The following is a 72,089-nucleotide window of genomic DNA, read 5'->3' on the forward strand; positions in this document are numbered from 1 at the left end:
GTGCGGTAAACCACCCTCCCAGCATTTGTTAGACATAGGACTTATGTCCTCTTCAAGGTAAGCTCCCTAAGTTTCTTTCTTAGGATTGCCCTTGGCATGTTTAACATTTGTCCTTTGCAGGCCTTTTTCTGAGAATCCCTCTTCCAGACTCTCTCTGTGGACTTTAGATCCTGTGAAGTGATCTTATCAGCCGAAGGTTCTTTCCAGCACCTCCTGAGTTTTGTCTCCAAGGAGCAATTTCTCAGTTCTCCAGTAACTAAAGTAGCACTCCCCTTTCCGCGGAAAGGGTTTATTCAGAGTACCGCTTCTCGCTGACAAGCCAGGCTTTCTCCCCGGTTCATCTGGGTTAGGAGCCTGTCCCTCTTGTCCAGGCTGATTCTCACTCTTCAGGCTCACACTCGAGCTGGGCTCTCCCCTTCCCAAGGGAAGGGTCCCTAACGAGCGCCCCCTCGATGGGATGGGCGTTCCTCCCTGGCCTTCAGGGTTAGGAGTCTATCCTCATAAGTTCCTGCTCCGGGGGATTTATGTCCCGTTGAGACAGGAACATAAGTCCACCTAGACTGGGGTCTGTCGATCCCCCTGTTAGCCCGAGGGCAGGGTCGATTCAACCGAGGTAGTACTCCCCTTTCTGCAGAAGGGGTTTATTTAGAGTACTGTTTCTCGTTGACAGAGCCAGGTTCTCCTCCCGGTTCATCTGGGTTAGGGGCCTGTCCTTCTTGTCCAGGCTGATTCTCACTCTTCAGGCCTCACGCACGAGCTGGGCTCTCCCCTTTCCGAGGAAAGGGTCCCCAATGAGCGCCCCTCGTTGGGACGGGCGTTCCTCCCTGGCCTTCAGGGTTAGGAGTCTGTCACCATGACTATCCAGGAGCTCCCTTCTCAGGAACCTGAAGTAACTTTAGTAGCTCCCCTTTCCGCGGAAAGGGTCCTCTCAGAGCTCTTCAATGACAGCAGCTCACCTTAATTCAAGGTTCGTCAGTAGCACCACTGTCGTGTGGACAAATTCCCCTTTATTTGGGTAGAATCTGTCATCAGGCTTCCTGAGTCAGGTATGATTGCTCCCCTTTTGAGAAAAGGGTTCCTCTCGAGCGCTGCTCCTGGCAGGAGGAGTAAGCTCCCCTTCTGATGAAGGGTGAAATCGGAGCGCTGCCTCCTGGCAGGCGGGTTTTCCTCTCTGTTAATCAGGGTTAGGAGCCTGCTTGCGCCTGACTTCCGGGTCGAGTGTCACCTCCCCTTCAGGCTTTATGACTAACTAGGAGTTACCCCCTTTTTTCAGGACCTTGAAATGACCTAACGGCTGCTCCCCTTTCTGCGGAAAGGGTCCTACTAGAGCACCACCTTCTGGCGGGTGTTGGCATTTCTCCCTGCTTCTCAGGGTTTTGAAACCTACCCTTAACATGCTAGAAGCGAAGGCTCCTACGATTGAAGCCTCCTCAGGCTGTTGGCAGCTCACCTTTTAGGGTTCCCTCAAAGCAGCGCCACTGCCGCATGGTGAATTTTTCTCCCTTGGCTAAGGAAGAAATAACCTATCTTTCTCAAGGTCCTGATTTGAGCACGTTCGCTCCCCTTCTCAAGGGTCCCGTTTAGAGCACGGCTCCTAGTGGGATGAGTATGCTCCCCTTACAAGGAAGGGTAATTTCTGAGCATCACCTTCTCCTAGTAGGCATCTATGTGGACTGGGTCTAGTACGCTCCCCTTTACACTAAAGGGTCCCTTCAGAGCATTGCCCTTTTTAAGGACGGATGTTCCTCCCTGCAAGTCGGGGTTAGGGGTCTGTCCGCTGTCTGCGTCCACTATATGATGGTCAGTAGCTCCATGATTTCATCAGTCGACTAACAGTTTGCGGACTGTCTGTCCTGATTGGGGTGTAGCATTGCTCCCCTCTCTAATCAGGGAGGGTTCCTCCCCTATTTTAATTCTCGTCATCCTATGACAAATCTGGAGCTTTAATATGAAACCCCCAAAATGGGGGAAAACACAGTCTCCAAATCCCATTTTACTAGGGTAAGTGTCCCACGCTAAACCCTGGGCACTTTCTGAAATCCACAATAGTGGTAAGTGCGCACGGAATCTTTGTGCACTTCCTAAAAATCCACATAAGTGGTAAGTTCCCACCAAGTTTTTGGGTTCTTTTCTAAAATCCTATACGGTATGGGTTACGCGGTACTCGTTCCCATTTTTTGAGTTGGTTTAAAACCCCGGTCTCCCTGGGCCCAACTTCACTCGATATCACCTCAGATATCTCCTGACCATCTGTTATCCAGGGTGCGTTATCTGAGGATAACCCCTGCTAGAACGGTCTCTGTCTTGGGACAGGCCTGTTAGTCGCTATTTTTGAGTCAGTTCACTGAGGGAACTAGACTCAGTAGTACTGGCAGTTCCTGTTCTAGTTAAGTCTAAGTATTAACTTAGCCGTTCCTCCGAAGGAATCTCCGATTCCAACCTGAGCTGTGCTCTGGGTCCTTTGACCCATTCAGGTAAGTGAGTAACAGTTCAGGCTTTGGCCGGGGAGGTTACGTTCTGACAGCTGTCACCTCGTCCTATAGGGATAATTCCTCACAGAATTTACACTTAGTGCTCACTACTATGCACTCCCCTCAGCATGGAGACGTTGGTATACCGTTCCCCAATAGCGACCCCTAGGGGACGCGGTGAGAGTTCCCTCGGAAGGGAACGTCTCTAGGTTACGTATGTAACCCTAGTTCCCTGAGAAGGGAACGAGACACCGCGTCCCCTAGGCTTCTTCCCATGCTTCGGACGAGAAGCTTCAGACAGTGAAGCGGCTGTATGTTTACTTCGGCGACTCTTTATACTGTGTCGCCCGGTAGTGACGTACCAGCAGCGACGTGCGCGCCGCAGTGACGTCATACGCTGTCGCCGGCCATTTCATGGAGTTTTTCTATGCATTCTTCAGACACGAGTCACGCTGCAGCGTTCCCCAATAGCGACCCCTAGGGGACGCGGTGTCTCGTTCCCTTCTCAGGGAACTAGGGTTACATACGTAACCTAGAGACGATTTTTAACATATATTCTTACATTAAATTCTTTAAAGTTGTGTTTTAGGCCATTATGTTTTGCCACAGTATTTGTCAAACAAACTAAAACCGAAAGCACAATATGGCTTAATCACTTCATCAAGTCAGTTTTCTCTGCACGTTTCAAAGCGAAATGCGCACTGTGTTTTCCGTGCCTCAGAAGGGCTCAGTTCGCAAAAACTAAAGTTTTCTTTATTTAAGAACATAGTTGGTTCTCTTATTTTTGAAAGTGCATTAGATAGAATAAAAAGTCTTCATTTGTCTTTTTTTTTTTTTAAATACTGCAATAAATATTGTATCATGGACTTAATATCACAGTATTATTGTATTGTGAGATTCTGATATTGTTACATTCCTAGTTTCAATGAATCTATATGTGGCTTTGTTTGTAATAGAGGTACAGTGAAGCTGAGAAAGCCATGGATCAGGTGCTAAAACTGGACCAAGATTGTGAAGAAGCGGTCAATGACCTATTGTACTGTAAAGTCCAACAACTTATGGTAAGGACAAGATTTCTCATTGCAGTTCAGTGGTAGCTAGAAATGACAAAGTTGTAGGATTTAGTACCAGAGAACAAACTAGAATGTGCTTATAAAATGTGTACATTCACAATGCTTAAATTTGCTTTGCGCAAAGCCTTTGCAAGGTGGCATGTCATTGTGATGAGAAAGCAAAAACCCCAAGATAATTACTCATAAGTCATTTACTTTTTTTTGGTTCCAAGACTTTGTTGCTTTCTTTTCAGTGAAAGACCAATGGAAAAAATGACATTTCAACAGCTGAGTCCATATGACTCACCCATATTTTTGGAGCTGCATAACTTTGGTTGGAATAAAAGCAGCTCAGACATGCTAAGCATCTGCTTTTTTGTTCTACAGAAGAAAGTCAAGCAAGTTTTGAATGACAATACGATGAGTAAATATTTCTTTATGCTTGAGTGAAGTGTTTCGGTTTTGAATGGGGTCAGCTTCTTTGGAAGCAAACGTGCTGCAATGCATATGCAAAAGTATACACAAAAATATAATTTGAGGCTTGTAATGAATAAAGGTGTTCTCTTTGTTAGGATTTTGGATATGATGAGGAACAGAGTATTCAGTTGCTGGAAAAATACAACACAGTGCAGGCTGTTGTTGCAGCTAAGGGTAAGAGCCTTTTAATTTTGCCTCGTTTCTTATTGAGCCACACGAGGGAGCTATTGCTACACTGAATTACAAGATATTTTGACTAGAAGCACAGTACAGTACCTGTATGAATAATTATTGCATTAGTGCAAAATCAGTTTCATTTTGTACAACTAAAATTGTAAAAACAAATGTTTTGAACAGCTAAATTCTGCTTCATTGTACATAACACCCTTTTGATAATTTGGCACACTTAATTATTTTTCATTGCTAATTTGTGTTATAATACTAGTATTTATTTTACAGCTTTGAATCAGGACTGTGCTCTCCTCCAACCAGGGTAAGCCATCATATAGCTGATTTCAGTTTAAACCTTTGCATTTATTTATTTATTTTTATTCTTTACTTGTGCTCTCTTTCCATTTCTGTATCCATATTTCCCTTTCTGTCTCTTTCACAAGTCCTTGCAATTCCTTGTGGGTGGGTAACGTGACCACAGAACTGACAGAGAAACACCTGCGGGACCTGTTTAAAATGTGAGATCTGATGCCATATTGGATTTTTACAGTGTTTTATTTCTAAAATGACTTCCGATGTTTTTTTGTTAATTTTTGATGATGTTTGCCAGTTACGGAGAAATTGACAGCATTCGCGTTCTGCATGAACGTTTCTGTGCGTTTGTTAACTTTAAGAATGCCAACATGGCCTCCCGTGCAATGGAGAAACTCAATGTAAGTGAAACCCTGATGATAAATTATTATTATTATTATTATTATTTTTTTTATATATAAATTGAATTTCATGTTTTTTTAATATATATTTTATACTGCATTTATGCTTTTCAGGGACATTTTATTGAGAATACCCGACTAGTGGTTCGATATCCGGATCGACGGATTCAGAGAGTTCTGCCAACACCTGCCATTCAACAACCTGGAGGGGCTGCTGGGTAATTCAATATATTTGCTGTTAAAAGGATTAGTTCACTCCAGAATTATCATTTCTTGGTAATTTTCTGGTAGTTTACTCACCACTGTGTCAGATGTTCATTTTTTCTTTCTTCAGTCGAAATAGTCTAAATTAAGGTGCTTGTAGAAAACATTTCAGGATTGTTCTCCATATAGTGGACTTCAATGAGGATCAGAGGGTTGAAGGTCAAAATTGCAGTTTCAATGCAGCTTCACTGGGCTCTACTCGATCCCAACTAAAGCTGAGTTCAGACTGCACGATTTTCAAAGCAATCGCGTCACAGATGTTTTCACACTGCATGACTATCTGGGGTAGCATTCTGTCGCTGCTGTGTTCACGCTGCACGAGGGATCGGCGACAGGGGGGTTCACACTGCATGACTTTACAATAGGAAGAATCACCGACAACCAAACCCACGCGAGAAGTGAAATGGAAACAACGTGAGGTCAGGCGTGCAAGTTCTCACGTGAGACTGGGATTATTATTTTAAAAAATGGTAGCCCTCAAGAAGCTTGTCATACAATTTGCATGTGCACTCATTTGCAGCGAAAAGAAAAGAAGCCGAAGCTATGCTTATTGATATTGTGGTCTATACCTTCGTAACTCCTCCCCCAACTTCCTGCTGGCCTGGATGTTGCTCTCTCATTGGCTGTAGGTAATCGCCGATGTTATTTTCAGTCAGATCACCTTTCACACGGCATGATTTTGAATCGCCGACAGGTCCAGATATTTAGCATTCTCTCAGATCGCGTCTTTGATAGTTCTCACTGTGTGATTGTCACTCGCGTGAACGAGCACCGATTTGCCTGTGATTTCGGGCATTTGTCGGCGATTTCTCAAAACCTGTCGGCGAGTCAAAATCGGGGCTAAAATCATGCAGTCTGAACTCGGCTTAAGCAATATGAGTCTTAACTAGCAAAATGATTGGTCATTTTCTAAAAAAACTACAAATGTATATACTTTTTAAACACAAATGATAGATTTATTTTAATAGTGAGAGACAGAGAAACAACAAAAAATCCTGAAAAATGTTATACGATGATTTGCATTTTAATTAAATTAAGTATTTGATCCCCTACCAATCAGCAAGATTTCTGCCTCCCAGGTTTCTTTTATACAGGTCACAAGCTGAGATTAGGAGCAGTGTCTAAAAGGGAGTGCTCCTAATATCAGCTTGTTACCCATATAAAAGACACCTGTCCACAGAAGCAATCAATAAATCAGATTCTCCACCATGGCCAAGACCAAAGAGATGTTCAAGGATGTCAGGGACAAGATTGTAGACTTACACAAGGCTGGAATGGGCTACAAGACCATCGCCAAGCAGCTTGGTGAGAAGGTGACAACAGTTGGTGCGATTATTTGCAAATGGAAGAAACACAAAATAATGGTCAGTCTTTTTCGGTCTGGGGCTCCATGCAAGATCTCACCTTGTGGAGTTTTAATTATCGTGAGAACAGTCAGGTATCAGCCCAGAACTACATGGGAGGATCTTGTCAATGATCTTGAGGCATCTGGGACCATATTTACCAAGAAAACAATTGGTAACGCACTACGCCATAAATCCTGCAGCACCCGCAACGTCCCCCTGCTCAAGAAAGTATATATACAGACCTGTCTGAAGTTTGCCAACGAACATCTGAATGAGTCAGATGAGACCAAAATCGAGCTCTTTGGCATCAACTCAACTCACCGTATTTGGAGGAGGAGGAATGCCGCCCATGATCCCAAGAACACCACATTAAGGTCCTGGTGTTGCTTAGCCAGTCTCCAGACCTTAATCCCATAGAAAATCTGTGACTTGGACTTGGAGAGGATCTCCAAGACAAAATTCCTCCTGAGATGTGTGTAAACCTGGTGGCCAACTACAAGAAATATCTTACCTCTGTGATTGCCAACAAGGTATTTGCTAAGTCATGTTTTGCGATGCATTATTTCACTCATTAAAATGCAAATCAATTTATAACTTTTTTGAAATGTGTTTTTCTGGATTTTTTTGACGCTATTCTGTCTCTCACTGTTCAGATAAACCTACCAATAAATTATAGACTGATCATTTCTTTGTCAGTGGGCAAATTTACAAAATCAGCAGGGGATCAGATATATTTTTTTCCTCACTCTAATCCTGTTGCTCACGCTTGACGTAGGCAGAAGTACCGGCCCAGTGTTTACAAAGTCAACATGCAAAGAAAGTCAAACGCCCTTTACAAAAAAGGAAATGATGTTGGATGATTTTGAAAAGTTTTTTACTCTACCCTACCTTTTTTAACCAAAGTACAGTGACTGCGTTACCTTTCCAATGTGATTACGTTATGTGTGAATTCGTAGACATATAGACATGACATGAACATCTTGGATAACATAGGGGTGAGTAAATTATCAGGAATTTTTAATTTCAAGAATAAACTAATTCTTTAATGAGAAAAATAATGATCTTTCTTCCAGGCCAAGACGTAGAGGTCCTGTCAACGGAGATGAGTGTTACTTCTGGAGGACCACCGGCTGTCATTTTGGAGATAGGTGTCGCTATAAGCACATTCCTGATCACCGAGGCAAAGACTGGCAACCATGAGTCAACACTAGCCTCTCTTTTCCTCTCCCCTAAGAACTCTGGGAGACGACTGCATGACTGTAGGGGACTGTAATCTTCACTTTGATTATCTGTAGGTCAGGACCAGTATTGTGGATCAGAGTCTTGCGACGGCTCTCTTGAGGTCAGAGTGCTTCACTGTCAGACTCTGAACCTCACAGGGTTTCAAAGCAGACGGGACTCTGGGAAAAGTATCTCTTTTGAGGTGAGGTTTGGGTGGTGCAGAGTGCCAGAGCATCGTTGCACCGCATCGCCGTCTGCTGAGGTTTACACGGCCTCTCATATCGTACGCTGTCTTCTCTCTTCCTGTGCCAACTCCACCAACCCAAGAAGAGCCGTAGATCTGGTCTGACATTTGAGTTCATCCAGAGAGAATGACTTTGATTCTGTATTTGAGGATGGGAGAATCGTACCAAAGAATAATACCAGGCCATGTGTGGATTTTACATTGAGAAAGGCTTTCAGGGAAAATTAGCTTATTAGTTTTACATGTGTGTTTTGATTTGTTTCCACCACCTCAAACACACTCCAGCTGTTCATTCATCCATATTTCTAATTGGACTTTTCCCACTACTGCCCCAAATTTAAGACTTTTGAGGGCTTATCAGTATTGCAAGGGTTAGAGCAATTGTTTGAATCTTTCTGAAATTACAACTCTTTGTCAATTATTTTCAGTTCTCCTTTTTGATTTTTCTTGCAGTCTTGCACTTTACCATATCAGATAGTGAGCTTGGGCATTTAAAGCCAGCTATAGGTTGTTCCTTAAGCGAAGAACATGGTGAACGAGTTGATGTTTGGTCAGAATCGTGTTGCTAAAGGTATTGATGATCTGTGGTCATCAGTGGTATTTTTTTTTCATGGTGTTTATCCAATGCCATTTAGATATTATTCACATTTATCTATAAATATGAACATGGAATAATGGTTTCACGTTATGTGATCACAAACAGTTTTCAGTCGTACAGATCATGTCATGCTGCTCAACAAATGCAAAAAATCTTGCGGTTTTCTTATGCAAGAGCTCTGAGACACAGGAAGCTCTTGCTTTGGCACTTTTCATGCCGTCAGCGCAAAGTTGATCGGGTGGTTTTCATCATTTCCTCTATTATTTAACGTTCTTGCCCTGGGTTTAGTGGATGAGAAGGAAGTTGGCTGTTTGAGACAGTTTGTCATATCTTCCACCTCATGACATATTCTTGTAGAACAGCATGCACATTTTTTAAGTTATTAATGATATGATAATGATTTCATCATGCGATTATTTTCGTTTCAATGCATTTGAAAACTCTCATAACCTTGTTGTACTGTTCTGACACACTTAACCAAAGAAACACTAATGTTTACCTAGTGTACCACAGAGAAACACATTGCTATTTTTGTACATTACACTATTTACAACGTGTCAGTTAATGATTTTTTTCCTCAGATTTTAGATATGACTGCATGGGTATTTATGCAGGCCGTAGTCACACTAGTGCTTTTTAGTTTAGTTGGGCTTCGTTTGACTCTGTGACAGTCCAGAGTGCCTTGAAAATATTTACTTTCCTATCAGATGAGTTATTTTAGCATTAATATTTAAGCTGAGGTCCCTCTTGAACAAAGGGGAAGTGACTTTTATTTTAGGCTGAACCGAATAATATCGAGCAGAAATGTGTGTCCAGAGTAATGTCACTTTTGTTGGTTTGGGATTGAGGCATACACTTGTGGTTCTCATCATTTTTAGGTTTTTAAAAAATGCCTGTATGTTCAAATAAATTATTTTTATGATTTTGTTTCGGAGTCTGAAAAGCGACAGTTCCACACTGTTGTGCTGCTCAAAGTGCCCTTAATAGTTCAGTCATGCATTAAAGAATATTTATCACTCAAAAGGAGGATTTTCTGTCTCTTTTTGCTTGTGATATCTTTAACAGCGATTTTCCACTTTTTGTGGCCTTTCCTCTTTTTGTCACATTTATGCTCCATTTTCTTTTCAAAATTTATTTTTACCCTTATTTAGCCCATCATTGGAAAAAAGTCACCGTAATAAATGTATTGAAACTTGATTTTCTTCATCTGCTCCTTTTTTGTTGCTATTCACTACAAGGCAAACTTATGAAGGATCATGACACTGAAGACTGGAGTAATGAAGCTTAAAATGTAGCTTTACCAAAAATACTTAATACTGTTTTTACTGTATTTTTGATCAAATACAGCTGAAAGCGAAAGTTTACATACACCTTGCAGAATTTGCAAAATGGTAATTATTTTACCAAAGTAAGAGGGATCATACACAATGCATGTTGTTTTTTTATTTAGTACTGACCTGAATAAGATATTTCACATAAGATGTTTACATATAGTACTCAAGAGAAAATAATAGCTGAATTTATAAAAATGACCCAGTTCATTGATTCTTAATACTGTGTTGTTACCTGAATGATCCGTGTGTGTGTGTGTGTGTGTGGTTTTTAGTAATTTAGTAAGTTGTTCATGAGTTCCTTGGTTGTCCTGAACAGTTAAACTGCCCGCTGATCTTTAGAAAAATCCTTTAGATTTAGACATTTATTTTTTATTTTTTGGTGTTTCAGCATTTTTGTGCATTTGAACCCCTTCCAACAATGACTGTATGATTTCGAGATCCATCTTTTTACTCTAAGGACAACTGAGGGACTCAAATGCAACTGTTACATAAGATTCAAACACTCACTGATTCTTCAGAAGGAAACCCTATTCCCTACAGTATCTTCTGTAGTTTCTGAAGGGCAATACTAAATAAAGAAATATGATATTTAGGCAAAATGAGAAAAAACGAACAAATCTTCATTATATTCAAAAGTTTTCACCCCCAGCATTTAATGCATAGTGTTTCCTTCTGATGCATCAGTGAGCGTTTGAACCTTCAGTAATAGTTGCATATGAGTCCCTCAGTTGTCCTCAGTGTGAAAAGATGGATCTCAAAATCATACAGTCATTGTTGGAAAAGGGTTCAAATACACAAAAATGTTGACAAAACAAAGAACTTGTGGGACCTGAAGGATTTTTTTTTTTCTGAAGAACAGCAGGCAGTTTAACTTTTCAGGACAAGCAAGGTATTCACAAACAACTATCACTAAACAAACAGAAAACACACAGTTTAAAGTGTATTTAAACTTTTGAACATGGTCATTTTTATAAATTCAACTATTTTTTTTTTTTTTTCTTGTGGGCTATATATAAATGTTTATGTTAAATATATTCAGGTCCGTACTAAAAAAAATAAGATGCATTTTGTATGATCCCTCTTATTTTGGTAAGAAAATTTAGCAGATTCTACAAGGTGTATGTAAACTTTTGACTTCAACTGTAAATTCAGCCTTGATGAACACTTCTTTCAAAAACATTTAAACTTACCAACCCCAAACTTTTGAATAGTAGTGTATATTGTTAGTTCATGTTCACTGATGCTTTGATATTAATGATTGTGACCTTAACTGTAAAGCATTATTGATATTACTTTTTTTTTTACATTATTATATGTGACCCTGGACCACAAAACCAGTCTTAAGTCGCTGGGGTATGTTTGTAGCAATAGCCAAAAATACATTGCATGGGTCAAAATTATTAATTTTTCTTTTATGTCATTAGGAAATTAAGTAAAGATCATGTTCCATGAAGATTTTTTGTAAAATTCCTACTGTAAATGTATCAAAATGTAATTTTTGATTAGTAATATGCATTGTTAAGATCCTAATTTGGACAAATTTAAAGGTGATTTTCTCAGTATCACATATATGTCATATAAATGCAGCCAGATCCTTTTTCATTTTTCTTGAATGAACTCTAAATTCAATTGTATATACCAAGTGACACTAGAGGGAGTTCTTGCACAGGATTCACAATAAACTCTTATGTATCCTTAATAAAATAAACTCCATAATTCCATCATAAATCAAACTTAGTATAATGTGACCAAATATTACTGTTTCTATAATTTTCACAGATATCTAGTATGTCTTGAAAGCATCAGGATAGAGACATCCAAAATAACTGAAGCATCACAAAATTCTCCTCTTTCATCAGCAGCACTTGAAAGTGACCTGCGGTTTGTGCGATCACAGGCGTCCCATATGAAGAGCACATGGCACGCAGAGTATGAGAGTCAGGGAAAATACTGCTGGATCTAAAAGCAAGCCTCCACTCTATCAGGGAAAAAATGACTTATGCGACCTACAGCATGTTAGACCACCAGCCTGCTATTGTGGCCTGGAGCCAGTGGTTTGTGGCCTGTATGTATTGTTTAGGAAATGTCCATTGATAACACAGCTGTTGGTAAAAGACTTTTGTGACTTAAGTAAGACCTTTGCAGTAAATGTGTCCTGCATTGAAATTACTTTTAACATTTTATTGAACATTATGTATACAGCATTTAAAGGAATAGTTCACCCACAAATTATATTTGATTAAATGTTCTCACCCTCAGGCAATCCAAAATGTAGATGAGTTTGTTTCTTCATCAGAACAGATTTGGAGAACTTCAACATTGCAACACTTGCTCACCAATAGATCCCCTGTAGTGAATGGGTGCCGTCAGAATTGGAGTCTAAACAGCTGATAAAGAAGTTCACAATACTCCACAAGTAATTTACACAACTCCAGTACATCAGTTAACATCTAGTGAAGCAAGAAGCAAATCCTGTTTTTATGTTTTTAACTTCAGACAGTTATCCATAATCCATTATATTGCTTTCTTCAGTGAGAAAAATCGCACAGATCAAGTACCATTTACAAGTGAAAAGGGTCCAAAACTGTTCTAAAATGACTTTAGTTAAAATGCTTTAATTATTTATTGCGAAAGCACATATTTTTGCTTTACAAGCTGATGGTCTGGAGATTTTTTTATATTATCGTGGATTACTGTGATGTTTTTATCAGGTGTTTGGACTCTCATTCTGATGGCACCCAATCACTACAGAGGATCCATTGGTGAGCAAGTGACATAAAGCGTTTGATGAAGAAACAAACTTTATCTCTTTTTTTATTGAACTAGGCTTTTGCTGTTAATATGTTTCAAATAAAATAAATAAATAAATGCATTAAATGTAAAATAAAGTTCTGCCACACAACGTTTAAACTTGTTTCACTCAGAAATTGATATTTGATTTTGCCAGTAAAATTGTAATTCATCGCTTTGCTCTGATATGTGGCAGTATATTTAAACAAACAAACAAACTTAAGAGCTTTATGCTGCATTTTGTGAAAACCCTGGCAGTATTTTCTCAGACTGTGGTGCCCTTCATGGACGTGCGAGGCTGTTCTATAACGGCCTGCGTTATGAAACTTGCGACTCATCCAAAGAGAGCGAAAACAGGAGGTGACGGTGGGGGTAAACCGGAGGAGGTGCTATAATTTGAAAAGGCAGTTGTTTATTGTTGAAGAGCATGTATTTATTTCATGGCACCGCAAATTGTGGCTAAGGGCAGAGCCGGGTCTCGGTGGGTAATTACAGAGCTTGAGGCAGCGCCCCACCACAGCAGCGTCTCTTAAGAGCTCGTGCCTTCCCTTCACACACACACATACACAGTCAGTGAGGAATTGCAATCTACATCCATTAGATAAACTGCACACACTTGCTGAGGAACCGTCAACATGCTGAGGATTCCACCTATGTTCTCAGCTAATGATGCTTCTCTTAAATTTAGCAGTGAATTATTAATTAGTTTTGTGCTTAAATGCTTGACAATACCAACGCTATCATAGCTAATTCGTACGTATTTAATGAGGTGGCTAATTCTTGTATTTCTGTTACGGTTGTGTTGTTAAGTTGTAATTTGGACTGTACAGTACTATACTGCCCTACAAAGCAAAAAGGCAGTAACTACGCCGAGTGCAGAACTGAGAAAAATGACTTTAAAGTTATCCTGTCATCCAGCCTGTTATCCAATGTCAAAACCGTCCCGTGAGGATGCCGCGAAATCACACACATTTGAGATAAGATATTTTGTCACATAACAAAGGATGCCTTGAATGTCATGAAAATGATAATAACTCATTTTTGACCAAAAATGCAGTTACTGCCTTTTTGCTTTGTAGGGCAGTATAGACTGCCAAAAGTGATGATAAGTAGAAGAGTGCAGAAAACCGTCTGTGGAACAAAAGGTGTTTGTGGATGACCAAACTGAACCAGGATTTCCAGGGCAATAATCATGACAACAATTGTGTTTGTTCTTACAATTTCCAGTTATATATGTAAAATATTAAGCTAATGTATTTTATTAATACTGATTGTACGTATCTTTACCACTTGTTAACTTTAGATTGGTAAAATATTGCACCCTTTCTTGCTTACTAAGCTTCCATGCGTTTTGTTTTTCAGTGGATTACCCCGGTAAAAAAACCTGCTAAAACCAGCCTAGGCTGGTTGGCTGGTTTTAGCTGGTCATAGCTGGTCATAGCTGGTCAACAGGCTGGTTTTAGAGGGGTTTTGGCCACTTTTCCAGCCTCGTCAGGATGGGAAACCACCAGCTAAAACCAGCTATGACTAGCCAACCAGCCTAGGCTAGTTTTAGCTGTTTTTGAGCAAGGTACAGTACGCAGCATAATTTGTAGAACAACATTCAGTGGTACTTTAACTGTGCAATCCATGTTGTTTACATCTGAGTATCTCCAATATGGTTATGCATTCAGGTAACTGACCAAACCATGATGTAAATTCCTGTTGAAAATGGGATTTACTAGTTTGCTTTTTTAGCTGGTTTATGATGGTCCTAAAATGGTTTATGCTGGACCAGCTTGTCATGTGCTGGTCCTAAACTGGTCCTTCCTGCTCAGGCTAGCGCATGACCAGCATAAACCAACTAAAACCAGCATCCCAGCATCAACACCTACCTAACCAGCATGTGCTGTTTTTTTCAACAGGGATGTAAACCCTCTATTACAAAGTCGGTAAGTGTATGATGTCCAGTGTTTTAAGATCTGTTCAGAATCAGTTCAGTTTAAAAGTCATGTACAGTATGCCAGCCTTTATTCTGTTTAATTGTGATTTAATATCTCCAAATTCTAACTTTATTTTTCCTAACCCTGCAGAAAACCCTCACAGCTAAAAACAGCCTAAGATGGTTGGCTGGTTTAGGCTAAAAGTAGCTGGTTTTAGCTGGTCTTTCAGCCTGGCTAGGCTGGTTAAGATGGTTGTTCCAGCTGGTCTTCCAGCCTGACCAGCAAAGGAAGTGGCCAAAACCCCCATGACAAGAAATGGCTGGATGAGACCTTAGGCTGGTTTTAGCTGTTTTTTTTTTCAGCAGGGAATCTGCATCTTCCCTACTTATCTGGTTTAACTGGACTCCCAGCCTGACTAGGCCGGTCAAGCTGGTTTTAGCTAGTTGTTCCAGCTGGTCTCCCAGCCTGACCAGCAAAGGAAGTGGCCAAAACCCCTCTAAAATTTGTCTATTGACCAGCTATGACCAGCTAAGACCAGGCTGGATAAGACCTTAGGCTGGGTTTAGTTGGGGGGTTTTCAGCATAGAATCTGCATATTTTCTACTGAAAAGAAACCCCAGCTACAACCAGCCTAAGATGGTTGGCTGGTCTTAGCTGGTTTAAGCTGGAAGTAGCTGGTTTTAACTGGTCTCCCAGCCTGGCTAGGTTGGTCAAGCTGGTTTTAGCTAGTTGTTCCAGCTGCTCTCCCAGCCTTACCAGTGAAAGAAGTGGCCAAAGCCCCTCTAAAACCAGCCTATTGACCAGCTAAGACCAGGCTGGATGAGACTTTAGGCTGGTTTTAGCTGTTTTATTTTCAGCATGGAATCGGCATTTTCCCTACTGAAAAAAACATCTAATACCAGCTAAAGCTGGTTGGCTGGTCTTTGCTGGTTTAAGCTGGAAGTAGCTGTTTTTAACTGGTCAAGCTGGTTTTAGCTGGTTGTTCCAGCCGGTCTTAAATTAGCCTTTTGATAAGCTAAAACCAGGCTGGATAAGACCTTAGGCTTATTTTAGCTGTTTTTTTAGCATGTAATCTGCATCTTCCCTATAAAAAAAACAGTTTAGGCTGGAAGTAGCTGGTTTTAGCTGGTCTCCCAGCCTGGCTAGGCTGGTCAGGCTGGTTTTAGCTGGTTGATACAACTGGTCTCCCAGCCTGACCAGCTAAGGAAGTGTCCAAAACCTCTCTAAAACCAACCTGTTGACCAGCTGTGTCCAGCTACAACCAGGCTGGATGACCAGCTTAAACCAGCCAATTATACTACGCTGGTTTTAGCTGTTTTTTCAGCAGGGGTTTGGCATCTTTTTTCGCCCCAACTGCATCTCTCTGTCTCAGAATGTAACTAAAATAGCAGTTACGACTTCATAACTCACATTGTGACTCGTAAATTCTTGTCAAGTTGATTTAGTGTATGCTGAGTTAGTAAACTGTAGATAAGGGGTGTCCATTTTGAAAAAGCTAGAATATATTGTAGGTTTTTAGTCATTGCATTATTCAGTTAGTGTTATTTCAGTAATAATAAGGAATGAGTAGGTGTGTTTAAATGTTTTTGGCTGGTAGTGTAGCCTATGTCACGTATGCCACCCGTGAGTCACATAATGTATATGTATAGGTAATAGCAGTCTTGTTGATTTGAGGTGATGTATGTATATTTTTGGCACTTTTCCTCTCTCTTTCAGTCATTTTGCAAGATTTCTCTTTGATTAGCTGTTCTAACAGGATCCCCCTTCCTGTCTTGGTTTACCCAGTGGGAGGGACCAGCATTCAAGCACACAGTCACACCAACTTTGGCATAAAAACAACTTAATTGCTAGTTTTCAGTTGACAGCGAATACGTGAACAGAGGGTAGGTAATTGAGGAAACTGTTAAATATTTTCTGACGACGGTAAGGCACTTTCCCCCCTAAAGTTTTATAATTTTTCTCTTGTTTGTTTCTAAATCTGTTCATGGAAGTTACGGTAATTGTTGGTGAGGTGCAGCCCACCTTATACACAGTTATGCATGTGATTTGCTAGAAATATGCCTGTGAATCTAAAACGGTCCCTCTGAGGTTTGTTAAAACTGAAGTACACTATCAACAGGACGTGCTAATTCGGTCACAAACTCACAGACATGCAAACATTTAAAGTATGTACAAATAAAAACAAGTTTTATCTATAAAGTAAAGGACTATGGATGAAGGTGAAAATGAGTCTTGAGATATTTAAGACAATCCTTGCTGTGGTTGAAAGAGAAGGATGTCTTGCTTTTTTGGGAGTGAGGTTTGTGGTCACTTCACTGAAGAAACATCTACTATGTGGTTATGCAGCTTCTTTTAGTTACTTGGAATTGTGACATATGGAGTTATTCAGGACTTGAGATCTTCCTGTGGTTTCGTGTTACAAAGTTGGCCATAAAAAGTTTAGATCAAAAATTGAGATGCATTGTCAGGTGATAACAGCAACTTTGTATTTACAATACATCATTTAACGGATTAGTTCACTTTCAGAACAAATATTTACAGATAATTTACTCACCCCCTTGTCATCCAAGATGTTCATGTCTTTCTTTTCTCAGTCGTAAAGAAATTGATTTTTGAGGAAAACATTTCAGGAATTTCCTCCATATAGTGGACTTCTATGGTGCCCACGAGTTTGAACTTCCAAAAATATCTAAATGATCCCAGCCAAGGAAGAAGGGTCTTATCTAGCGAAACAATTAAAAAAATATATATTTTTTTAACCACAAATATGACAGTTAGGGTATGTCGAAAAACTGAAATCTCATTTTCTCCTCCAGCTTCAAAATCGCCCTACATCGTTGTTTTACCTTTTTTTTGTAAAGGGGGGTTTAACCTTCTTTGCATGTTCACTCGGTAAACACTGGGTTGGTACTTCTGCAGTAATGTAGGAGAATTTTGAAGTTGGAGGAGAAAATGCGATGAGAGTTTTGTGACATACCCTAACTGTATGAACCGTAGTGCACAGAGTATGCATGCGCATTGCAGAGCTAGGTAAGATGAGCATTTGAGGTTAATAAGTTTATAAATTGTAATAAAAAAAAATTAAAAAAAATCGTTTTGCTAGATAAGACCCTCCTTCATCTTTGGCTGGGATCATGTAGAGCCCTTTGAAGCTGCATTTAAACTGCATTTTGGAAGTTCAAACTCGCAGGCACCCTAAAAGCCCACTATATGGAGAAAATTCCTGAAATGTTTTCCTCAAAAAACATTTTTTACGACTGAAGAAAGAAAGACATGAACATCTTGGATGACAAGGGGGTGAGTAAATTATCTGTACATTTTTGTTCTGGAAGTGAACTAATCCTTTAAATATCCTGTTAAAAGTAAATTGTTTGCATCAACATTTTTCTGTTTTTCATGTAAGTATAATAGACTGACCTTCAGATGAGCATCCTCGACTCATAGTTCTGTCATGAGAATAATTCACTCATATTTCTCCAATGTAATCCTTATATATAACATATATGAAGTGACCACATAGCGGATCTATACAGGTGGAGCTGGGGAAGTGGAAGGTTTTTTGAGCAGCAAGCTCATTGGCTGCTAATGTGAAAACAGCCAATAAGCTTCACCATGTAAGTAATAATGTGATTATGTCCGATTGAGGTCAGCCTGTGCCATCTAGAGTTTCATGACAGAATTTATATACAAATGAAATTGTTTATAAAATGTTTTAAAAATGATCAAAATTACAACATTTAGTGAAAATATACTAGAAAACAAACAACTAGAAAAAAACTCAGTTCTGCTGGAAAGGCATTGATGTGAAACACGTTGGTATAAAGATGGAGACATCTGTGGGAGGGATGTAGAAGTGATGGAGGGAGAGAGAGGGAGGGGGAGGAGAGGGACAGAGTGCATGTTCAACTCTCTCCTTCATTCATTTTCCTCCCGTCCGTGACTGACGTGACTTACGTGTGGCTGCCAGGTGAGTGAAATTTGACTTTTAACTCTTTGGTGCATTTGCTTGGGTTCCTAATGATGTTTTTAAAAATGTGCTCTCTATCTCTCTCCTTCTCTTCCAGTGCATGTTTTATGTCATAGTGTTTTTTTTTTATTGGTTTATGAATAAATACTGGGATGAGGTGAAAAAGTATCTACATTGATATGTATTTGTATTTCTATGTGTCTCCACTTTGGATACTTTTATAAATAATAATCATGTTGCTATTTATGGACACAATTTATTTATGCTATTTATGTTTTTTTTATTTCTTAATTTTTGTTCTATTATAAGTTTCCTGCTCTCATACCTCTACTAAACTTTTTTCCATCCATCCCTTGCTCTAATGCAATGTGCAGAAATATGTTGAGTAAACCTCACAAAAACCTGTTAAGACTATGTCTAGGTCATATACTGTAAATGAAACCAGAAGTTAAATTTTGGATATTTTTATTTTATTTCATTTTGTCTTGTTTTATCATTTTAGTGTAGGTAAAGTCATAATGCCAAAAACAACAATCTTCAAATAGAAAACTGCCTTTATACAAAATATTACTATAAATGTCATTGTATGTTAATTATTATAATATAAATATTATAAATGTGACCCTGGACCTCAAAACCAGTAATAAGGGCCCATTTATATATCATTCATATGAATACTTTAGCATAATCCATTAATGTATGGTTTGTTAGGATAGGACAATATTTGGCTGAAATACAACTGCTTGAAAATCTGGAATCTAAGGATGCAAAAAAATCTAAATTGAGAAAATCATATTTAAAGTTGCAATGCATATTACTAATCAAAAATTAATTTTTGAGATAATTATGTTAGGAAATATCTTTATAGAACATGATCGTAACCTAAAATCCTAATGATTATTGGCACACAAGAAAAATCTATAATTTTGACCCATACAATGTATTTTTGTCTATTGCTTCAAATATAGTCATGCTACTTAAGACAAATATTATACAAATATACAAATATTGTATAATTGTAAAAAAAATTTCTTTAGATTTTAAAGTGAAATGTGGCCTGGAGCCTGTTAGACTTGAATACATGTCTTTCCCACTTCATCTTTTTAATGGAGATATTTAATGTTTTGCTCATTTAAATAAAAAAAATGTTCAAATATGTTCATATGAAGACTCCAGTCATATCAGTATCTTAATAAAAGCTGTTTTATTTCACATGATGTGGGTCACCTCATGGAGGCTGCCATTTTGAGGTCACATGACCAGTTGAATACTACTCAATTTATCTCTGTAACCCACTCAATGCAACTATAGTATCTATAGTTCATTTAGTAACATAGACTTCTTTTGTTTTGTATTCCAGAAGCCTCACCTCTGTGCAACCATGATTCGAGCCATCTGTCCCATTTGCGTTCTTCTCTTTGCGCTCCTCTTTGTGTGCATGGATGCACGTCCCGAATCGCAAGGCCGATCGAGACGTGCTCCCGCTGCCAAAGTGCGACTGGCGGGTATCGGCCACAGAGAAAATGAGGGACGAGTTGAAGTCCTGCACAATGGGACTTGGGGCACCGTATGCGATGACGAGGTTGACATTAAACTCGCTAATGTGGTTTGCAGGGAACTGGGTTTCCAAAGTGGCATAACATGGGCACACAGTGCCAAGTATGGACAAGGAGAGGGTGAGTAAATTTCTTTCATTTCATTTCATGTTCATCGAAAAATTAACATTCTGTCATTATTTACTCACCTTCATTTTGTTCCAAAACTGTATAACTTGCTTTCTTTGAAAGATGTTTAGCAGAATGTCCATGCTGCTCTTTTCAGTTAATTAAAGCGAAAGCTAACCAATGGCCGTCAAGGTCCAAAAATGATTTTTGGGTGAACTATTCCTTAAAGTATTTTAAACAGTTGCAATAGCTGAGGTTTATGAGTTTTAATCTGTTATTTTCACATTTAACAGTGGATTACTTAAGCACAATTGTGTATGAAGGCTGTTTTAAATAGCTGTTTCTCACTAGTGCAAGTGCACCGTGCTACTGTTCTTTACATCGGCCAAATCGCTCCCTGTAATTTCACTTTAAGGCAGCTATAAAGACAGCCACTAACCCAAAGCATGTATAACACTTAGTTGGCAAGACAACACTGTCATTAAAACTAAAACAAACCCTTCAGACAGCTTCACCAGAGCTCTTTTGTAATGCTTTTGATGGTGATGCCTCTGTCCCATATTAACTTGTACTGTGTACAGGAAGTCTGCAGACTTCAGCTTTATACTTATACATTATGTACTATTCCTTAAAAAAATGTGCTTTTCTGACATTTATGGAGCTGTTGATTTATGTAGTGGCCTGTTCAAAGTATAACAGCTCATCCAAAAATACTGTTCCAAACCTGTATGACTTTCTTCTGTGGAACACAATACCGATTACTTTTGTAAAAATCAATTTTAATGAATTATGTGTTGTATTTCAAGTCTTCCAAACCCATACAGTAATTTTGTGATTGAAAACTTTTTTTCCTGAATGTTAAAAAAATCCCTGAATGTTTACTCTCCCTCAGGCCATCCAAGATGTAGAAGAGTTTTTTTCTTTATCAGTACAGATTTTGAGAAATTTAGCATTGCACTACTTGGCCATCAATGCATCCTCTGTAGTGAATGGATCCCATCAGAATGAAAGTCCAAACAGTTGTTAAAAACATCACCGTAATCTACAAGTAATTCACACAACTCTAGTCCATCAATTAATGTCTTCTAAAGAGAAAAGCTGCATGTTTGTAAAAAGCAAATTAATCTTTAAGACATTCTTAACTTCAAAACATTGCAAGAACATTTCTAAACAATATGTCTGGATTTTGATGTGAGAGGACAATGGGGATGGACATTTTAGACTTTATTGTCCCTTTAGGGAAATTCTTCTTCACAGCATCATTTCATTTCACATACAGTGTAACCATGACAGAACACTCTCTGGAGGAAGCATTGTAATGGGTTATGGACTAGAATTTACGCCTGTTTAAGTGGCGGTTTGAATTTAAAATGCATTAATCATGAATTTGTTTCTTACAAACACACAGCTTTTAACTTCACAAGACACTGATGGACTGTGTCATGTGGATTACTTGTGGATTATTGTAATGTTTTTATCAGCTGTTTGGACTCTCATTCTGATGGCAACTACAGTAACTTGTGAAAGTATTCATACCCTTTCACATTTTATGTTGCTGCCTTATGTTAAACTGCTTTAAATTACTTTTTTTCCACATCAATCTACACTCCATACACCATATTGACAAAGTAAATATAAAATTGTCACAACTCCATAATTAAAAAAAAAAAAAAAACTGAAATAAGTACATTGCATAAGTATTCATATCCGTAACTCAGCCTCAAGTCTTTTTGGTATGATGCAAAGTTTTGCACATCTGCATTTGGCAATTATCTGCTATTCTTCTCCTCACCTCTTCACCTCTCAAGCTCTGTCAGCTTAGATGGGGCTGGCAGATATTTTCAGGTTTCTCCAGAAATGTTTGATTGGGTTCAAGCCCAGGCTGTGGCTGGGCTACTCAAGTACATTCACAGAGTTGTCTATAAACCAATCTTGCTTTGTGGCTTAGGGTCATTGTCCTTTTGGAAGGTGAACCTTCTGCCCAGTCTGAGGTTCTGAATGCTCTGGACTGGGTTTTTATTAAGGCTATCTCAAATATTTTGGTGCATTGAGCTTTTCTTCTACTCTGACGAGTCCTTCAGTCTTTGGCACTGAAAAACATCCCAACAGCATGAGGCTACTACCAGTACTACCTACCTTTGTTTCTCACAGTCTGAGGATCCTTCAGGTGCTTTTTTGCAAATTCCAAATGTGTTTTCATGTGTCTTCACTGAGGAGAGGATTGAGTTTTGCCACACCACCATAAAGCAGTGTTGCAGTGATATTTGTCCTTGTGTAAGTTTCTCCTATCTGAATATATTATCATGGAGCTCAAATAGAGTGACTATCAGCTTCTTGGTCACCACTCTAACCAAAACCCTTCTCCATCAATTGCTCAGTTTGGCCTGAAAGCCAGCTCCAGGAAGAGTCCTGGTTGTTTCAGTCTTCTTCCACTACGGGTAACAGAGACTACATGCTTCTGTGAACCCTCAATACAGCAGAATTTTTTTTCTGAACTCATCTCCAGGTGTGTGGCTTGATGCTGTCCTGTTTCTGAGCTCTACAGGCAGTTTTTTGACATCAGGGCATGGTTTTGCTCTGATATGCATTTTCAGCTGTTAGACCATTTATTAAGACACGTGTGCCTTTCCAAATCCTACCCATTCAATTAAATTTGCCACAGGTTAACTTTATTCGAGGTATAGTAACATCTACAAGCAATTTGAACACTCATGAGCTAAATTTCAACTGTCCCAGATAAGGATATGAATACTTATGCAATGAAATCATTTCAGTTTTTTTATTTCTAATAAATTTGCAAAGATGATTATGGTGTATGGAGTGTAGATTAATTTTGAAAAAAAAAAAAAAAAAAACAAACACGGAGGATCCATTGGTGAGCAAGTGATGTAATGCCAAATTTCTCCAAATCTGTTCCAATAAAAAAACAAATTCATCTACATCTTGGATGGAATTTTCTTATTTTGGTTGAACTATCCCTTTTACGACATATAGCTAATGTTATTATTGTTGCACTGCTTTTGTAACCTGTAACATCTGTCACAGGTCCCATCTGGATGGATAATGTGAGGTGTGAAGGAACGGAGAAAACTCTGAAAGACTGCAAATCGAATGGATGGGGTGTTCATGACTGCAAACACAATGAGGATCTCGGGGTGGTCTGTAGTCCAGAGAGAAGGTTGGATCAAGTGCATCCTGGAGTCACCAGAAGAGGGCACACCATCGCTCTCAGACCAAACGCAGTCACCTCGAACCGCTGGCAGGACATTTACTCCAGTTCAAGAACACCTGCACATCTCAGCCAAGGCAACGGACATTCCCAGGATCATACCAGATGGGATCAAATCTCCAGACAGCAGTTTCATAATCCGGTAAATAGAGATTGGAGTAGATCTGAAATGCTTCTAATATAATCACATCTGCATAATCTGATGTTAGTTGAACATTTAAGTTTGCTCATCCTCATGTCATTCCAGTTTTTCTTTCTTCTGTAGAACACAAAAACAGATTTTTTTAAAGAGTATCCTAAATAGCTTTAAAGGCTTTTTTAGACATTTTATGGAACTTTTTAGCCATTTTAAAGGAAAATCAAGGTTATGCTCATGAGAAAATGTTGTGTTTTCAATCTTCCTCAAGTCTGCCAGTAGGGTGAGGATCGAGGAAGTCCGTCTCAAGCCAATCTTGATGGTTACAAAGAGGCGTGCTCTTGTTACGGAGGGTGTGGTGGAAGTAAAGCATGCTGGGAGATGGAGACAGGTGTGTGATAAAGGCTGGAGTCTGAACAGCAGCAGAGTTGTGTGTGGGATGCTTGGCTTTCCTGATGCGGAGCTGCCCAACATGAACACCTACAAGTGAGTCCCGCGCTGCTAGTGAAAAATACAATGAGCATTGGCATGAGCCTCTGAGGTTTTGGAGAGAATTAGTATCGTATTAAAACCCAACATTTTGCACTAATTGGCTGTTATTGGCATGTTAGTTTTGTTAAATTTCATTATGTTAGTACAGGGCCTCCCAGAGTTTTAACTAACAACATAAAATCCAGTCCAGACTGCAGCTGATTCTGGCCAAAAACTGCCCACTTGGACAGGAAATGACTGTCTGGCTGACATGTAGCATAACTGTATCAACCAGCTACAGTTTTATTTTTACATGCTGTTAATGTAAGGGTAAATACAGGTAAAATTAGGTTAAATCCTACTGTAAAAAAAAAAAAAAAAAAAAAAAAAAAATATATATATATATATATATATATATATATATATATACACAGTCAAGCCCGAAATTATTCATACCCCTGGCAAATTCTGACTTAAAGTCACTTTTATTCAACCAGTAAGTTTTTTGACCGGAAATGACACAGGCTTCTCCAAAATTATTCATACCCTTTGCAAACTGTCACAGTCTATGGGAAAATCCAAAGTTCTATACCATTCCAAATAGTCTAAACCAGGGGTTTTCAAACCTGTCCTGGAGCCTCCCCTGCCCTGCACATTTTGCTTGTCTCTTTCATCTAATACACCTGATTCAAATCATCAGCTCATTAGTAGAGACTGCAAGACCTGAATTGGGTGTGCCTAATAAGGGAGACATACAAAATGTGCAGGGCAGGGGAGGCTCCAGGACAGGTTTGAAAACCCCTGGTCTAAACGGTTCTAAAGCATCTTAATTACCCTGATTCATTGGGAACAGCTGTTTTAATCAACTCAACAGGTGAAAAACAGAAGCTCTCTGCTGTTGGTTTGTGGACAGTCATGGCTAAGACAAAGGAGCTCACTGAGGACCTGCGGCTGCGCATTGTGGCTCCTCACAAGTCAGGAAAGGGCCATAAGACCATATGTAAATGTTTTGAAGTTCCAGTTGCTACAGTGCAAAGTACTATTAAAAAATATAAGACGTTCCGCACCATGAAAAATCTCAGAGGACGTGGTCGGAAGCCAAAAGTTACAAAAAAAGTAACTTTAAGTCAGAATTTGCCAGGGGTATGAATAATTTTGGGCTTGATTGTGTGTGTGTGTATGTATGTGTGTATATATATATATATATATATATATATATATGTATATGTATATTTGAAAGAACATGCTCAAAAATGTCTTACTAAACCTGCATTTATTTCATCACAACACAAAAAAAAGAAATATTGTAAAATTTTATTACAATTTAAAACAGCTGTTTTCTATTTTAATATTTTTGAAATTAAATTTTTTCCTGTGATGGCAAAGTTAAGTTTTCAGCAGACATTTACTGTGATCTTCAGTGTTGCATGATCCTTTTTTCCATCTTTTTTTCTGTTTGTTTTGGATTTGCTATGTTTGTTGGACCACACAGGGTGTAGTGATGATCATATTCGATGTAGACAAAGTTCACGTCTAAGCACCGGAAGATGTTTGTCTCTGCATATAGTGGAAAGTGAAAGATTCACCAGCTCTTTTGTCTGGAATAGCACGTCTGTTTTCCTTATCTTTGTTCCCCAGGCACCTTTCACAAACCTAAGCACTTAACCAATGATTAAAAGATCTTTCAAACCTACTGATGCTATCGGGATCTCAGCGTTGCTGAAATGAACAGTCTGTTCAGAGCGCTTAGGTCTAAGTGAGAAGTCTAATATCCCTGCTGATTGTTATTGGAAAGGGACATCAGTTAAAAGCCTTCAAAGTGTCTGTTGTTGGTGAAGGAGTTTTGGGTTTGTTTAATGATTTTATTGACATTGCCACCCTTGACTTTCTCCTGCCTCCTCACAAATTGTTTCCCTGCACAGTGTTCCCAACCGAGCGGTATTGTCACAGTGTTGTCTCACTTGGTCAGCTCTTTTTTAATTATGATAAGGGCAGTTTAATGTTGGGAGTTTCTGGGCTTTGGCTATTATTTTATAATACATTAATGCAGATTGTGTTTTCAGAGCTCTATCTCTGTAATGGGTTTATGCATATAACAGTTACAGTACTGTTTACTGGAGTTTGATGCCTACAGATTCTTCTTGGAGTGTGGCTTAGACAGGACACGGGATATGTGTATTTAGAAATCTATTCTGGAGCATAAATACAGGATCAGAGATGACAAGGTCTAGTCCTGCTCTTTTTAGAAATGTTCATTTCTCAGAGCAATTTTGTGCTCATGTTTGTCTTCTTTACCTACCTATGTACAATATCTACCCATCTACCTTCCCAAATACAATTTTTTATCTACCTACTTATTTACCTATCCACCTACTTACTTACTACCCATATGTATATCTACCTATCTACCATTAATTTTACCCATCTGTCTACCCACTTTACTAGCTAACTACTTATTCACCTACTGTACCCAAATTTTCTTCCCCTCATACTTACCTACCTATCTAGTTAACTACTTAGTTATGTACCTATCTATGTACCTATTTTTTTTATCTTCCCACATACCTACCTACCCGCCTACCTATTATGTTTCTGTTTACCTGTACCTACCTATATTTTATACCCTACCTAGCTACCTATCATTTTACTCACCTACCTACTTAATTAGCTACCTAACTAATCTACCTGTTTTATTTACCTTTCCACTTACCTACCTACCCACCTGTGTATCTTTTAAAATTTTTACTTACCTTTATCTAATTACCACCCTACCTTTTTTACCTACCTAACTTATCTACATACTCATCTACCTACCTACCTACCTACCATTTACAATCCTACTTATCTACCTACCCACTTATTTAGTTAACTACTTGTCTACCCATTTACCTACTTGCCTATGTATTTTTTTTACCTTCCTACCTATTTACCATTTACAATCCTACTTATCTACCTACCCACTTACTTAGTTAACTACCTGTCTACCCACTTTACCTACTAGCCTACCTATTTTTGCCTTCCTACCTACTTACCTACCATTTTAAAATCCTACTTATCTATCTACCCACTTATTTAGTTAAGTACCTGTCTACCCATTTACCTACTTGCTTACCTATTTTTGCCTTCCTACCTACATACCTACCTACCATTTACAATCCAACTTATCTACCTACCCACTTACTTGGTTAACTACCTGTCTACCCATTTACCTACTCGTCTACATATTTTTGCCTTCCTACCTACTTACCTACCTACCTACCATTTACAATCCTACTTATCTACCTACCCACTTACTTAGTTAACTACCTGTCTACCCACTTTACCTACTAGCCTACCTGTTTTTGCCTTCCTACCTACTTACCTACCATTTTAAAATCCTACTTATCTATCTCCCCACTTACTTAGTTAAGTACCTGTCTACCCATTTACCTACTTGCCTACCTATTTTTGCCTTCCTACCTACCTACCTACCTACCTGCAATTTACAATCCAACTTATCTACCTACCCACTTACTTGGTTAACTACCTGTCTACCCATTTACCTACTCGTCTACATATTTTTGCCTTCCTACCTACTTACTTACCTACCTACCTACCTACCTACCTACCTACCATTTACAATCCTACTTATCTACCTACCCACTTACTTAGTTAACTACCTGTCTACCCACTTTACCTACTAGCCTACCTATTTTTTGCCTTCCTACCTACTTACCTACCATTTTAAAATCCTACTTATCTATCTACCCACTTACTTAGTTAAGTACCTGTCTACCCATTTACCTACTTGCCTACCTATTTTTGCCTTCCTACCTACATACCTACCTACCATTTACAATCCTACTTATCTGCCTACCCACTTACTTAGTTAACTACCTATTTACCCATTTATCTACTTGTCTACATATTTTTTGCCTTCCTAACTACTTACCTACCTACCATTTACAATCCTACTTATCTATCTACCCACTTACTTAGTTAACTACCTGTCTACCCATTTACCTACTTGCCTACCTATTTTTGCCTTCCTACCTACTTACATACCTACCAACTTACTTAGTTAACTACCTATTTACCCATTTACCTACTTGCCTACATTTTTTTGCCTTCCTACCTACTTACATACCTACCTACCATTTACAATCCTATTTATCTACCTCACTTGGTTAACAACCTGTCTAGCCATTTACCTACTTGCCTACATATTTTTTTGCCTACCAATAACTTACCTACCTACTTACCATTTACAATCCTACTTATCTACCTACCCACCTACTTAGTTAACTACCTTTCTTCCCATTTACCTACTTGCCTACCTATTTTTTTTACCTTCCTACCTACTTACATACCTACATACACACATACCTTACATACATACCTAAATTTAACTACATATTTATCTGTTTACTTACTTTTCTGTCCACCTGCTAGTTAGTTTTACCTTCTTGCTACTTATCTACATACCTTCCTATCTATTTAATCTCATTTTTATTTATCTACTTACCTACCTATGTTTATTTGATCTATCTACTTACCTATCTAGCTACTTTACCTGCCTGCCTGTAGCAGATTTTTATTTTATGAACTCGCAAAGTGCTGAAACCAACTCTGAGCAGGTTCTCCTTGGCTAGTTAAGAATTTGCTTTGAAATTGGTTGCCGAATGGAATAGGGCTTACTACTAGCATTTCGCTTTCATTTGTTATTTCTTTTTCATTGTTGCCATTTTTTGTTTCTCTTATTGGAGGCTGCTGTGGTTCAGAGACATTTTTTTGAGTAACCACACTCACAGCACAACTATTTCATTCCCATCGTCTGAATGGGCTTTGGCCATTCTGGCATGTTGACCCATGTGCTTGTTATAAAAAAAAGCACCACCTTAATCTTATAGGTCTGCGGTCCCCAGCTTTTTTAGTCGTAGGTTTGTGCTGGGGCGTTGTAAGTGTTCTACATGCTTTCCGCTGATGATCTGTGTCTGCTGTAGCAGAACAATATGTCCTGATAAATATGCTTGAGCAAATTTCACTTTTTGTGCTCTTAAAAAAAGCAGATAAGACCGTTGACAGGTTAATGTTATCTTTTTAGGCTTAGTGCCCTTTTCCTTGAGAGTCCTAATCTTGAGGTCACAGGAACACCTAAGCGAGCTTTTGTTTATGCATGACTCAAAGACATGCCGCAAACAGCAACTCGAAGATGCTGTTTGAACTTAAATGAAAGCTTTTAAAGCTAGCTGCGGCTTTCGTGGCTTACATCCTAGGGAATCTCCATTTGGCTTCTTCTCGTCTGTGAGCGTGTCCAGTACCTGACCTCACCATGTCGTACGTGCATTTTGTTAAGTCTCCAAAGAGCAGAAGACTTGGCACTATAGCGATCCCTCACGCACCCACTCAGCGTCTCAGAGATCACGAGCCGCCCCGCCCTGACACTGCTTCTTCTGGATCCTCTGCTGAAGATGCTATAATTAAATGTTGGGCCACTCAGAAGATTTCCACGTTTCTGGCAAGCAAGGGAATGGCAGATTACAATTATAGCTGCGCCCTTTGGCTGCTGTGTCAGCAGGGCACACTCTGTCTGTGTCACATTGGAAACTGAAAGACGTTAGCCAAAATTCAGCCTCAGATATCCTTAGATGAACATCTAAAGAAATTAGATACAATATTTTAAGGAGTCTGATCCAGTCCTTTTAGTCTATAGCACTGCCCCAGTCAGACTGTGTACAGAAAGAGATATCACTTTCTGTTTTTATGAGTTTGTACTGTGATATTTGGCTCAATGTCATTTAATGGCAGGCTTTAAACTTTGTATTTCCAGTCCACTGAGTATCACCTTTGGGGGTCAAACACCATAATCATCAAAATGTGATCAAGTTTATCACATTCACTAGTGTGGCGTGAGAGATTTAACATTATTTTCATGATTTGTATTCCTGTATATTGTACAGGATGGGACATAAAAGTACATGAAACCTTTTCATGAAAACTTGCATCCTTAATATCTGTATTGTGTAATGACTACAGAGATCTATTTAGGAAATATGCGCACTATATTACAGATTAGAGTGCCCTAATGCTTAATAAATGCCTGAACAGCATGTTTTGTAAGATGTAGTGAGAGAGGAAGATTTGTGTGTAGACTAATGCTTAAAACAGTGGCATGATTGTTGTCTCCAAACAGACCAGCCCTCTCTATCATTAAGTTTTCTTGGTTCAGCAGTAAACCAAGGGTGGAACTCTTGGACTAATTACATGAGCAGGTGGGTATTTCAGTGCTAGGAACTTTAAGAACAAACGAAAAAAAAACCCAGACTTTTATTGTCTAAAGTATCTCTTCAAGTTCAGAGCGGCACATTTGATATACAGTACACTCTTAAAAATAAATGTGCTTTAAAAGGTTCTTCACAGCGATGCCAGAGAAGAACCATTTGTTGTTCCACAAAGGATCATTCAGTCAAAGGTTCTTTAAAGAACCATCTCTTTCTCACCTTTTTATAATATGAAGAACCTTCTTTTGCCACAAAGAACCTTTTGTGAAACAGAAACGTTCTTCAAATGTTAAAGGTTCTTTATGGAACCATTTAGACAAAAAAAGTTCTTCTATGGCATTGTGAAGCACCTTTGTTTTTGAGAGTGTACTGTGCAAAAGTTTTAGGCCACTAGTATTTTCACCAACAAAAATAGTTTTAAGTCAGTCGTTTCTTTCTTTTGCTGTAGTGTGTTAGTAGGAAATATGAGTTTACATTTCCAAACATTCATTTTGCCATTAACTGTAATAATCCAGTGAGATTTTTTTGCACAACAGCCAGTGCTCCACACAGAGATCTGATCTCATCAACATCCAGTCTGTCTAGAATGACAATAAGAAACAACAAACTGAGACAGACTAAATCCAGAAGAACTGTGACAACATCTTGGAGATGCTTCAAGAGACCTACCTGCAAAGCTACCTGAAAAACTATGCGCAAGTGCACCTAGGACAAAAGCTGCTTTAAATGCAAAGGAAGGCCACACCAAATGTTGATTTAATGTTAATAGAAGTCACTTAATAAATAAAATCATTTGCAGGTAGGTTTCTTGAAGCATCTTGGAGACGTTGCCACAGTTCTTCTGGATTTAGTCTGTCTAAGGTTTTTTCTGTTTCTTCATGTCATTCCAGACAAACTGGATGTTCTCAGACTCCTTGTGCAAGCTAAATTGTGATAATTTCACTGGATTATCACAATTAATGGCAAAATGAATGTTTGGAAATGTAAACTGATCTTTCCTACTGACACACTAAAGCAAAAGATAAAAAAAATCTGACTTAAAACCATTTTTTGTTGGAGAAAATACAAGTGGACTAAAAGTTTTGCACAGTACTGTATAAAAGAGTAACTTGAAGTAAGAATAAAAATAAATAAACTTATTTAATATATCAAAAACGTTTATTTATTGCTATTAATAATCATTTTAAGGCTCGAGTTCTGCAGCTTTAGTCTTGAGTTATTGTTACTGTGCTACAGAGTGTCATATGGTAGAAACATCTCAAATATTTTATGAGGTCAATAAACTGAATTAAAAAAAAGATTCCACACAGCGTTTGAATTTGGTTTCTTTTCTTCTGGCTGATATTCTCATTTAAAATTTGTTTGCTCCATCAGGAAAATGATTGTATTCAATTTGTATTTAATTTTCCTGATTTAAAAAGGGATAGTTCATCCAAAAATGAAAATTCTGTTATTAATTACTCACCCTCATGTCGTTCCAAACCTGTAAGACCTTCTTTCTTTAATCTTTGGAACACAAATGAACATATTTTTGATAAAATCCGAGAGCTTTCTGACCCTGCATAGACAGTAACGCAACTGATACGTTCAAGGCTCTGAAAGGTAGTAAGGACATTGTTAAAATGAAGCTAACAACTTTATTCAACAATTTCTTCTCTTCCATGTCAACTATTTTGAATATGCAGTCTGAAACGCAGATTCAGCAAAATCAGTAGTGGTTAGACATAAATCCAGTGAGTTACCAGGCTAAATCCTGCATAACTACTACATTTAGCTGGACAGACGGTGATGATGACAGTGATGATATCATGAGTCACTGTGATGACATGTGCGTTATAGATGGCAGGTGTTCTTGGGTGGATCTCTCTCTTTCTCTCTGTCATTCTGAGTATAAGTTTGTCTCGGTTTGTTTTTTTGGAAGTCTTGCTGTGCCCATTCCGGGATACCAACATGCCAGTGGAAATATCTGTTTATAGAATGTACATATTTGAAAGCCAGCTTAGTGGTAGATTGAGTTAAAACATATGTGTGTGTTCTTTGATGTCTTAGTCTGTGGGCCATACATTTTTATTATTATAAACCAGCTATGCAAACGGATGAAATTTTAGTGTGGAGTGCTGAACGTTGCATTATCTTGAATAAAGACACAAATGGTAATGAAAATCTGGAACAGTGAGTTTTTATTGCAACTGCCTCATAATGACAAAACCTCACGTGGCCTATGGTGGCTGTACATTTATATTGTTTTATTGCCAGTGTAATATGGTTATTTTGGGGAACAGTTTCCCAACTTTATTCCAACTTTTAAAATGTTGATCTTTTTTGTGTTTACAGAAAAATATGGGATAAAAAAGTCAAGGATTCAACAACCAGGTGAGTTTACTCTTCTTTGGCAATTATGTGTATACTAAAACATTTCTTGTACTCTTTATTTAACTCTTAATGTGCTGGTTTTGTAACCTTTCATTTCTCCTAGATTGAGTCAGATGACCAAGAAGAAGGGATTCTGGGTTGAGAAGGTACATTGTTTGGGCACAGAGCCCAGTCTGGTGGAGTGTCACGCCCAGCTGTCAATCCCTCGAAGCCCAACCCCCTGTAAGAACGGTCGCCATGCAGTGGCCCGCTGTGTCCCAGGACCACAGTTTGCTCGTATGTCCTCTGGAAGACCCCAGGCACCTCACCCTGCAGAGGTAATCCTAAAAATATTTTGGTTGTTTGGTTAATGACTGGCTATTATTATATTTTAAAATGTTTGTATTTTATCAGAATGACCAAAAAAAAAAAAAAAAAAAAAAAAAAATCCGAGAGCTTTCTGACCCTGCACAGACAGTGATGCAACTGATACATTCAAGGCTCTGAAAGGTAGTAAGGACATTGTTAGAATGAAGCTAACAACTTTATTCAACATTTTCTTCTCTTCCATGTTAACTATTTTGAATATGGTTAGACATAAATCCCCAGTCATCATAATTACATTTTAATGGGTTATACTGAAAAAAAAAAACACTTAAAAATAAATGACAAAAAACACTAAAAACCCCCACAAATACACATAATGACCCTCATTATGCTGTTATTGAAATTAAAATATCATACTTTTAAAAAAGCTTTAAAGAAAATTAATATTCTTGGCACAACACAGGTCTACAGAATGCAAATAAAATTATGAGGTGTAATGATTTTTGAATAATGAACCCTGTTAAACCCTAAATATAATAGAATTGGCATATACACCATTGCTCAGAAGTTTGATTTTTTTTCCCCCTGAAATAAATTAATACTGTTATTCAGCAATGATGCATTAATTTGATTAAAAGTGACAGTAAAGATGTCTATTTTAAATAAATGTTGTGCTCTTCTATTCATCAAACATCCTGAAAAAATGTATCACAGTTTCCACGAAGTTCAGAAATGTTCCATTAGCACCAAATCAGCATTTTAGCATGTTTAAAAAATTATCAACACAAATATAAAAAATGTTATTTTTAAGGGATAGTTCACCAAAAAAGGAGAATGCTGTATTTAATTATTACTCAACCTCATGTTGCTCCAAACCTGTAAGACCTTTGGAACACAAATTATATTTTTGATGAAATCTTAGAGCTTTCTGACTCTGCATAGACAGCAACGCAACTGACACTTTCAAGACCCAGAAAGGTAATAAGGACATTAATAAAAACGTCCATGTGACATCAGTGGTTCAACCTTAATTTTATGAAGCTATGAGAATACTTTTTGTGTGCAAAGAAAACAAAAATAAAGATTTTATTTAACAAATTTCTTCTCTTCTGTGCGTTTACGAGAATACCATGACGCATGTGCACAAAAAGTATTCATGTAATGGTAAATAATGTCATGGGTTACATTTCTTTTCAGTTGCACTTTAAACAACAAACACTGAAACTGAGTGATGCTACATGGAAGTATTTAATTTTATGTATAGGAAACTTACTGTTTGGGGGGTTTAATAATGTAGTGTTTTAGAGTCAGTTGTAACCACATATTTAGTGTTGTGGCTAATATGTGACCCTGGACCCACAAAGGGTCATTTTTTTTTTAAATTGAGATTTGAAAGATCTGAAATCTGAATAAATAAGCTTTCCATTGATGAATGGTTATCATGTATGGTTGTTAGGATAGGACAATATTTGGCCGAAATACAACTATTTGAAAATCTGGAATCTGAGGGTGCAAAAAAAAATCTAAATATTGAGAAAATCATTTTTAAAGTTGTCCAAATTAAGTTCTTAGCAATGCATTTTACTAATCAGAAATTAAGTTTTGATGTATTCATGATAGGAAATTTACAAAATATCTTCATGGGACATGATCTTTACTTATCCTAACGGTTTTAGCATAAAAGAAAAATCTATAATTTTGACCCGTACAATGTTTTTTTGACCTTTGCTACAAATATACCTGTGCTACTTAAGACTGGTTTTGTGGTCCAGGGTCACATATTATGTTAGAATCAGTCAATGGAAAACCCACATTTGTCAACCGCTAATCTGAAGTTTATGGAAGGCATGTACCCCACTGGTGCTCCCCAAATGTCTGTTGCGGTTATAACCCTGGAACTTTGGGCCTGAGATGGAAAATATGATTTCTTCAAAGTGACTTTGTCAATCTTTTTTCCTTTCTAATAGCTGTCAGTGCGTCTGAAGTCAGGACCACGTCTGGGAGAAGGAAGAGTAGAGGTTCTCCGTGAGGGAAAGTGGGGAACTGTGGTTGACCACCGGTGGGACCGGATCTCAGCCAGCGTGGTGTGCAGAGAGCTGGGCTTCGGCACTGCCAAAGAGGCTCTTACCGGGGCATACATGGGTCAAGGTAAGAATTAGTTTAAAGGAATAGTTCACTCAAAAATGAAAATTACCCCATGATTTACTCACTCTCAAGCCATCCTAGGTGTATATGACTTTCTTCTTTCAGACGAATCAGAGTTATATTAATAAATGTCCTGGGCCTTCCAAGCTTTATAATGGCAGTGAATGGCTGTTGAGATTTTAAAGTCCAATAAAGTGTGTCTATCCATCCTAAAAAGTAATCCACGTGGCCTTCCGAAGTGAATCGACGCGTTTGTGTAAGAAAAATATCCATATTTAAAACTTAAATAAATAAATCATAATCTCTAGCTTTCAATCTCAAACTGTCCTACGCAAGTTTACGAAACAGTGGAGTTCCAGCAAATGACGTAGGATCTAGACGAACACAGTGATGAATGCGGAAGTACAAAACGAGGATTTGTAAAGAAACATGTCTGAGGATTTCAATATAAGCCAAGACAATTAAGAAAGCTAGAGATTACGGTTTATACAATTTTAAAAATAGATATTTTCCTTACAAACAACACATTGATTCACTTCAGAAGGCCTTTATTAACCCCCCAGGGACATTTTTATGATGGATGGATGCACTTTATTGGACTTCAACATCTCAACAGTCATTCACTGCCATTTTAAAGCATGGAAGAGCCAGGGCATTTTATAATATAACTCTAATTGTATTCGTCTGAAAGAAGAAAGTCATATACAACAAGGATGGCTTGAGGGTAAGTAAATCATGGGGTAATTTTCTTTTTTGGGTGAACTAACCCTTTAAACTTGAAGAATCGTTGTAGGATCAACATTTGGGCGAGTAAAAAGAGTAACATTTTCATTTTTTGATGACCTGTTTTTTTTATCCGCTTTGAGTCAATATGGTATTTATAGGAAGATGGTGATTCATAACTATGAACGTAATTATGATCATACTGAGTTTACCACATGATTCCACAGTAGTCTGAGTCTGAGTTTAATTTGTAAGCTCTGCTTATCTGTGGGATACGCCTGTCTGCAGCTCAATATGAAAGCGGTCAGAGATGATGTTTTATATTATGCGATATCACTGTCCAGGTGCAAAACATGAATTCCATGTCAGTCATGATGGAAACCAAAGATTTTCCCTGAACTTTCTGTGGCTCAGATCCACACTGCATGTGAGTTTACTTTGGCTGAGTGAGACACCGCTGTATTCCAAGTGGCATCGGTCCACTCTGACAAGATTGGGTAATTGCTCTGCCAAAGAGAAGCAATGACAGTAGCTATGTATTGAGGACTTCCCAATATCACTCTGAAGAAAAACACAGCTGCAATACTGTGCCATTTTTATTTAACGAAAGGAAGTGAAGAGTTTTGACTCATAAATGATGTTTTATCAGGTGCCACCATTCAAGGAGTGAAAGAATGAAATGCTGATTTATGGATAATGATGATATTAGGGGTCTGTTATTTTGAAATATAATCTGGTACTGCACTGGTTGTGACCCATATGAGAGTCCAGACACTTGAAATGAGCCTGCATAAGGTTGACGCATTCATCTTCTGAAAATAGTCCAGTCAAGGTCTCAGTTTAACTTGCCAAATGCCAAGTACTGTAAGTACAAGCAGTCTTTGATGTGTTACTTGCCTGTTGACTGATAATTTAAGTATCTGTTATTTTGAAGAACTTTTAAGTTTATTTCTTGCAGTAACCAAGATAATACACAATACTGTTTCAAAAATGTGAATTTTTTGAAAGAAGTTAATACTTGATTCTGCAGGGATGCATTATGCATTGATCAAAAGTGAAACAGCATCTTAGAATGATTTCTAAAGGATCATGTGACACTTAAGACTGGCGTAATGATGCTGAAAATCAGCTTTGTTATTGCAGGAATTAATTAAGTTTTAAATTTTATTAAAATAGAAATCAGTTATTTTAATTAGTAAAAATATTTCATGTTACAGTTTTACAGTTTTTGGTAAAAGAAAAAATGCAGCCATGGCGAGCATAAAAAACTACTTTAAAAAACACCCCCCACATTTTTCCAAAGTTTACATACACCTTGCAATATCTGCAATATGTTAATTATTTTACAAAAAAAGAAGGATCTTACAAGATGCATGCTATTTTTTATTTAGTACCGACATGAATAAGATATTTCACATAAAAGATGTTTACATATAGTCCACAAGAGAAAATAATAGTTGAATTGATAAAAATTAGCCTGTTCAAAAGTTTACATACTATACACTTGATTCATAATACTGTGTTGTTACCTGAATGATCCACAGCTGATTTTTTTTTTTTTTTTTTTGTTTAGTGATTTTTTTCTGAACAGTTAAACTGCCCGCTGTTCTTCAGAAAAAATCCTTAAGGTCCCACAAGTTCTTTGAGTTTAGTTCAGCATTTTTGTGTATTTGAACCCTTTCCATTAATGACTATATGATTTTAAATCCATCTTTTTACACTGAGGACAACCGAGGGACAGGGACTCATATGCAACTATTACAGAAGGTTCAAACAGTCACTGATGCTTCAGAAGGAAAAACAATGCATTAAGAGCCGGGGGGTGAAAACTTTATGAATTTGAAGATCAGGGTCAATTTTACTTATTTTGACTTCTGGGAAACATGTAAATATCTCCTGTAACTTCTGATGGGCAGTACTAAATAAAAAAAGTATTATAATTAGGCAAAATAAGAAAAATTTACACATCTTCATTCTGTTCAAAAGTTTACACCCTCGGCTCTTAATGCATTGTGTTTCATTTTGAAGCATCAGTGAGCGTTTGAAACCTCTGTCGTTGCATATGAATCCAAATACCATGCATTTTGTATGATCCCTCTTATTTTGGTAAAATAATTGACATTTTGCAGATTCTGCAAGGTGTATGTCAAATTTTGACCTCAACTGTATGTATAAGCCTAAAAATTATAATCAAAATCACATTTTTGTGACTGAATCATTTTTGTTTATATATGTATAAATATTTTTGGTTGTAAAAATTTCTCAAATCAACCAACATTAGCAAGTGTGGTGAAATAATGCTTCAGTCAGTGACTCCGCTTGCTGATTTTTGAATTCAGCCATTTGGATGTAGAAATAACAGGAATAGAGATCAAAGCTTATGATTTCTGCACGTCTGTAGCGTTTAGGCCTTTAGGCATATTTATTGTCGTGTATAATTTTCCTAGCGCAGCCGAGGCCACAAAAACATATAGTAAGTGAAAAGAGACACAAGTTAGCGTTTCAATGACAGAACAGAGCTGGACTGTTTGGGACAGGCGGTAAAAATAGGAAATCTGTTGAGATGGGCTACACGTACCAGACTGTGGTTACCACATTTAGAAATGATCCTGAGTAATGGTGTTGGTACAGTGTTCATTGCACTGCTTGATTTTCCAGACATTTTAATGTAACGTAAAGCGATAATTCATCCAAAACTGAAAAATCTGTCATTTATCTGACTTTCTTTCTTTCTTTCTTTCTTTCTTTCTTTCTTTCTTTCTTTCTTTCTTTCTTTCTTTCTTTCTTTCTTTCTTTCTTTCTTCTATGGACACACAGGAAGGTATTTTGAAGGAAGTTGGGGTCCAAACAACATGGATACCAATGGACTCAAAATATATTTTTTTATGTTCCACAAAAAAATCTTTAGATTATTATTTGCACTCATTTTGGGCAAACTATCTTGGTGGCGGAAACAAGCTTGTCGTTGCGGCTGTATTGTGAAGCTGTGGATTTTTTTTGTTCAAAAACAGTTTCATCCAGTTTGATCGTAAAGTTAGTATGAACTCTGTATGACAGATTACACCTTTTTAAGCCCAATGCAGCGTAAAGACACATTCTGTTGAGACGCTCTCTAAGCCCGACCTCCCAGTAAGATGAAAGTAAACCTATCTTTCCTGAAGTTCCTAGATGACTTCATGTCTTGAGATTTGTTTGAATGCTGTATCAGCTGATTTTACCTCACTTAGACACTATAGGTGAGGAATTTCAAGTCACATTCACACTTCATAGACAAAACGCATAAGCGTATATTATTTTTTGTATGCATCGCAACACTGAGTTTTTCCTCTGGCTTTGAACTGATGCTGACATTGCACTTGGCTGAGAGAAATATTTCTTTTATAGCTATTTAATCTGCTCCTAAAATAGGGATTATAGTCATTCCATGAAAGGAAAACACCATTAATGCGGAATATATATGTTGTTTTATTTTAGGGAGAAGAAAATGTCCATTTTCCGTAAACCACATTCTAGTGAAACTGTTCGCTGCAGTCGCTCACAGAACCACTCCCTTTCCAACAGCCACTTCTAGACTACTTTGTTCCTGTTATTTACTTGCCTTTTTGTGCATACACTGTTTTATGTTTATACTGAGATTTAGTTTTAAGTTCTTTTTTTTTTTTTTTTTTTAATAAATTTAAAAAAAATATTCAGGATGCATTCAGTTGATTAGAAGTGACAGTAATCACACTTGTAATGTAAAATAATGTATAATAAGAAATGTTTCTTGAGCAGCAAATAAGCATATTAGAATTATTTCCCACTTAAAGGAGTAGTTCACTTCCAGAACAGAAATTTACAGATTATGTAGTCATCCAAGATGTTCATGTCTTTCTTTCTTCTGTCTTAAAGAAATGCTGTTTTTTGAGGAAAACATTTCAGGATTTCTCTCCATATAGTGGACTTCAATGGTGCCCTTGAGTTTGAACGTCCAAAATGCAGTTTACAGTGCCTTGCAAAAGTATTCTATTCATTTTTTTTCACATTTTGTTTTGTTGCAGCATTATGTTAAACTGCTTTAAATTAGTTTTTCCCCACATCAATTTACACTCCATACACCATAATAAGGACAAAGCAAAAACCAGATTAGCAAATTTTACAAATTCATTAAAAATAAAACACTGAAATAAGTACATTGCATAAGTATTCATACCCTTAACTCAGTACATAGTTGAAGCACCTTACCGCTTCAAGTCTTTTTGGGTATGATGTGACAAGCTTTGCACATCTGTATTTGGCAATTATCATTCTTTGCCTCACCTTTTCACCTCTCAAGCTCTGTCAGCTTGGATGGGGGCTGGCAGATATTTTCTAGAGTCCTAGTCGTTCCAATCGTCTTCCATTATGGATAATGGAGGCTACATGCTTCTGTGAACCTTCAATGCAGCAGATTTTTTTCTGAACTCTTCCCTAGATCATTGCCTTAACGCATGTCTGTCACTGAGCTCTACAGGCAGTTATCTTGACCTCAGGACTTGGTTTTTGCTCTGATATTCATTTTCAGCTGTTAGGCCTTTTCTGAGAGGTGTGTGCCTTTCTAAATCATACTCATTCAAATGAATTTGCCACAGTTTAACTCCACTCGAAGTGTAGTAACATCTAGAAGCATATGAATACTTATGCAACGGGATCTTTTCAGTTTTTTATTTCTAATAAATTTGCAAAGTTGTTACAAACCTGTTTTTTGCTTTGTCATTATGGTGTATGAGATGTAGATTGATGTGGGGAAAAAAGTAATTTAAAGCAGTTTAACATAATGCTGCAACAAAACAAAATGTGAAAAAAATGAAGGGGTATGAATACTTCTGCAAGGCACTGTAAATGCGGCTTCAAAAAAAATTATGATTTATAGACATTTAACTTCAAATGCTCGTCTTGTTTAGCTCTTTGTGTACTCTGTGTATTCTGGTTCATGACAGTTAGGGTATGTCGAAAAACTCCCATCTCATTTTCTCCTCCAAATCCAAAAATCATCCTGCATCGACCCAGTGTTTACAAAGTGAACATGCAAAGAAGGTCAAACGCCCTTTACAAAAAAAGGTAAAACAGCAATGTAGAACGATTTTGAAGTTGGAGGAGAAAATGAGATGGGATTTTTTCGACATACCCTAACTGTCTCGAACCGGAATACAGAGAGTTCACACAGAGCTGGACAAGACCAGCGTTTTATGTTAAAAAGTATATAAATTGTAAATATTTTTAGAAAATAGTCAATTATTCCACTAGATAAGACCCTTCTTCCTCGGCTGGGATCATTTAGGGCCCTTTGAAGCTGCATTTAAACTGCATTTTGGAAGTTCAAACTCAGGGGCACCATAGAAGTCCATTATATGGAGAGAAATTATGAAATGTTTTCCTCAAAAAACAATTTCTTTATGACTGAAGAAAGAAAGACATGAACATTTTGGATGACAAGGGGGTGAGTACATTATCTGTACATTTTTATTCTAGAAGTGAACTACTCCTTTAGGACTGGAGTAATGATGCTGAAAATTCAGCTTTATGTCACTTTTTTTTTTTTACATATTAAAAAAGTTGTCATATTTTAATCAAATAAAAGTAGCCTTAATGGGCAGACATTTATATTTTTTTATTTATATTTACACAATGAGGAAAAGTTTTGATTGAGTCATTTAAGTTCATATCATGATGTCTTCATAATGTCAACCTAAAAAAGTATGTGAGCGATATTTAGACATTGCTTTTTTTGTAGTCCTTCAGTGGGTTCAACTTTCATGTTCGGTCCCTAATCTTTGATTACAGTCTTGATTATATGTAATATTCTCGGTGAGGGATCATTTTCATATTAACCCCCAGGGTTTTAGCCAGTCTCTGACAATTTGCTTCCCAGAAGTGAGGTCGAATATAGGGTGCTGTGTTTGCTGTGTTTGGGGTCTATCATTTTTGTTTTCAAAACTAAACAGTTGGTCATGTTTTTTGCTCTGGCAGAAATAGGACTTTTTTAACTTAGCCGAGCGCAGAGCAGTAGAACATAATCACTGTTTTTTCCACAGCAGGTCATGCAGCTTTCTACTTCATTTACACAGAATTTCCCCAGCATGTATTTCTGCGATGGAGAAAAAACTATTTAATTACTCTTACACTAATGCTGCTGTGGGTATACGCTGTGTAGCCGATTATTTATGCTGTGGAGTCACATCCGTGTGAGATTCATATCTGAAATTTTAGCACAATGCTCACGTTTGGATCTGATTTAGCGACCACCTCGCGCTGAAACGTCCAATGTTTTTTCGTCACAGTAAACAAGAGGGAAATGAACTGTGACATCTGATATGCAGTCAAGAATGTGATGATTATGATTTTACAAAATAAACACACACCTCTCAATCTGATCAGACTCATGTGTGGCCTTCTGGTGTATGACGAGGAATTCTGCTTTAACAATGCACTCTCAGAAAAAAAAAGGTACCAAGCAGTCACTGGGCCGGTACCCTAGGATACAAAAGCTAAAATGTACATCTTTGTACCATAATTACCCCTAAAAGTACTTCAAAAGTACATATTAGCAGTGCTGGGTATGTAATCTGAATTATCATGTAATTTGTAATCAGTAATGGACTACAGTTTGTAAGTAATCTGCCAGCATTACATAGTCTTACCTAAAGTGTACATATTAGTACCTTTTAAAAGCTGCCACCACAGTGACAGAGCTATGGAGTGAAAACACACAGATCCTCTATAGATTTAGCAAAGAACAATATTTAGTCTGCGAAAATGGCAGACAGCATGTTTTTAGGCAATGTTTAGGAAAGGGTTGGTTAGAAAGTATTTAGTGTTCTCTGTGGCTGAAAGTACTCAAACAGGCTGAGTGTTTGTTATTTTGTTTTATATTTGAGACTTTTAACTTGTGAAGCGCCACTGACATTTACTGTTTGTTTGTTTGCTTTACAGGGACGGGGCCCATCCACATTAACTCAGTGCAGTGCACTGGCACAGAGCGCTCCATTTTGGATTGTTACTTCCAGGAAGTTCAACCCTGGACATTCAAACACAGCCAGGATGCTTCTGTCAAATGTTATGTTCCTAAGACAGGCCTGGAGAGCACGGTGAGCAAAACGATGACAGGTTACTCTACATACAGTTGAAGTCAAAAGTTTACATACAGTACACCTTGCAGAATTTGCAAAATGTTAATTATTTGACCAAAATAAGAGGGATCATACAAAATGCATGTTATTTTTTATTTAGTACTGACCTGAATAAGATATTTCACATAAAAGACGTTTACATAGCTGTGTTTTTTGTTTAGTGATAGTTGTTCATGAGTCCCTTGTTTGTCCTGAACAGTTTTGTGTATTTGAACCCTTTTAACAATGACTGTATGATTTTGTGATCCATTTTTTCACACTGAGGACAACTGAGGAACTCATATGCAGCTATTACAGAAAGTTTAAATGCTCACTGATGCTTCAGAAGGAAAAACAATGCATTAGGAGCCAGGGGTGTAAACTTTCGAGCAGAATGAAGATGTGTACATTTTTCTTATTTTTCCTAAATATCATATTTTCTTTCATTCATTCTGCCCTTCAGAAGCTAAAGAAGGTACTTACATGTTTCACATGAAGACAAAATAAGTTAAATTGACACTGATTTTCAATTTCCAAAAGTTTTCACCCCCAGCTCTTAATGCATTGTGTTTCCTTCTGGAGCATCAGTGAGCGTTTGAACCTTCTGTAATAGTTGCATATGAGTCCCTCAGTTGTAAAAAGATGGATCTTATAATCATAAAAATGTTTTTGTGGACTATATGTAAACTTCTCTTATGTGAAATATCTTATTCAGGTCAGCACTAAATAAAAAATAACATGCATTTTGTATGATCCCTCTTGTTTTGGTAAAATAATTAACATTTTGCAGATTCTGCAAGGTGTATGTAAACTTGAATTCAACTGTAATGTGAAAAATATGACTCCTGTCAGTCATGCCATCTGCACAGCCACCAAAGATACTTAGATACTTAAGCTTTTTGACATTTAGCAATTTTTAAATATGCGTTAAGTGTCCAAAAGTGTTCAAACACTCCTTGAAGCCACTTTGTGTGTAGTTTTGATGTCTGTAAGCATGTTTGTGTTTCAGGTGCGGTTGGCGGGGGGCAGGGACAGAGCTGAGGGTCGTGTGGAGGTGCTTATGGAGGTGGGGGGCAGAAAGCGCTGGGGGACCATTTGCAGTGAGAACTGGGGAATAAATGAAGCTATGGTGGTATGCAGGCAGCTGGGCTTTGGTTTCGCTGCTCGTGCCCATCAGGTGAGACTGCTGAAGAGTGTTGTGTTTTCCAGTAATATCGCTCTGAATATGTCTCTTGTCTTGTTTGCTTTGGTTGCCTCAGTCTGTGTGCGTTTGAGAGCTTCCTGTGCATGTTTAGGGGGCAGGATATTTCTGGGCAACATTAGTGTTATACAGTAGTTGTTTTGTGGAGGTGAAGAGGTGGGACAGGTTAACGGTAAACTGTGTATTTTCAGACAGAATTGCAGGTACATTTGCTATGCATCCTGCACGTACTTAAACTGTTTTAAGCAAGAAATGAGAAAAGAAATTAAGACAATTAGGTTGACGTTAAGCTGAAGTTGCTTGGCAATGTTGCCATCAATGGGCATCCAGGTGAGACACAGGGCCCATGATCTACATGCCATAGCATTTCATATGCATGAAATAAAACACAATACAATAAATACAGTAAACCATACTTTTCCTGGCTGTTGAGATGTTGAAGCCCAATAAAGTGCATCCATCAATCATGAAAAGTATTCCACATGGCTCCAGGGGGTTAATAAAGGCCTTCTTAAGTGAATTAATACGTTTGTGTAAGAAAAATATCCATATTTAAAACTTTATGAACCGTAATCTCTAGCTTTCATTAAGATTTAGAGAGTGATGTTCCAGTGGATGATGCAGGACAGAAACAAGCAAAGGAAAACTATTATTTTCTAAATCCTCTGACTTTTTTTGTACAAATCCTCATTTTGTACTTCTAATTTGTGACCAGTTTTTTGTTTTGTTTTGCTCTTTCCTTTGGGCTTCCACATTTGTGACTTCATGCCAGAGCTTACACTATTCCTAAATAGTTCGTTTGGATTTAAATCTCTTAAAGGAACACTCCACTTTTTTTGGAAATAGGCTCATTCTCCAACTCCCCCCGAGTTAATAAGTTGATTTTTACCGTTTTGAAATCCATTCAGCCGTTCTCCTGTTCTGGCGATATCACTTTTAGCATAGCTTAGCATAGATCATTGAATCCTATTAGACCAATAGCATCACGTTCAAAAATAACCAAGGAGTTTCCATATTTGTCCTATATAAAACTTGACTCTTCTGTAGTTATATTGTGTACCAAGACCGGTGGAAATGCAAAGCTTAAATTTTCTAGGCTGATAAGATTAGGAACTACACTCCCATTCCGGCGTAATAGTCAAGGAAGTTTGCTGCCGTAATAAGGCTGAAGCAGGAGCAGTAATACCACGCAGCACATGTGCAAATGCTAAACTAGCTGGGAACACATTTCTGATAATACTCCGCCTGCTTCGGCCATATTACGGCAGCAAACTTCCTTGACTATTATGCCGGAATGGGAGTGTAGTTCCTAATCTTATCAGCCTAGAAACTCACAGCTTTGCATTTCCACCGGTCTTAGTACACGATATAACTACAGAAGAGTCAAGTTTTAAATACAACAAATATGGAAACTCGTTGGTCATTTTTGAACGCGGTGCTATTGGTCTAATAGGATTCAATGATCTATGCTAAGCTATGCTAAAAGTGATATCGCCAGAACAGGAGAACGGCTGAATGGATTTCAAAACGGTAAAAATCAACTTATTAACTCGGGGGGAGTTGGAGAATGAGCCTATTTCCAAAAAAAAGTGGAGTGTTCCTTTAACATATGGATAATTTTCTTACACAAATGCATTGATTCATTTAAGAAGGCCTTTATTAACCATCTGGAGCTATGTGGAGTACTTTTTATGATGTATGGATGCACTTTATTGGGCTTCAAAATCTCAACACCCATTTACTGCCATTATAAAGCTCGGAAGAGCCATGACATTTTTTAATATAACTCCAATTGTATTTGTCTAAAAGAAGAAAATCATATAGACCTAGGATGCCTTGAGGGTGACTAAATCATGGGGTAGTTTGCATTTTTGGGTGAACTATCTCATAAAGCATTATGTTTTATCCAATTTTTCATTAAATAATTATGAAAAAAAAATCATCTAGTGTTTTTTGTACATTGTATCCAAGTCAAATGCCCTATTTGTAAAATCTATATGTTATGACTCATACATAGAATTTCATATACATACAAATAAAAGACCAATAACCTTTCTGTGCTTAGGACACTTATTATTGGCAAGGAGACCCTGCGGCAGAAGAAGTGCTGTTGAGTGGGACTCACTGTGTGGGCACAGAAATGTCCATCCAGCAGTGCCGTCGTAACGGTCACATCCACTGTCCTCGAGGAGGCGGAGCTAAAGCAGCTGGGGTCACCTGTTCTGAAAGTAAGTGACTGGAGTGAAAGAAGGTGCAACCAAATTGTGTACTTATGCACTATTCTACACCATTTTTTTGTATAAATAGTTTGATTAGTGTTTGTAGTGTAATGGTTGAGCACGGTGAGGGAAAAATTATTTGTTCCCCTGCTGATTTTGTACGTTTGCCCACTGACAAAAAATGATCAGTCTATAATTTTAATTATAGGTTTATTTGAACAGTGAAAGAATAACAACAAAAAAATCCAGAAAAACACATTTCAAAAAAGTTATATTTCAATCACAGAGGTCAGACATTTCTTGTAGTTGGCCACCTGGTTTGCACACATCTCAGGAGGGATTTTGTCCCACTCCTCTTTGCAGATCCTCTCCAAGTCATTAAGGTTTTAAGGCTGACGTTTGGCAACTCGAACCTTCAGCTCCCTCCACAGATTTTCTATGGGATTAAGGTCTGGAGACTGGCTAGGCCACTCCAGTACCTTAATGTGTTTCTTCTTGAAATAGTCCTTTGTTGCCTTGGCCGTGAGTTTTGGGTCATCGTCATACTGGAATACCCATCCACGACCCATTTTTTAATGCCCTGGCTGGCTTCATAGCCATGGCCCCGTCCATCGTCCCCTTGATGCAGTGCAGTTGTCCTGTCCCATTAGCAGACAACATTGTTACCAAATGTTTTCTTGGTGACTATGGTCCCAGCTGCCTTGAGATCATTGACAAGATCCTCCTGTGTAGTTCTTGGCTAATTCCTCACCGTTCTCATGATCATTAAAACTCCACTAGGTGAGATCTTGCAAGAAGCCCCAGACCAAGGGAGGTTGACAATTATTTTGTGTTTCTTCCATCTGCGAACAATCGCACCAGTTGTTGTCACCTTCTCACCAAGCTGTTTGGCAATGGTCCTGTAGCCCATTCCAGCCTTGTGTAGGTCTACAATCTTGTCCCTGACATCTTTGGACAGCTCTTTGGTCTTGGCCATGGTGGAGAGTTTGGAGTCTGATTGATTGATTGCTTCTGTGGACAGGTGTCTTTTATACAGGTAACAAACTGAGATTAGGAGCATTTCCTTTAGGAGAGTGCTCCTAATCTCAACTTGTTACCTGTATAAAAGACACCTGGGAGCCAGAAATCTTGCTGATAGATAGGGGATCAAATACTTATTTCACTCATTAAAATGCAATTCTGGATTTTTTGTTGTTGTTCTGTCTCTCACTGTTAAAATAAGGCTACCATAACCATTACAGACAAACATACAAAACCAGCAGGGGACAAATGATCCTTTCCCACTGTACATAGTGCATAGTGTGTAATCTACTGGATATTAAAATACTGTCTGCACTAAATGATTCAAGTGATTAAATCAACATCCTGTTTTTAGCGGCACCTGACCTGGTTTTGGATGCACAGCTTGTGCAGGAGAGTGCTTACCTGGAAGACAGGCCTCTGCACCTGCTCACCTGTGCACATGAGGAAAACTGTCTCTCCTCTTCTGCCAACCGTATGCAGTGGCCATATGGGCACCGCCGTCTTCTGCGTTTCTCCTCCCGTATCATGAACTTGGGCAGAGCCGACTTCCGTCCACGTGCCTCAAGAGAGTCCTGGACCTGGCACCAGTGCCACAGGTGAGGCTTTTACTGCTTACTTCAGTTTTAATGTTCATAGAGAATGAAACAGTAGCCTGAGTGCTGCAAAGAAAAATTCTTTTAAGAAAGCAGACAGCACACCAGACTAAAAAATGCAGGAATAACCTTGATGTATGACACTTTTTTCTAGAAGAGTATTTGTGGTTACATTTCCTTTCAGTTCAGTCAGTCCTTTCAACTTGCAATGAACAGAACGTACACTCCTGTTTCTAAAACAGGTCATGGATGGTCAGCAAGCTTGCCGTCATCTTTTAGATTAATTAGCTGTGTTGAGCACCTCCACTCCCTTTACATGTGTTCTGAAAATAATTGCGAACCCATTCTGTGGGAACAAGGCGCTCTGTTGTGGAGGAGTTGTGGGCTTTGCGTGTTCGCAGGCCAAACCTGTTTTATTAATCTTTTAAAACAACATCAGTAAAGTTGGCGTTTGAAAGCCGTCTATTCAGAAGAGCTGAATAAACAGCTCTGCAAGCATAACCCCGTCAGCATAACAACAACTTCCTGTAAAGGGTGTTGCCGTAGCGGCCAACACCTTCATGTAGGAGCAGTGAGGTCATTAGGCAGCGGTCCATAGTGAACCTTTGTTCTTCCCATGTTCACTAGCCGACATGAAATAGAAGTCAGCTTGATTTTTACACAAGTTGCTGCAAAGATCAGCAAAACTGCTGTCATGACTCTAGGGTACAAATTGTAGTTTGTAACTGACCTTGATAATCAGCACTGAATTATAATTCTGCAGACATTAATTGATGTGAATATTTTTGATTCAGGCATTACCACAGCATTGAAGTCTTCACACATTATGACCTCCTCACACTCAATGGAAGCCGAGTGGCCGAAGGACATAAAGCCAGTTTCTGTCTGGAAGACACCTACTGCCCCGATGGTAAAAGACTATTTTTGTATCTAAAAAATATATCTTACATGAATGCCATTTGGTCTATATGGAAGCCCATTTCTGCCATTTACAGTAATAGAAAAAAGGTAACTGCGACTTTTTTATTTTAGAATTTTTGCCTTTTTTCTTGCAATTGTGAGGTTACGTCTTGCAATTCTGCAAAAAAGTCAGAATTGCAAGATATAAACTTGGAATTGCTGGGGAAAAAAATCTGATTTGTAAATTGTAAATAAAAAGGTCAGGATTGCCAGATATAAACTCGCAATTGGGAGAAAAAAAGTCATATTTGTGAATTTCTATCTTGCAATTCTAACTTTATTTCTCACAATTGACTTTATATCTCACTATTCTGAGAAAGAAGTCACAATTGCAAGATTAACTCACAAATGTGAGAAAAAAGTCTGATTTGTGACTTTATATCTCAGTTCTGAGAAAAAAACTCACAATATATGCACAATATAAACTCGCAATTGTAAGAAAAAAAAGCAAATTTGTAAGTCTCTGTTTTGCAATTTTGACTTTATTCTCGCAATTGTGAAGAAGTCAGAATTGTGAGATATAAAAGTCAGAACCGCCAGATATCAACTCACAGTTGGGAGAAAAAAGGTAAGATTTGTGAATTTAAATTTTGCAATTCTGACTTTATTTCTTGCGATTCTGACTTTATATCTCACTGTTCTGAGAAAGAAGTAACAATTGCGAGATATAAACTTACAATTGCAAGAAAAAAAGTCAGATTTGTGAGTTTACGTCTTGCAATTTTGACTATTTCTCACGATTGTGGCTTTATCTCACAATTCTGAGAAAATATGTCAGAACTGCGTAATATAAACTCGCAATTGTAAGGAAAAAGTCAGATTTGTTAGTTTATATCTTGCGATTCTGACTTTATTTCTATCAGTTGACGTTATATCCCAATTCTGAGAAAATAAGTCATAATTGCGAGATATAAACTTGCAATTGTGAAAAAATGTCAGAACTGCCAGATATAAACTCGCAATTGTTAGAAAAAAAAAGTCAGATTTGCTAAATTATATCTTGGAATTGGGACTTTTTTTCTTGCAATTGTGACTTTTTATCTCACAATTCTGAGAAAGAAGTCACAATAGCGAGATATAAACTCACAATTGCGAGAAAAAAGTCAGATTTGTGAGTTTACATCTTGCAATTTTGACTATTTCTTATGATTGTGACTTTTTATCTCACAATTCTGAGAAAAGAAATCAGAATTGCACAATATAAACAATCGCAATTGTAAGGAAAAAGTCAGATTTGTTAGTTTATATCTTGCGATTCTGACTTTATTTCTATCAATTGACTTTATATCCCAATTCTGAGAAAATAAGTCATAATTGCGAGATATAAACTTGCAATTGTGAAAAAATGTCAGAACTGCCAGATATAAACTCGCAATTGTTAGAAAAAAAAAGTCAGATTTGTTAAATTATATCTTGGAATTGTGACTTTTTTTCTTGCAATTGTGACTTTTTATCTCACAATTCTGAGAAAGAAGTCACAATAGCGAGATATAAACTCACAATTGCGAGAAAAAAGTCAGATTTGTGAGTTTACATCTTGCAATTTTGACTATTTCTTATGATTGTGACTTTTTATCTCACAATTCTGAGAAAATATGTCAGAACTGCGTAATATAAACAATCGCAATTGTAAGGAAAAAGTCAGATTTGTTAGTTTATATCTTGCGATTCTGACTTTATTTCTATCAATTGACTTTATATCCCAATTCTGAGAAAATAAGTCATAATTGCGAGATATAAACTTGCAATTGTGAAAAAATGTCAGAACTGCCAGATATAAACTCGCAATTGTTAGAAAAAAAAAGTCAGATTTGTTAAATTATATCTTGGAATTGTGACTTTTTTTCTTGCAATTGTGACTTTTTATCTCACAATTCTGAGAAAGAAGTCACAATAGCGAGATATAAACTCACAATTGCGAGAAAAAAAAGTCAGATTTGTGAGTTTACATCTTGCAATTTTGACTATTTCTTACGATTGTGACTTTTTATCTCACAATTCTAAGAAAAGAAATCAGAATTGCACAATATAAACAATCGCAATTGTAAGGAAAAAGTCAGATTTGTGAGTTTACATCTTGCAATTTTGACTATTTCTTATGATTGTGACTTTTTATCTCACAATTCTGAGAAAAGAAATCAGAATTGCACAATATAAACAATCGCAATTGTAAGGAAAAAGTCAGATTTGTTAGTTTATATCTTGCGATTCTGACTTTATTTCTATCAATTGACTTTATATCCCAATTCTGAGAAAATAAGTCATAATTGCGAGATATAAACTTGCAATTGTGAAAAAATGTCAGAACTGCCAGATATAAACTCGCAATTGTTAGAAAAAAAAGTCAGATTTGTTAAATTATATCTTGGAATTGTGACTTTTTTTCTTGCAATTGTGACTTTTTATCTCACAATTCTGAGAAAGAAGTCACAATAGCGAGATATAAACTGTTAAACAATTGCGAGAAAAAAAGTCAGATTTGTGAGTTTACATCTTGCAATTTTGACTATTTCTTACGATTGTGACTTTTTATCTCACAATTCTAAGAAAAGAAATCAGAATTGCACAATATAAACTCGCAATTGTAAGGAAAAAGTCAGATTTGTTAGTTTATATCTTGCGATTCTGACTTTATTTCTATCAATTGACTTTATATCTTAATTCTGAGAAAATAAGTCAGATTTGCGAGTTTATATCCCACAATTCTAGTTCCAGTAATAATTCGAGTAGTTGTGACTGCATATCACAATTGCAAGTTTATATCTCACAATTCTGAGAAAAAAACTCAGAATTGTTAGTTTATATCATGCATTTCTGAGAAAACTAATCAGAATTGTTAGATAAGTCACAATTTCAGAAACATTCAATGGCAGAACGGGCTTTCATAGTTTATGAGTACAGCTACACATAACTGGTTTTTTTTTCTGCAGGACTTCACAAACGCTTCTCATGTTACAATTACGGAGATCAGGGAATTTCGGTGGGTTGCTGGGACACGTACCGCCACGATATCGACTGCCAGTGGATAGACATCACTGATGTCAGACCTGGAGACTACATCATGCAGGTGAATGATTCAGTACATCTGAACTGTGGAAGAAGGCAGTCACAGCACAAAACTTTTTTCACTATTCCTTGAAGAGTAGATTCTCTTTTCAGGATGGAGTTTAGCCACTTTTTCTCTGTCATTAACTTTGGAACGTGTTAATCATCCAAATCACTGTGGGCACTGTGAGCACTTCCGAAGCTTAGCTTCACATGCAAATCCAGCCAATCAAAGAGCCGCTTTAGGGGCCAATCAAGAGTTCTTTTATGCGTCCCAGTCATAAAATATAGGTTGATGTGAAGCTTTGTTTTAATTACAGTGTACCTTCGTGACTTGACCATTTTGAAGATTTATTTACTTGAAATGTCGCCATGATAGATTTGCATGTATTTCGAGCACGTTTGGCAGATGCTAATTACAAACCGGCATCGGGCTGCTGCTATGTATGGCACAGCAATGAGCCGTGGTGATACACAAAGGTCAGAACTCACATCTCCATGTAGAGCGATGCCTGCTATCCCGTGCCAGCCTGTCTGAGCAAAGACGCTGCATAAATGAAACATCTATACTTGATGATCCAGGCAAACCTGTTGCATTTTTTTTTAAGTTGCTTGTCTTTAATTCCACACCCAAAATAACCCAATGCTAAGCATTCCCTGCTGGAGGAGCAAGGCGTGCTATATTCCCCTCTATTAGACATGGTCAATTAGGTACAGAGGAATTTACGCCCGCCTGTTTTACAGGCACTTTCTCGCTCAAACATATGGTCAGACAGACCCAGAGCTCCAGTCCAGATTGGAAGTTGCACACTGTCATTAAAAGCGTAAAGGAAAAAAAAAAGATAAGCAAGACTCACATTTGAATGTGCTCACAAAATAATTGCCTTCAGCAAGAAAAAATATTTCCAGAATAAAATAAAAGAACTGTTGTTTCAGCATTTTAAAACTTCTTAAGCCTAGCAGGCATAATCACATTAAATTTATATAAAATGACGTAGCTCAGAGATGTTTGTTTGAACCTATACTCAGCATGAAAACAGCATGTTTTCGAACTAATAAATTATTATATTGTGACTATATAACATAATTTGGGAGCCTGATTTGGTGGAACCAATTTGTAAAGTGGTTTGATGAGCAATCTGATTGCATAACATTTCCTTACAAGCCTCACATCTTTGTTGGTTCTGTATGTCTGCAACTTTTACAGTGCTACGATTAAATGACATCAAATGTTATTTCAAGCAGACATAATAAAACCACCTGTATTTAATAACGTAATACTGTTCTTATATATCTATATATCTAATTTTTTATATATTTTTTACTAGTGGGTGCAGGACACTATAGTTTATTTATGTAAGTGGGGATAGCTAAATAAAGTAAACTGTTACATATTATACCCAAAAATTCGTCATACAATGGACTACCAGTAAAATTGAATAAAATTTGGGACCAAATATTTTTCAGACACTTTGACCTGACCATGTTTTGCTGAAGTGTTTTTCCTTTAATTCCTTATGTGACTATTTACACCACAGACTGAACTAAATTAAGCATTGCTTGGTAATTGGTCAACAAAGTATTGATAGTTTTTGGTTGTTATCCATTACATACCTTTCTATCAAAGTTATCTGACATTATCAAGATGAATTTGTTCTGACACAGTTTAACTCTGAGTTCTTGTCATATTTTATTAGCATTTTCTAAATTATGGTCAATAAACTGTGATAATGTTAGAAATTTATATGATATGTATAATTATATATTTATATATAAAACCCACCGTAATGCCTTGATATATATATTAAATCGATTAATCACATCCAAAATAAAAGTTGGCATTTACATAATATATGTGTGTATACTGTATAATGCTAAAATAATTATTATTATAATTTTTAAATTTTAAGAAAAAAAAAGTCAGATATGCGAGTTTATATCTTGCAATTATGACTTTATTTCTTGCAATTGTTACTTCATATCTTACAATTAGGAGAAAATAAGTCAGAATTGCTATATATAAATATGCAATTGCGAGAAAAAAGTCAGATTTGCGAGTTTATATCTCAATTCTGACTTTATTTCTCGCAATTGTGACTTTATATCTTAATTCTGAGAAAAGAAGTCAGAATTGCAAGATATAAACTTGCAATTGCAAAAAATATATAAAACAATTATTTTTTTTAAAATGAAGCAGCTTCAAAATGTACATTTGAGGTATAATTGAAGTGAAAGTCTCTTAAGAATTTTTTTTTTACTTTTCTTTTTTTTCTTTTAACCCATTAGTTATTCCTGAGGGAACCCATGGCAAATTATCCGTCTGGGTTGCCCTACAAATTGACCTCATTACTGAACAGCTGTATTCATTCTTGTGTGTTTTTTTTTTTTTTCAGGTTGAGGTTAATCCGTCCCTGGACATGGCTGAATCAGACTTTATGAACAACGTCATGCGCTGTCGATGTAAATATGACGGACACAGAGTGTTTATGTATGGCTGTCATGCAGGTATGATCCCCATAACAATGAATCAACCGCAACATACAGTATATGTTACCCTAGACCATGAAACCAGTCATAAGGGTACATTTTTTAAAATTGAGATTTATATATCATCTGAAGGCGAAATAAATAAGCTTTCCATTGATACTTTCCAGTGAACATTTGGCTGAGATACAACTATTTGAAAATCTGGAATCTGAGGGTTCAAAAACAAATCTAAATACTTAGAGAATCGACTTCAAAGTTGTCCAAATTAAGTTCTTAGCAATTCATATTACTAATCAGAAATTAAGTTTAGATATATTTATGGTAGAAAATTTACTAAATATCTTTATGGAACATGATCTTTACTTAATATCCTAATGATTTTTGGCGTGAAAGAAAAATTGATCATTTTCACCAATACCAATGTATTGTTGGCTATTGCTACCCAAGACTGGTTTTATGGTCCAGGGTCACATATGTATGCGAGTTCAAGCACACTCGTATCTAAATTCTAATATACTGTTCTTTCACAGGTGATGCTTACAGTGCTGAAACTGAGGATTTATTCGAACATCAGCGTCAGATCAGCAATAACTTTATTTGAGCCTGGTAAAGAGAGGTGAGCGGATATTCATTAAAAGAGTCCCGGAAATGCGGCTAACCAACTGGATGAAAGAGAAGGATATCTTCTCAGCTGATCTCAGAACAGTCCAAAAGCCCCTCTTGTTTGGACGAGATATGCTACATCGCTAAACAGTTTTTTTTCTATGGAAGTGAATTAAGTCTAGCAGAAGTTTGGAAATCAGCAGAGGGATATTTCACCCAAAAATTTGATTCTGTCATGATTTTTCTTAGTATATTGGACATTTGAATAACATGCTGATTTTCTTTTCCAGCCATTTGCAATAAATAGAGACTGGAGCTTTCAAGCTTCTAAAAAGGACACATAAAATATCATATGAGTTTTATATTGTCTCTAAAGGCCAATTCACACTGCACAGATAAACAGCAACAGACACCTTGGAATATCTGAAAAGTGACTGGTCTGCGCTGTCTGATGGTGCAGTGTAAATTGGTCTTTAGCAGTCACTGTTTTCTTAGTAGACTTTCTTATCGGATTAGTGCTCAGAGTTTTGGAATGAGGTGGTTTGCTTAGAAATCCCTTCATGCCCCGCCAAACTTTCACTGGCTCTGTGAGTTTGATATCCAATGAAACCCTGAACAAGAGGCTCTTGTTCAGACTCACTGGAGTTAGTAAATAAAGCCAGAATCTGTTTTTTTGGATGAACTGTTCCTTCAGTTAATATCCATTGAGTAACTAGGACATTGTTTTCAGAGACTAAGTTAGCTGCAGTTGTTGTTGATCATCTGGTTAAAAATGGAACCATGAGACTAGCATTAGAAAATAACTAATTTTTTATTGTCTACATGTACCCGTATATTTATTTCCTGACGTTATGGAATAATTATAGAATACATGTCGTTATAGAAAAAATACATTTGTACAATGTTTAATTTTTACTTAATTTTTTTTTTTTCATTTTAAACTAATTTGAACTACATTTTACCTAAAAAAAAAAAAAAGAAGAAAAAAAACAAAAAACAGACATCTTAGCAAGTCTTTTTCTGCTCTACATTACATGACATCCAAATGCAGTTTGTTCACTTTTTCTGTTTTCTGTTCATTTATGATTTTTGTATCTAATTTCAATTCTTCTGTTTGTGTTATGCACTTTATTGATGGACGTCAGTATTCTGGAACAAATGGGTCATTCACTACCATCTTTCAACACACGTCTATTTGTCTGTTTATTAATATGTTAAAGTATTTATGCCTTCTTTCCATTTTTAGACCTTTTTCATAATTATTGGTGACTTTCCTAAATCCTAAAGGGATGTTGTATATGCTGAAGATTAATTTATTTAATACATTTTATAACAGATTTTCTGGATGAGAGTTTTATTAGTATTGATAATGAAAATTCATTGTATTAATAAATGCTTGCTAAATGGTTGACTGCTTTTTCAAGGTTTGATTTGTGGATGAATGGAATTTGTTTTCTTTAGTTTAGTATGTACTTGAAGCTTTTTTAAACATCTTTAATAGTGCATATCTTTAACAGCATTAATAGTGTAAAGCAGTAATGCTGGGAATGAACATTTATGGGCCAGAGCATTACATATATTCCTAAAGTAGTGAACCCTTTGTCTATAAATAGTGAAAAAAACACTTTTTGAGCTGTACTGTATCAATTTTTGCACAGTACAAGACACTGTTTAACAATGGTGGTTGTGCATGTGATGAACTGATTTGTAATTTATTCCTACTGTTTATCTCAAAACCTTGTGTTATTTATCTTAAAGTATAATCCATAACGGTTGATTTCATAAACACATGAGTGAATGATCTGTGCTTATTTTCACTACATAGATATCACTTACAACTTATCAACTTGTGTACTTTCCACTTTTACAATATAGTGTTTTTTTTAACATTTGTAAGATCATATGACTTATTCTGTCCATGTATTGTGTACATTACTTTCACAATGTTACTCTTGATTTATTTCACCTGTGCTTTTATTTATGATTCGCATGTTACTGAATGCTTTTAGTACTAGTGGTGCATACATTTTTTTCAGTCCATAAATCACAAAAACTTTTTTTTACAATCTTCTGGTGCTAATTGTAGACTTTTATGGGGGTTTTCATGGAGTAGTTGAGAGTTTGAGCTCTTAATGTAAATTGCAATACTCTCAGGGATGAAATGCGTGTCTTTTCCAGTTTGTTCAAAATTATATTTTTAAGATCAGCCAGGACAGATATCAATGGAAAAGTAATACCAAAATCATTCCAGAAACTGTTTTGTGATGGGTGTTTAAGTAGTAAGTCTATGCAAACAACTGATCTCAAATGTGAATAAATATCACTCATCAGGTCTGTACTCTGGTTTTATGCTCACTGTTTTTTCATGATCCATTGCACAGGGACTTCGTTAACAATAAATGTGTGTTTGTGAAAGACTTGTTTCTGTTTTTGTACCAAATAAATTTAAATGGCTGCTTCAGACAAAAACAAACTTAATTTATATTAATATAATTTTTCTTATATAAATGTATACAGTATATATATTTAAAAGAAAAATCTTAGACGGACTTTGGTTTTTGCATCTTAATTCATATATATGCCTTTAACAATTACAGTTACACTGCCCGCTTTTCTTCAGAAAAATCTTTCAGGTCCACAAATTATTTGGTTCTTCAGCATTTTTGTGTATTTGAACCCTTTCCAACAATGACTGTATGATTCTGAGGTCCATTTTTCACACTGAGGAACACTGAGGGTCTCATGCAACTATTACAGAAGGTTCAAACGCTTACTGATGCTTCAGAAGGAAACACAATGCATTAAGCTGGGGGTGCAAACTTTTGAACACAATGTAGATGTGTCCTTTTTTCTTATTTTGCCTAAATATCTTTTTTTTTTTCATTTAGTACTGCCCTTCCAAAGCTACTAGCATGTTTCCCAGAAAACAAAAGTTAAATTTACCCTGATCTTCAAATTCAAATAGTTTTCACCCCCTGGCTCTTAAAGCATCATGTTTCCGTCTGAATCACCAGTAAGCTTTTGAACCTTCTGTAATAGTTGCATATGAGTCCTTCAATTGTCCTCAGCGTGAAAAGATGGATCTCAAAATCATACAGTCATTGATGCAAAGGGTTCAAATACACAAAAATGCTGAAAAACCAAAGAATCTGTGGGACCTGAAGGATTTTTCAGAAAGAACAGCAGGCAGTTAAACTGTTCAGGACAAACAAGGGACTCATGAACAACTATCACTAAACAAAAAACAAAAAAAGCTATGAATCATTCAAGTAAAAACACAGTATTAAGAATCAAGTGTATGTAAACTTTTGAAAGGGGTCATTTTTATAAATTCAACTATCATTTTCACTTGTGGACTATGTAAATGTCTTTTATGTGAAATATCTTATTCAGGTCAGTACTAAATAAAAAAAAAAATCATGCAGATTTTGCAAGGTGTATGTAAACTTTTGACTTTTTTTGAGTATATAAAGCCCTTTTTGACACATCAAAGTGTTTCACTGAAAGGTCATCTAGCTCCTACTGTTTTGTAAGAGCTCTGGAGAAATCTGTAACCGGCAGCCTGAGGACGTTGTGCACATTCAGCATGTCTGTCTAGCTGAAAGCATTGGGCACTCATGAGACAAATCACAGTTCAGCCAGCATATCAATGTATTTGTCAGTTCTGCACATGGCACAACTAGGTGACACATTATATTTGATCAAGAGAAGTGGGACACTTTTATGAGAGTATATGGCAGTTCTACAGTCATTTTTGTATGGCTTTGTTATGTTCACTGGGAAGGAACTGTTGTATTGCAGAGCAAAGCAATAAAACAAGCGAAGCTTAGGTCAAGAATACATTACGAGCTGTTATATATTCACTTTCAGACTTGTTTATGCAGCCCAAGTTATTACGTTAAATCTTAACTCAATCATTATGAAAGTGTGTCAGGAAAAGCCTTACACAAACAATTCTACTTATTATTATACAATTATTATACAATTAGAATTATAGCTCTAATTTAGAAATGCACTTCTTGAATACACTTTGTGCCTCACAATCTTTATGAAAGAGGGAAAATAAATATCACATGATCACTGACTTTTGAGAAATGGGACAAAATATATATTTCCACTTCATTTTATTAAAATAGTGACATTACATTATCACTCACTACCCATAAAACCATCATCTGACCACATCACATTTATAAAAACTTTTTTTTAATGAGGTAGTATCCATAGAGTATCATGAAAATATATGTTTGTGAAAGCCTTTTAGTGTAATTTTATATTCTTTATTCATATGCACTCTTTGACATTTATAATTGCATAATTGTATGCCTTTTTGAATTATACTTAATGCTATTTCATAAAAATAAATGTTGGCTTTTTGATTTTCCTTTCAAGCACATTCAACTGACGTGATTTAGTTGTACTGTGTGCGGGTTTTGTGTTATACGTGTTTGAGTAAATTTCTCTGGTTCCTCACAGTTCTGCTCTGACATTTACTGCGAGCGGCAGAACATATGCATTGCCATTGGGAGTATTGCCTGACAATTACAGTTATATATACAGCAGAAAATGAGAGCTGTTAAAAGAGCTGATTATAGGGTGGAATCGGGAAAGAGCCATTTTTCTGCCCATGCCACAGGGACGAGCCAGGAGGCTTCCTCTGGGAGCTCCACAAACCGACACGGCAGAGGGATTATGGGATACTACAACGACTGAATACTCTGAAGATGTGTTAATAACCTAGCATTGTTAGCATAGTGAAGTGGATAAGTGTTCACACTTTTTGGGATCCAGCAGGGGGCATGAGAGAGTAGTAAAGTCTAGCATTCCCTTTCAAATCAAAAGGCTGCATCCAAAATTGTATAGTTCCCTGCTATATAGTTGATGAAAAAGATGTGAACAGGGTATTATGTCAAAATTCATAGTATTCATAAAAAATAGGCTAAAAGTCCCCAGGTGACCTACTATTTCCCGCGAGATTCTGAGGTGCGCATTTGATGAGCCCTTTACTATCCCATGAGTTTTGCCAAGTCTGCGGTTTTCCCCCATGGGAAAGACCCTAATTATGTCATATTTAGTACCTGGATTGCAAATTTTACTAGGTGAACCCCCCAAAAATGTGTAGGCTATTTTACCCACCGGCAGGGGCGTCGCTGGGAATCCTGGGCCCTGTGCACTGACTCACCTAGGGGGCCCCCTAAAAAAGGGGGAGGGGGGCCCTCGCCAGGCATTTACATTAGGTAACAACATTTATTGTGATCTTAAAATTATATTTAAAGGAAAATAAAATTTCCCTCCTCAGGGGCCCTCCCCCTACTTGGGGCCCTGGTAATTTAGTCCCCCTTTTCACCCAACTACGACGCCACTGCCCACCGGAATGCAATTCCCTGCTGGAAAAAAACTATAGGAACCAAACCATTACAGAAATTCTAAGGTTTCCACTACAAATACCATTACAAACCATAAACTTTTAAACTATTAAAACCATTAAAATGTTTTTCTTTAGTGTGTTTTGGGACATAATCCATTAGGATTTGGTGGTTTTAACAAGCCACCAATATAAGGCAACCAATTACCAGTAGAAACCCAGAGGGTCCATTACAAAACCAATACAAATCTCATTATAACCAGTAAAACCACTACAAATTTAGTTTGGAATGGTTGAACCATTAAAAATATATTTTTTGTTTTTGTTTCAGAAGGGTTTTTAACCCTCTGAAACGCGATTGGGCTAGGCTAGTTTTAGATAACGTTAGTATTAGGCAGGTTTTGTTGTGCAAACCTGGCAACCCTGTTGTGAATGGAAGTAAAGCGACACAACTGACGCTTATAGGCCACATGACAATGATCATATGGTGAATGAAGTAAGTTTGCATTATACTTCTCACATTCGTACTATCCATTTTTTTCCTGAACGCGGAAGTCTCGCCTGACTGGAAAGAGGCTTTACATCTCCAGTCTCTGGAGTTTCTAGTCAAATTATCGTGTTTTCCGAGCCAATAATGTAACGTTAAACATATGAAAGGGGTTTTAGCGCCATAGTTTACTCTCTTTAACGTCTTTTTGCACTTACTCACCTGTCACAGTTTAATAAATGGGAAGACACGAAGCAACACGAGGTTAGCTGTGATGAAAACAGAAGAGTGCACATGTCCAACATACAGCTCCCAACAGAGGCGAAGTTCGCGGGATTTTGTTCACAAAATGATAAGAGCACACATTATTTTATTATTTCACACACTGTATTTTAACTTAAGGACTTTAAGCCATGCTCGTTTTCTTTTGTCATTGTTTATGACAAACACGGGCAGATTTGCTGGTAGCCTACGCAAAAGCTCTTTACAGGAAATTATGGCTATTACTGTGGCAGCACAGAAAAACCCTGCTTACATTTTTATATGTAGTTATACTATAAAAAGTTTTAGTCTAATTAATTCTTTTTTTTTTTTTTTTACCCAGTTTTAACATGGATTTCTTTGGAGACCAGAACAGGAGAGCACCCAAATGGGAGTTGGAATCTATCATGGCGGCACTCATCAGTTACTCAGGAAAAAGGTAGATAAAACAGACTTCTTCAAGGGTCACATAACTTTTTCAATACATACTCAGAGTGTAAGTGATTTTGGATGCAGCCAATGAATGGCTGGTTCTAAAATTGTAGACTCATACCTGCATTCTTTGAATAGAGTGTTTTCACGAAGCTGCATCAAACGGCTATATTGGCGGCACTAAAGCGATGGTCCTGGAGTGCTGATGTCCTGCAGAGTTTAGCTCCAACCCTCAAATAGGGCACTATTTTAGCAGACAGGTATTTTTAGTGGTGTCCAAAACCATAGTGGATGTTTTTGAGTGCACGCATTCAATCCCACAATGCACCAAAAAAATGAATGAAATAGGAATGAAATTCAGTGGGCCTGTTTTACTCATGGCCCCAAAGGTCTGTGAGAAATTGGAAAGAAATCAGCCACTGCTGTCAATCAAATAGTTTGTTAAATATTTGAGAGGATATAAAAAACCTACTTTTAGGAACTAGTCCATTTTTTGCTCTGGAAAAAACACTGAAGTACAATTCTCTGGACTCTCTACGTCAATAATTATCAAAAAAATTGAAATTTACCCTTTGGGAAGCTATAATGGGGTCGTTTATACATTTAAGGAACCTGTCTGAATGTACCCAAAATCCTATAAGGCCTAAAGGAAAACTCAAAACTTGAAAATCTGAAACCTGGTGAGCCCATGTGCAACAGGTGATTTTAAACAAGCATGCAAAGTTCTAAGGATCTCGGACCACAGTTGGCACTATAACATTCACAAACGTTACAAAATATAATATTTCTATGGATGAACTGTATAAAGAAGGCTTGCTACATAATGCCTTTTTTCATATCTGCTTAAATGCCTTAAAACGCTTGAACCCCGGTAATCGCTGCTTACAGCTATATTTTTTTCTTTCTTTCTTTCTTCAGTGGAACACGAAGATATTTTGTAGAATGTTGGTAACCAAACAGTTTTCGTTCCCTTTGACTTATGTATTTTGACCATACAAGTCAATAGGAACAGTTTTGTGTTCTTCTCTTGTGTTCCACAGTAGAAAGTGATACAGGTTTGGGGCGACACAAGGGTGAGTAAATAATGACAGAATTTTCGTTTTTGAGTGGAATTTGGCTTTAAGTCACTGCTGCCATACTTGGCTTGTATCTTGAGAGTCAATACTTCCTAAAGAAATGCCATGAGACAATTTCTGCTCTCCAGATGTGACAGTTAGTAATCTGACAGTGAGGGATGACCTCAGTTTAGAATAGTATAAATGTGTGTCTCCACCTAGTGGTCATTGTTTTAAAATTCAAGCTTTATGAACAGCACTCCAGGGCAAGCAGAGATGTGCTGTGTTGAATGCACAATGAGTAGTTCAATTAAACAATATTTTTAAATTTTATGAAGAAATGTGCCACCACAATGCTAGGGTATTTGTTGGTGCATTGCTGTGCATTTACTAGGATCTTCTGGTTGGCTGATTGGGACTTCAAAACAAAGGATTTCCAAAAATGTACAGATTTTACCACCACCAGACATTTTGAGATATTTTGCGGAAAAAAGAAGAACTCACTCCCAGAAATACCTAAATACACAAGTGTAAAGAGAACAGTAAGTGGTCTTTCCTTTAGTCATGGTCTGTCGCCTCAAATGTGTCACTGCAACAATATGAAATGACATATTCTCTCCTGCAGGCCTCCAAAAGTCCTGTCTCATAACCCTGCTTCATCTCTGAACCTCACTCAGTGAAAGTTAATGGAAACAGCAGCAGTGGAGAGATTTCCCCTTTAACCATCTCTCAAGTGTGAAACTGTTCCCTCTAGGGTCCTGTAGGAACATGTTTTGTATAGGCTGGGCTTAAACTTTGGAAACGTCACACTCTGTCTCCCTCCACTGGCCTGCATAATTGAAAGTGCCTATGCATGAAGATATAGCCAAGATGGCATATCAATGGCAAATTATTTCAAGGGCAGATTTCTTCGAAAAGGGCTTTTCACTCTTAACACTTAATGTTAAAGGTGAAGTGTGCATTTTTTTGATTTTTGATTTAAACACCTTTTCCTATCGCAGTTTAATGGAAGAAATAACTTTAAAGAAGCCATTTATAAGCATCCTGCCCAGCCCAACAAATTAATGCTCATGAGTTTGAACCAGTTCTGTTTGTTCACGAATGGCAGATGAAAATATGGAAGCTTATTTCCACCATAGAATAAATAAAAGTCATTTTTTAAAATTGTATTTAATGTATGTATTTAATTAATATGTATACAATTCTAGGTTTAAATCTCACAATTAAATTTTTCTTGTCATTTTGAGAAAAAAGTGTGAATTACGAGATATATAGAAAGTCATATAGTCAATAGTGTTTCGTGTTTACACCAGAGAATAAAAATTAAAAAGGGAATATTTTCTTTTGTATCTTACAATTCTGAGTTTTTATATAATATAATATAAAATAATAATATAATATAATATAATATAATATAATATAATATAATATAATACATAAAAAATGTACTAATTATACCTTTTTAATGGAGAATGGCAACAGCAGTCCGAGTGTTTATATTTTTTTTATAATAAAATAATATAATATAACAATATAACACTATTTTTATTCTTGTGTCTAATTATACCTTTTTCATTGGGAATGGCAACAACAATCTGATCATTTTTATTTTTTATAATATAATAATTTGTATTATTTGATTTGTATTATTATTTGTAATATAATATAATATAATATAATATATTTTTTTGTGTGGCTAATTATTCCTTTCTCATAAAGAATGACAGCAGCAGTCCATGCAGTTTTATTTTTTGTAATATAATATAATTATAATATAATATAATATAATATAATATAATATAATATAAATTTTTTGTGACTAATTATAACTTTTCATGAAGAATAGCAACAGCAATCCAAGCATTTTTATTTTTTTGTAATATAATATAATATAATATAATATAATATAATATAATATAATATAATATAATATAATATAATATAATATAATATAATATATAAATATTTAATGTATATTATTACATTTGCAAATTTATAAATTATATCCCCCAAAAAATGTTAAATTGATTTTAATTTGGGTGCAACCAACTTTTTTTATTTTCATAAAATTTCTAAAATTACTATAAAATAAGTTTATATTTCACAATTCTGAGTTTATGTATCACAATGCAGACTTTTTTTTAATATATTTTTTATATATATACTGGAAAAAGTCAGAACTGTTATATATGACGTTTTCTTAGAAATGTGAGAGAAAACAGTCTGAATTATGAGATATAAACTCAAAATTGCAAAAAAAAAAAAAAGAGAGTCAGAATTAAGAGTTAAAAGTAGCAGTAGTTTCTTTTTTTAATTATTATTGTCATTTTTTTTTTAATTTTGTGATGGAAAAAAACTTCCATGTGAAGAAACAAGTTAGAAAAAAAACTTTTTGCAATTATATTTGGTGATGCTTATGGGGAATAACAATTTTAAGTGTTGCTTGACAAGGGCTTAGTACATCCTAAAGGTTCTAAAATAAATCAAAGGTAATAATTTATATGGAAACAACAAACAATGATGCCATCTGAAGCCAGGAAATTAATCCAGGAAGTTTCTTAACTGCAGTTTACACAGTCGCCAGACATCTAAAGGATATGATTTATTGTTATTGCCTCGTAATTTCCAGCTGTGATTTTATGATTCAGAATGATGGCGCTGTCACTTACACCACGAGAGGGCGGGGTCTTCTTAGCCCCTCCTCTGCTCTTTGGAGGGGTTGTGAGATCCAGTTGTGTTCTGCGCTGGTGCTGTACTGACCTCTCCCACGCAAAAATAAAAATCTCTACCGTACAGCTTTAAAACCCTCCATCCTTACCAAATGACTTATATCAATATTTTATTGGCGGGATCCTGTCACATCCCCCACCTGCCTTGGTTCACTCCTGCTGTTTCCTCTTCCTTTCAATTAACTTGCGATGTGCCCACCAGCCCAAACATATTACAATAACTACACTGAGTACAAACATTATTGTACAGTAACTCACAATATCAAAGGTCATTCAAGCCTGATAAAATTTAGGCCTTCATTATTATAGTCTCAGCTTCAGATGGCCTGTCCACGGACCATCCACAATCCATTCATGTTCAAGTGTCTGATGTATATTGCACCGAAAAATAGCAAGAGTTGCTAATCACTGCAGTGAGTTTTCCAATGGCATTAAAATTTTAAAAAATATTTTGTGTCTGAACAATACCAAGAATACTGACACTAAATATAATATAATATAATTGCTATTGTATATTGTTTTTTTTTTGTAATTGCTATTATATATTGTATTATTTTTTTTGTGACTAATTATACATTTTTAATGGAGAATAGCAAACAGTAGTCTGAGCCTTTCTTATAATATAATATAACATAATTATTATTATTATTATTATTATTATTATTATTATTATTTTAGTGACCTCTTTAATGGAGAATGGCAACAGCAGTATAAGCCTTTTTTATAGTATAATAGAATATCATTTGTAATATTTTTTATTTTTGTGACTAATTTTTCCTTTTATAATGGAAAATGGCAAAAAAGTCTGAACCTTTTTTAATATAATATAATATAATATAATATAATGTAATATAATATATAATATAATATAATATAATATAATAGGTATTGTATTTTTTTGACTAATCATACCTCTTTCATGGAGAATGGCAATAGCAGTCTGAGTCTTTTTATAATATAATATAATATAATATAATATAATAAATCAATATAATTTGTATTATTTTTATTATGTTATGTATTATGGCCTCTTTCATGAAGAATTACAGCAGCAGTCTGAGCATAATTTAATATAGTATAATATAATTAATATAATATAATCATTTGCATTATTATTTTTAAAAAATAATTAAATGGAGAATGGCAACAGCAGTCTGAGCCATTTTATATTATAATATAATATAATTTGTATTATATTTTTTATTTTTTGTATTGCTCAGACAGTCATCATCATTGCTTTAAGGACACTAGGAACCTGCTCTTGAGACCTTAATGTTTTAAGATGGGGATGATGCTATGCCTTCCAAGGCTACGTGTGCCCTCCTGACCAAGATAAAGCACCGTAGCCCTGTGTCTCAATTCATCTTAAGCCAGCACTGATAAGCTTAACTGTATGCAAACACTGAGTAAAGTGACACATTGCTTCTTTCAGGCTGTATTTACTGCATACTAACTAAACGGCTAGCAGAAACCCTGAGCAGAGACTGGAAAATAGATTGAACAAGCTACTCTTCAGAAGGCTGCCCTTTAGTTTAGCAGTTATACAAGTATGAAGATGCAGATGATCTCTCACATTTTTTTCCCTATGAATTAGCTGTCTTTGCATATTAATTTGGGATTGGAGAATATCTGTCTGTAAAGAAAAGGGCTGCAGGAAAAGGTCAGCCAGTCCCTTTTGTTTCTATAAACTAGAGATAAAATAAAAAATTATTTTATAATTGAAAGAAAAAACATATAAGGACTGATTAATGAATTTATATCTGCATTTGTGCAGATTGTAGATTCTGTGCCTTATAGCACAATGGCTTGCACTGATTCCCCCGTTTTAACCGTGACTTGAGGAATAATTATATTAATGATATTAACCATAATTAACAAGCAGTCATCTGATTAATTTAAACTGTGGTGAATCTCCACACTCTAATGTGTTCTTAAACGAACAGATACCATGCAGGAAAAAGGCAAATTTATGGCTGATGGAGTGGAATCCATCAAGATCAGGGAAATGTGTAATTAAAGCGAGGTTATGAGAGATGGACTCGAGTTCCCCTCCCTCGCTCCCCTTCCTTCCTCCTGCTGTCTTATTAATCTCCTCTGTCGGTCTGTTGTTCTGATTATGGATGTCATACAGCAATAAAGCGAGTCGAGATCAATAATCCTGAAATTAAAAAACGAAAGTGAATTTCCCCAGCAGGCCACACTGCTGCCGTTACGGTGCATGAACATTCACATCGAGCGAAGCGAAGCAAAATCCGCGTCTAAAGCTGATAATTACCTGCAGGCAGGTGGAACCCGGAGGCATCCTTAGTCAAAGCATGCATACTTGTATACATTTTAGTGGAACAAAATTATCAGAGCCATAACATTGCTCAAATGGTAGTGGTGAGGCTTTTGGTTTTTTATGATGTTGCTGATGTTTTGCACCTCTATTCTATTCTGTTCTATTCTATTCTATTCTATTCCAAGCTCATGAGACCCTGTGTTCTCATATGAGGACGGATATGAGATGCTCATATGGATGTCCTGTAAAGAGCACATTCAGAGCTACCAAATACTTTGAGTTCTTCGAGTTTTTCTTCGCCTTCTGCTTCTTCATCTTCCTCGACTTCTGCTTCTTCGACTTTGACTTTAGTTTTTTACTTCTGCTTCTTCGACTTTTTCTTCACCTTCTGCTTCTTCCAGTTTTTCTTTGCCTTCTGCTGCTTCATCTTCCTTGACTTCTGCTTCTTCAACCTTTTCTTCGATTTCATTTTTTTTCCTGACTTCTGCTTTTTTGACTTCTTCAAATTCTGCTTAGACTTTTTCTTCGCCCTCTTCTTCTCCATCTTCATCTTCCTTGACTTCTGCTTCTTTGACTTTATCTTCGACTTCTGCTTTTACTTCTTCGACTTCTGTTTCTTTGACTTATTCGACTTTTTCAAATTCTGCTGCTTAGACTTTTTTTGCCTTCTGCTTCAACTTCCTTGACTTCTGCTTCTTCAATATTTTCTTTGCCCTCTGCTTCCTCGACTTCTGCTTCTTCTAGGTTTTTTTAACTTCTGCTTCATTGACTTCTTCGACTTTTTTTTACTTCTGCTTCAACTTCTACTTTGACTTTTTCTTCAAATTCTTCTACCTTTTCTTCTACTTCAGCTTCTTTGACTTTTTTTGACTTCTGCTTCTTCAACTTCTTCAACTTCTGCTTCTTCATCTTCCTTGACTTCTGCTTCTTTATCTTCATCTTTCTTTGACTTCTGCTTCTTTGACTTTTTCTTCGACTTCTGCTTCTTTGACTTCTTTGACTTTTTTTACTTCTGCTTCTTCCAATTTTTCTTTGCCTTCTGCTTCTTCATCTTTCTTGACTTCTGCTGCTTCTACCTTTTCTTCGATTTCAATTCTGCTTCTGCTTTATTATCTTCCTTGACTTTTTTTTACTTCTGCTTCAACTTCATCAACTTCTTCAGATTCTGCTTTTTCAACTTCTTCAGATTCTGCTTCAAATTTTTCTTCGCCTTCTGCTTCTTCCTCTTCACCTTCCTTGACTTCTGCTTCTTTGACTTTTCTTTGACTTCTGCTTCTTTTTTCAACTTTTTTAATTTTGCTGCTTAGACTTTTTTTGCCTTCTGCTTCAACTTCCTTGACTTCTGCTTCTTTGACTTTTTGTTCTACTTCGGCTTCTTTGACTTCTTAGACTTCTGCTTTTTTGTCTTTTCCTTCGACTATGGCTTCTTCAACTTTGACTTTTTCTTCAAATTTTTCGACTTTTTCTTCTACTTCAGCTTCTTTGACTTTTTCGACTTTTTCACTGTAGAATGCAATATTATGTAGAGAGGATTCATGGGACCCTGGAGCACAAAACCAGTCATGAGGGTCAATTTTTAAAAATTTTGATTTATACATAATTAATTAATAAGCCTTCCTTTGTTACAATAGGATACTATTTGGCCAAGATGCAACTATTTGAAAATCTAGAGTCTGAGGGTGCATATCAAATGTTGATAAAATACCCTTTAAAGTTGTCCTAATAATTTTTGGCATAAAAGAAAAATCTATAATTTTTATTTTAATTTAATTATTGCTATCTAATGCTACAAATATACCTGTGCTACTTAATGTATGTGTTTATTATAAACATGCAATTTTTCACTTTACAAGGTGTTAATTGATGAACTGGATTATTTGTGGATTTTTGTGATGCTTAGCTGTTTGTGGCGCACACATTTACTGCAGATGATCCATTGGTGAGCAAGTGATGTAATGCTACATTTCTCCAAATCTGTTTCAATTAAGAATCAAACTCATCTACATCTTTGATGTCCTGAGGGTGAGTACATTTGCAGCAAATTTTCCCTTTTAGTTGAACTATTCCTTTAATACTCTAGGTAAGACTCTGTTATGGCTTTATTATTTTGATTCATTGTCCATAGACTAAAAGAAAAGCGAAATTTGAAGTTTGCAAATGTTTTCACATGTCTTATGGATGCATCATGCAAAAATGATTGTATCTCTAATCTATAATCAATTTCACTTTAATCCTGGGAAACAACAGAACATTTTCTGAATGCAAAACAGATTTCTAAAAGTACAATCAGTGCAATGTTTCATTTTTTTTTTGTCAATTGACCCTTCGCAAAAAGCTTGATTGACAGGCAGTCTGACTAATCATAATGCAGAATCCAGAAAATAAATCAGACAGGAGAGTAGATTAACTTTGGTGGACTTAAACTTAAAAAATAGTGTATCTTCCGCAGTTTAAATAAAATGCATTCTTATGTTCATTCATGTTTATTTCATTTTTTCAGGAAATAAGTAATGTAGATCGATTGAAGTGCCGCTTGATCTAATAAGGCAATACCATTATCTGTCATGACGCATTAAAGAGCCACAAAACGTTATTTATTGTTTGAATTTCTTCCAAAAATGACAACATTTTAAAGCTGAGAGCTTGTTTCATACCAGAAGTAGCCTGGATCTGCCTTGTTGTTCTGCAGTGTATTTTTCATTGCATGAGAACATGATGTGTAGTGTAAGAGTGGCATTGTTTGTCAGACATCGCAACAGTAACTAAGGAGAGTGGCTTTTTGCAAAGGGTCAATTGGAATAAAATGCATACTAGAAACAACATTTAACATGTAACATTAATTTTCGCCTCCCACAAGAGCAGTCTGCAATGCAAACTTGCACTGATCTAAAAAGGTCAGGAAAGGTCTTTGTAGACATTCTTGCTTTTCTACTCATCTTCTGTGAAAGACAGAGATTACAATGATTCATCAATGTCATGGATTCCCTCCTCCAGACTTCACATCCCGTGGTATACGTACAGATATCTAGCGTACTACTGCACCGCACTCCCCTTTCCCCGGAGATGGACTTCATCCCCCCGTTTCCTCTCCGAGACCTCTGTGAATCGATGGAAAATTAATTTGCAGGCATCAGTAGAGAGATGACACACTAGAAAGTTCTTTACCTCACACTGACAGCCCGCTTTGTCTAAACACAACAAGTTATGTTTGGTTTAGCCGAAGGCGGGTCCATCGGTACGAGTGGCCGTCAGTAATTGCACTGATTTATCTGTTCTCACCCGCCTGCTTGCTCTGGTCCCGCACGTGAGTGAGTTTTCCAACGTGCGCTATATGAAAAGAAAAACGTGTTATTTAGGCTAATTTTTTTCAGTCTTCTAATGCATTACAAAGGCAATGTACACAGCTAAATTCAGTTGTCAGTTCAACTTTTAGTCACCTTCTCCTGTTAACACACAGTTCAGTAATTTACAGGATTAACAATCGCATTCTACAATAAAATGAACTTCCGAAAAATGCAGGTAATGGCAACTGCATTAGAAAATTATACTCGGAACCAAACTGAACAACTAGTCAGAGTTGTTATGCAAGAAATTACAGAGAACAAGGTAGAAGTTCTTGACTTGATTAGTGTTGCCAAATCTTGCTATAAAAATTCCAGCAAATAAGAACAAGTCCATAATAAACTTAAATCCAAATGTGTTATCTTCGAAAAACAGTAAGACGCATAACAAAATATTGTGACCTGCATGACTTTATTAACCACTTCATTAACTCACCACTTTATTATTGTGTGCTTTGGGACAATAAAGCCCTACCTACACATGACCCTATATTAAACGCCTTAGAGAAAAGGTAAGTTTTTAACGCAGATTTAAAAACTGACAGGGTTTGAGCAGATCTGATATATATCGGAAGGCTATTCCATAACCTGGGACAGATTACCGCAAAAGTGCGATCACCTATATTTTTAAATCTAGTTCTGGGAATATAGAGTAACTCAGAATCCATTGATCTGAGTGATCTAGACTGTGTGGATGGATGTAATAGGTCGGCTAAGTAACGTGGAGCCTGATTCTGTAGGGACTTAAAAACAAATAGCAAAACCTTAAAATCAATTCTATATTTGACCGGTAACCAATGTAGTGAAATCAAAACTGGTGTAATATGTTCACATTTATGCTTCCCTTTGAGGAGTCAAGCTGCAGCATTTTGAACTAGCTGTAATCGTGCAACACATATCTGGGGGGCACCAATATAAAAAGAGTTACAATAATCTAGTCGTGACGTTACAAAAGTATGCATGACAATTTAAAAATTCTTAACAGACAAAAAAGGCTTAATAA

At 36.7% G+C, this 72,089-nt stretch overlaps 2 protein-coding genes across 2 annotated transcripts in view; both read left to right on the plus strand.

Annotated features, from left to right (window-relative positions):
- Positions 1-9,754, plus strand: part of LOC141326164 (uncharacterized) — a 33,658-nt gene extending 23,904 nt beyond the window's left edge. The window contains exons 10-16 of the mRNA XM_073834878.1: positions 3,428-3,532; positions 4,096-4,174; positions 4,460-4,493; positions 4,615-4,689; positions 4,782-4,884; positions 4,999-5,102; positions 7,568-9,754. Of these exons, the coding sequence (XP_073690979.1) occupies positions 3,428-3,532; positions 4,096-4,174; positions 4,460-4,493; positions 4,615-4,689; positions 4,782-4,884; positions 4,999-5,102; positions 7,568-7,694 (627 nt within the window). The 3' untranslated portion in view covers positions 7,695-9,754. The remainder of the gene's footprint in view (positions 1-3,427; positions 3,533-4,095; positions 4,175-4,459; positions 4,494-4,614; positions 4,690-4,781; positions 4,885-4,998; positions 5,103-7,567) is intronic.
- An 8,787-nt stretch (positions 9,755-18,541) lies between these two features.
- Positions 18,542-57,550, plus strand: loxl4 (lysyl oxidase-like 4). Its single transcript, XM_073833725.1, has 15 exons — positions 18,542-18,570; positions 19,931-20,246; positions 23,280-23,605; positions 23,871-24,085; positions 32,665-32,703; positions 32,807-33,020; positions 34,977-35,157; positions 42,829-42,983; positions 44,014-44,181; positions 46,271-46,433; positions 47,800-48,043; positions 48,835-48,950; positions 51,931-52,067; positions 54,439-54,550; positions 55,063-57,550. The coding sequence occupies exons 2-15, from the start codon at positions 19,952-19,954 to the stop codon at positions 55,131-55,133; spliced, it is 2,436 nt and encodes an 811-aa protein (XP_073689826.1). The 5' UTR covers positions 18,542-18,570; positions 19,931-19,951; the 3' UTR covers positions 55,134-57,550.
- Positions 57,551-72,089: the final 14,539 nt, after the last annotated feature.

This window comes from Garra rufa, chromosome 2 (genome assembly GCF_049309525.1).
Source record: "Garra rufa chromosome 2, GarRuf1.0, whole genome shotgun sequence".
NCBI classification, from domain to species: domain Eukaryota; kingdom Metazoa; phylum Chordata; class Actinopteri; order Cypriniformes; family Cyprinidae; genus Garra; species Garra rufa.

Bases quoted from the DNA above. Each gene is read 5' to 3' on its own strand.
- loxl4 (XM_073833725.1), top strand. From the start codon at position 19,952: ATGATTCGAGCCATCTGTCCCATTTGCGTTCTTCTCTTTGCGCTCCTC. The intron at 33,021-34,976 runs GTAATCCTAAAA...CCTTTCTAATAG, and splicing joins AGGCACCTCACCCTGCAGAG to CTGTCAGTGCGTCTGAAGTC. The intron at 35,158-42,828 runs GTAAGAATTAGT...TTTGCTTTACAG, and splicing joins CGGGGCATACATGGGTCAAG to GGACGGGGCCCATCCACATT.